The sequence below is a fragment of the Pyrus communis genome, chromosome 4 (genome assembly GCF_041283825.1).
Source record: "Pyrus communis isolate YQ-2024b chromosome 4, ASM4128382v1, whole genome shotgun sequence".
Lineage (NCBI taxonomy): Eukaryota > Viridiplantae > Streptophyta > Magnoliopsida > Rosales > Rosaceae > Pyrus > Pyrus communis.
The window spans coordinates 11,990,469-12,062,557 of NC_142568.1; the positions used below are offsets into that span (position 1 = coordinate 11,990,469).

A 72,089-nucleotide genomic window follows, 5' to 3' on the forward strand; every position below is an offset into this window, starting at 1 on the left:
TGGAGAGAACCTTGGAGTTGGGGTTTGATTGGATCCTTGTAGACGTTGGTGGGCCCCAACTGTATTGAGGATAATTGTTAGGTTAAAATAAAGTAATGTTATTCATATCATGTTTTTATACTATATTTTTATATTACCTTAGGTGGCATTTGATGTGGACAGCCACATCATTTGAAAAATTTGTAAAACCCAGGAAAATGAAGCAAAAAGACTCCTCGTATATCACAATCATCATTTAATGAATTAGTTTTTCTTAATTATTAGTTTATTAAATAATGAACTAAATTTAAAAATCTAATTAATTGAAATGATGTAGCTATCTACATCAAATGCCATCTAAGGTAGTATGAAAATACGGTACAAAAATATAATATGAATAGCATTACTTGTTAAAATATAGTTAAGTTTCTATTTTTAGGTTTGTTCTAATTTTACATAATTTCATGATTTTTTTTTTCTCAACAGAAGCCTAATTTGCTCAATGACATTGGTATTTTGTGCTTTACCCAAAAAAGAAAGAAAGGATCAAATTTATTATCCTGAAAAGAAATAAAATAAAGTAGTTTTTTAAATGTATTTTTTTATATAAGAATACATTATTTGTTTTTGTTAAGATTTTTTGAAAGAATAAGAGTACAATATGATTGAAAAAATAGCATTACAAATACATATCATAAAAAATCCGATTCTAAAAAATCCTTACAAACTAGATCTAAAAAATATTATAATAAAGCATCACCAATCAAAACATTTAAAAAATGAAGATTTTTAAATGAAAAGTAAATTATAAGGCCTTCAAGGAACTAGTACAAGCAAAACCAAACATTAGAGCCTCCCCAGCAAAAGTTGGGCAATATATAATTCAACCTGCATTAGAGGATAAGCTATGCCCATAATTGTATTGTTTTGCTTTGCATACATGAGAAATGTTGAGGAGACTCTCTTAAAAATGAAACTCTTTATGGATTCTTTGTCACTTTATATTTTTGGTACAATATGTTATATTGTTGGCACTAAAATTGATATTATTGTTGGCACTAAAATTGATATTAAACTGTGAGGTGGTAAAGAGTCCATAAAGACTCCCTCTTTGAGAGTCTCCTTAGCATATCTCTTTCGTATATATATACAAGTCATGGACTCGGTTGTACAAGGATATAATTACAAATAGGAGTTAAGTTCCTAACCTTAACACAAAAATTGTTAGAAATGAATATCTTGAAGTGGGCTGTGGAGCCTCCTAGAGATAGAACGTGATTTAAGAAACTACAAGCAACTTGATATTATGTCATTGACACTAAACTTGTTACCACTTTCACAAGATCATGCTTTGGTAATCCATAAGGTACCGTTTGGTACGTGGGACGGGACGGAATAGAGTGGAACAAGGCGTTCCGTCCCACGTTTGGTGCGCCTAAAACGGGTGGAACGAGCTGTTCCACGGGACGAGTTTTGGGTGAATTTTCGTTCCACCTCACCCTCCTGGAACGACTCGTTCCACATCCGTGGAACACAAAATTATAACCTCTCCGTCTCCTTCTTCTTCCTCCTTGTTTCCATCCGAGGGCATCTTTGCTCCCGCTCCGTTCCGTTCCGTCCTGTCCCGTCCCATTCCGTTCCGTCCCGTCCCGTCTGCATACCAAACGATACCTAATGGAACTTATACACATCAGAAATGGCTTCATGGCTCTGCAACTTCTCATGAAAACTAGCAATTGTAACATACTACAAGCACAAAGATTAGAATCTTGAAATAAGACTAAGTGCAGATTTGAAGAAACCAATTTCTCAATTCATCAAGACATTTCGTCCAACTATTAACTTGCAAGATTGCACTAGACAACTGCGTCCAGTTCAGACATGATCTTGAAACCCAGATGATACAGATTAGAACCAATAAACAATTCAACTCTGAAATCACATATTCACACCATAATTTCGAAGGCCCTGAAGTTATCAACAATTTATGAGCAAACCCAGATAATAATGAACCTAAAAATTACAAAATTATGACGAAAACAGTGAAGATCTTAATGGTAGTTCTTAAATTTCTTCAAAACAAGTTATATATAAGTGTTGATAGGGTTGGTACCAATTTGAGAATTGAATTGGGTAATGCATAAGACAAAATAAATTAAGAGGCAATAGAAACTAATGAAAAATACAACAAAAAAGGGGCTGAAGTGCCAATTTAGTTCCTGAACTATCATCTCAATGAAAATTAGGTCCCTGAATTATTTTTTTCAGTAAAATAAGTTCCTAAATTCATTAAAAATTGCTAATTTCATCCATACTATTATATTATTATTATTTTTGGTCGATTACCCTTCAAAGTTAACTCCATATACTTTTTCTTTATGTAAAATTACCAATCTACCCTCCAATGTGTATCACATGCAAGTAAAGTAGTTTAAATTGACGGAAAATTGAAATAGTAGCTTCAAATATAATACTAGGGATGTAATTGGCAGATTTTTATAATTCAATGACTGATTTTTCTAAAAAAAAATAGTTTAGAGATCTAATTTTCACTCATGTGATAATTTAAAGACTAAATTAATAGTTCACCCCCAAAAAAGGTAACGACCCTCAAGATATCCTGGTGGCTCTAGAATCATATTAACTACATTATATTGAATGAAGAAATACAAAATTGATTATAAATATCAGATGAGAAAAGAAATTTAATTAACTATCATACATTATGAACATAACAATTCAATATTCCAGCAGATAAAATCATACATTATCATTTAGCAATGTTTAAGAAAATAAATAAATCAAAGTATGTATTTTTTAAACCCAAAAGATAGCAATTCAGTAATTCAAACTTTTCAGCAAATTCAATATTCCACCTGAGATGCTCACGAATGAGGTGGTGGACATGCAGTCCGTGGTAGAATGATATTGGGCCCCAGCAAACGGGCTGGCTATCAGGGCAAATTCGGCTAGCCCAATGTTCTAGCTTTTTGAGCTCCATTAAATTTTAGCCCAGCTTCCACATGGAGATGATTTTTACTCAAATCAAGCCATATTTTGGCACTTTAGCCCTTTTAACACTTTCCTTTGGAGATTGCCTAAAAGGTTAAGCCATTTCTAACCGGGCCGGCCATAAAGCTATAGACCAAATGATAGACCTTTTTTGACACAAAATTCATTTCCAATAGAGGTTTGAGCCAAAAAACATTGAGACCCACGAAGCCAAAATCCAGCCATATGGCCAGCAGGTTGGCCATCCTTAACCAGCCAGCCCGTTTAGTTGGGCCCAATTGGATTTTTTTTTTGTTTTTAAGATGACATTTAAAAATTCTAATTTTTTTCCTATAAATACCTAAGATATTTTTAAACCATTTTTCACATCTTTTTCACTATTCCATACTATCTTACCTTATTTTACTTTAATTCTTCACAATCTTTTCACCTCAAACACTCTTTTCATACACACCCTTCTTTTATCTCTTCCAATAATCTTTCCTTTAATTTTTTCAATAATTTTTAAATGGCCACATCTTCAAGTGGAACTCAAAATATGTCCGAAAACCTTATTTTAATATTGTAGTTTAATTCAATTAACCAATAAAATTAAAGAACAAACTTAAAATAATAAATTATTGAGGGGACTAAAAAATAGTCCCATATAGTTGAAGATGGCATATAAATATAGCATGACACTGTTCATTAAAAAATAATTTATTGTAGGGCTATAATCTGGACGAAAGCTAAACATAATCCCTTTGGTTAGAGATGGGTATAGAATGATGATCCTCTCCAGATCCTCTTTGTGAGGATCCTGAAGATCCTTACATCGTGTTCATTCATCGTATATCATGCGATCAAAAATCATTTTAAATATTTTTATTTAAAATTAAATATAAACAGTATCTGACGAAAACTGACCGCACGATATACGATAAATAGACACAATGCGAGGATCTCCAGGATCCTCACAAAGAGGATCCTTTCGTATTTATAAATATGTAATCCCAACAAACTTGTCCTTGTCATTTGTATGGTAAGGAATGAATTTTAGTACTGAAAGTGGACCCAAATGTTGAAAACTAACTGGAAGGGACTCTCAACTAAATTTTATTTGATGAAAGCAGATAAATATTTTGAGGTTAGCAATCTAATTAATGTATTAAACTAAGCCCTAATAAGAAAGAGGTCTCTGTCGTTATTCATATACATGATAGGAATTATGTTGCCATCTTTAAAAATTTGGTTTAAAAGTTTAGTCTCTCTAACATTATTCTAATTAAAATAATTAATTCTAACTGGAGAATTTACAAGAGGGTCGACACGTGTACAAGCAAGAAAACGCACTGTCTCATGTGAAGACTTGGTCATTACTCATGAACTATATATTTGTGCAAGAATCATTTGGTAAATTTAGATTTGTCTAATAAATTTGGTTGGCTAAGGCCTAAACAAGCTAACAAGATTCTTCATTCAATAATTTAGGCATTTTAATTATGGTTCCTTGCTGTGGAGCTTAAACTTTTAATTAACTCTAGATTTATGATACACAAAATTTAAAAGGAAGTAGACATTAGACTTGAGATTTAAGAGATTGTTTGATAACTATTTGATTTTTAGCTTTTCAGTTTTTTATAAAACTTGTTTACTAATTACTTTCAGTTTTCAAAACAATAAAAACTACAAATTCAAAAGAGTATGAACGTTTGATAACCATTTCAGTTTTAACTTTAAAAAACGGTAAATAAGATGCACATACAAAAACATGCCATGCAAATAAAGAACGCATTTTAACCCTTTAATTTAAGCATTTGATTTGGGCTGGGCTGAAATGTTATAACTCATCGGGCAGAGCCTTCTCATTTAAGCTATATTTTTTTAGGCCACTTTTCCTAACATGGACCAGCAAGAGAATTTGAAAATAAATAAATAACTGATTTGGAAGTGCTTTTAAATAACCGCAAAAGTTTTTGGTGAAAATATTTTTTTTTAAACTAATCATTAGTAAAAATCCAAGCGAATTCCAGAAAAGCACTTTAAATGCTTCATGTAAGAAGCACACCAAAAAGCACTTAAAGTGTTTTTGAAATCCAAAATCAAATTCACCAAAAGCTTTCAATAAATTTAAAAGAACTTCCAAACGAGTCCAAAGATATTCAAATTTCACACTCTTTGTAGCTTCTCACACAATCATCTTTATTTCTAACCACTGGATTGAATAAATCAAACACAGTCAAGATTAAGCAGGAGTATGTAAAAAGAGCAAACACGATCAAGATTAAACAGGAGTATGTAAGAAGTTAAAAGAGTGTGTTTACCATTTCCCTAAATAAGTAAATCTCTAAACATTCCCTAATGAAACAAGGAGATGTAGCTTATATAGTTAATAATATCTAGAATTTTTCTTTCATACTCTGTTTATCATTAAATGATACGGGTAGTTGATGGTATGGATTGAAAAACCTTATTAGAAAACTTCAATCTAACGACATTGAAAGTCGTATCATATAATGATAAGGAGTATGAAAATCGGACCCTAATGTCTACTATTAAACTCGAGGTACTATTCCTCCTTTCCCTTAAAAAAAAGAAAAAAAGAACACCTATCCTCCACATTCTTTTGGCATCCATCAAAAGAAATGTTTCTCTCTATTTTCTTTTATCGACATAAGTGTTCCTCTCTTTTACCCAAAGAAACCAACAGTTTAGCTTGATTTAGCACAACCAAACTTATGGATGGTCAATCTGTTTGCAAGAAAGTTGGTGAGACATGCATGCATGGATATGGAGATAATAAGGCTTTCTTTCTTTCTTTCGTGTTGATTCACGTGTTTGCATAACACCACAACAACTACTCAGAGGCTCATAGCAGCCACTCCTTACCATATACATGAACTCAATGACTAGTATCTGATTTATGAAAGAGGATTCTCTTCCATTCTCTCCCCTCCGTTACGATTAAGCCACACACTTATATATATATATATATATATATATATATAAAAGATGAAGGATCATGCAACACAGAGTTATCTTGTGGATGTCGGCAACTGTAAACATTATTTCCCATGGACATGCATGCATCCCAGCGAGTAATAAAGGGAGGATGTTCAAAATTTAGTCATGAATCCTTACACATTTTTGTTCGTATGATTTAGAATAGAAGAAGTATAGAAACTCAAAATTATGTTAAAACTGGTCATTTAACGAGAAATATGGTCAAGCATATCAATTGCTCTCATGATTGTCATAATGTGGCATTCATTAAAGTTAAATTCCTAGGTTGATAAGTTGGTTAGTTAGGAGGTAATAATGAGTCACCATCTGATGAGGATGAAAGGGTGTTAAGTTAGCATCCAACAATAGTCGAAATTCTAAAACTAGCCGTTTTGTACTCACTTGGCTAAAATGGTCTTTAAGATTGGTATAACTGCTCATTTTAGTCGCTGAGATTTGAAATTGACAAAATGACAAAAATACCGTCAATTTAATAAACAATGGGCCAACATGATTTGACAAAATTTGAGTGTATTGTTGTCATTTTTCCTTTATTTAAAGGAGATTTTTCACAAAATGATTGACGGTGGACAAACTCAAAGACCAATTCTATCAATTTTAAATCTCAGGGACCAAATTAAGGAGTTATGTCAATCTCATAGACAATTTTAACTAAAAGCCTAATAAATATCACCTTCGATAATTACCAACTCCAACTTTCAGGTAGTACATAAATGCAAGGATAATGAAGGCGATACTTTACTAAATGAGTTGGATCGTTATGGGAGTAGTGACATAGAATCACTTTGTTGCTTCTCAAAAGTTGGTTATGTACTCGAAACCGAAGCAAAATAGACAGAAAATCAAACAAAAGTGAGACACTTCAAAAAGGTCTAGGACTACATAATCCATAAAGCAAACGAACGCAGAGACCCAAATGAGAATATGAAGTATAAATTCAAAATTATGCTATAATTTACTCTTTTTACATATAGTGTAGTGTGTTAGCTGACATATCAATGGTGTCACTCAAACAACAATTTTCTACGATGAACGGTTTCCCACCTTTCCTAGTAATTAATCGACTCGGATTCCGTCACTTCAGTATCTCAGCTAAACCAAATTTTTGACATCAATAAATAGTATATAAATAAGTTTACAGTACCATTTTCCAAATCGCAAGAAAGAAACTACTGACCAATATTGGAATACGTTAATATTTAGGAGAAAAGGAATGAAAATATTTTGTAATTATTGTTGGATTTATTCAACATAGATCAACCATAAATGGTCTATTATATGTAATAGGAATGTATAAGTTGGAGATCAGTTAAGTTGCGATTTGATTTCCTTATATCAACCCTACATTATAAGTAGGTTTTGATTGAATCCTTGATAATATATGATTATGATATTTTACTTGAGAGCCAAGAAAGGAGAGTGTTAGTTTTCCCTTATGGACGGAATCTAAGACATTTTGGCTAGTATATAAACACCGGTCCCTGCTAACCCTAGACACGACAACTAAGGCTTCCCATAGAGCATTGTCATCAAGCTAGGAGTTTGCAGAAGAGTTGGTGTTTTCTCTTCATCACGGCAAACGTATGGTGTTCTCTCAATCACGCATTGTTTGCATGGCTGGTGCACCTTCAACAAGTAAGTGCTTCATATAAATTTTATATAAATGTATATCTTGTGTCTTGATCATACAAACAATATGGATAACAATTATTAGAGTCATGTTTTAGGAAGGATATCATGTCCTTTATTGTTTCCTTGGAGAATAAGGATTGTATTATGTATATATATTTAGAATATGGAATACATGAAAATTAAGCCGTAATATTCAATTTGGCATCAGAGCCAAGCGTAACCCTAAAACTCCCACCGCGTCGTTGCTACCGTGAAACCAGAAAAAAAATTCCAGCAAATCTGTGATCTCTACCGCAACCCTGCAATAAGCCAAGACTACTACTTGTGAGTGTCCTAGTATTGCTATCGTAGGGGAACAAACTCATAGCAGGTTATGCCGCTACACTCCTACAGCAAAATTGACTACTTGATGCGTGCGTCTGTGTATTATGTGGTCGTGATCAATGGCAGGTAACCAAGGAAAGGTTGGTTTAAAGTTGGAGGGTATGGCGTCTGGCTCTACCCAAGGGTTAGTCGTCAATCTGGTGGTTATCCAAAGTGATGTTTCGGCTGTACCAAGTATTGTAAAACTTAATGGTCAAACTATCATCTGTGGTCCCAGGTATTCGAGATGCATATTGTTAGACGTGGTAAGAAAGGGTTCGTGATAGGGAGCGTCAAAGAGCCCAAGGACAGTGCCAAGTATGAAGCTTGGGAAACGGGGAATGCAATTGTGAAATGGTGGTTGATTAATTCCATGGATCCTACCATCATGTGATTTTTCATTCATCTTCGTACCGCTAAAGAAGTCTGGGAAGAAGTTGCTTAAACGTATTATGATGGGTTTGATATTTGTTAGATTTATGAGTTGAAGGTGAAGTCATTCAGACTTCGCCAGGAAGAGAGACCTATCGGTGTATACTATGCCGATCTCAAAGCTGTTTGGTAAGAATTGGATCAAAGAATACCAATCAAGATGGAGTGTGCTATTGACTTGAAGACACTCCGAGAAGAAATTCAACTGGACTATGCGTATGCTTTCCTAGCAGGGCTTGATGATATTTTTGACAAAGTGCATAGTTATATTTTGAGAACTCAACCTTTACCATCTATGGATGAGGTATTTTTCGTTGTTAGGCGAGAAGCACAACACCATGCAACTATAATGGGAAGTAGTGGCATGGGGAACCAAGGAGGAGCTCCTCCCGTAGCTATGGTATCACGGCCACCTTCGGGTAGCTGGCCCTTTAACCCATCTCCAACGGCCAATTCTTGGCTATTCACTCGAGAAACAAGGATGATTTGAGTGCACTTTTTATGGGCAAACTCGTCATACAAAGGATACATGTTTTTAGAAACATGGAGTACCTGAATGGTTCCCCAAATTGAAGAAAAAATTACGTGCCAATGAGTGAGCTGCTAATGGAGCAAGTGGAAGTCGTGCATCCGTTGCCATTACCACCAAGGATGATGTACCTACTGTACCCACCGTACCCTTCTCGAATGACCTGAGTCAAAGCTTGTTGACTAAGACCACTCCTAGTGAAAACACAGCTACTCCAGGTATTATGGGGCGTGTTCTTTTAGCCTCTGATATGGAACATCATATAGGTTGGATTCTAGACTCGGGTGCAATCGATCATATGACTTTTGATAAGAATTTATTTACTAGCATGACAACATGTCCACGGAAGTGTATAGCAACTACTAACGGAACAACAACACCAGTTTTGGGTGCTGGCACGGTGAACCTCACGCCGACCTTTCCCCTTCATCATTGCCTGCTTATTCCCTCGTTGTCTCATAATTTGTTATCTATTCCTCAAGTTACTAAGCAATTAGATTGTGTTGTACTTATGTATCCACTGTTTTGTTTACTTTAGGATATTCAGACCAAGGAGATAATTGGGTGTGGCACTAAGAGAGATGGGTTATATTATGTTGATGACGCTGTTCCTAGCAGAGCTAATGCAATTCAAGCATAATGTACTAATAAGTTTGGTTATTGCATTGTCGATTAGGACATGCTTTATTTGGTTATTTAAGGAGTATGTTGCCTAGTTTATTTCATGAAATAAAAGAATCAGCAAAGAGTCATTGCTCTTCGTTCCCTCCTAGTATGAATAAAAGATTGTTTCCTTTTGATCTTGTGCACTCGGATGTTTGGGGTCCCTCTCCTATTAATACTTTGTTCGGAGTTAAATGGTTTGTTACCTTTGTTGATGATTGCACTCGTATGACTTGGATTTTTGTGATGAAAAATAAAAGTGAATTGAGTATGGTGTTTCGGTCTTTTTCTCAAATGGTGGCAACACAATATTCCTCTGTTATTAAAGTTCTCTGCTCTGATAATGGTGGAGAGTATATTGGTTCCGAGTTGTCCGGCTTTCTTCGGAATCAAGGAATCCTACATGAGACTACTTGTCCTCATACCCCACAACAAAATGGGGTTGTTGAGAGAAAGAACCGTCACATCCTTGAAAGTGCCCGTGCCTTGCTCATTGGTGAGTTCGTACCTAAACGGTTTTGGCTTGAAGCTGTCACCTATGTAGTGTATATCATTAACCGTATGCCATCTTAGGTTGTGGACTTTCATACACCTCTCCAAGTGTTGACAAATTTTGTACCCATAATATTGACCAATAATCTTACTCCTCGTGTATTCGAGTATGTAGCCTATATTCATATTCACAAGATTCATTGGAGTAAGTTAAATCCGTGTGCTCACCAATGTGTTTTTCTGGGATTTGCTCCTTAACAAAAAGGGTATAAGTGCTACCATCCTGAAACTCGCCATATGTATGTGATCATGAATGTTTCTTTTTCTGAATCCGAGTTTTTTTATGCTTCGATTCCACCATTTTTCGATCACCAGGGGAAGATTGCTAGTGGTGATCTTGGATGGTTGGAAATATACAGCTCAGGAGGAGCATTTGGTGATAAAAAAATTAGTGAAAGCTTTCAGCAAGAGAATAGAGGTAGTGGATCTTGGCAAGACACTATAGAGAATATGAGCAGTATTCAGTGGACAAACACCGAATCAGCTGGGTCTTCTCGACAAGGAGCTGCCGAGTGTGATGTAGAGTTTTGGTAGGGAATTGTTGAACCAGTTATGCTGCTCCAACAACTATTAGCTATCGAACACACAACCCCCTCTCTCTCGAGCTCGATAGTGCCACCTAATGTGTCTTCTTTGAATATTCTTGAGGTAAGTACTACTGATGCTCATGTAACTAATCCATATAACATTATGAGTACATATAAGTTGCCACCAAGGCAAAATCGTGGTGTTATTCCCGATAGGTTTTCTCCTGAAGGGAAAGTGAAGTATCCAATAACTAACTATGTGTCATGATCAAGCCTTGCACTGGAACATCAAGCCTGGGTAAGTAATGTGGAACCAATCCAAGCACCAACCCGAGTTAAGGAGGCTTTGAAGGATTCTAAATGGGCTGCTGCAATGGATGAAGAAATGATGGCACTACATAAGAATGATACATGGGAGGTAATGGAGCTACCCAAAGGAAAGAAACCGGTTGGGTGTAAATAGGTCTTTACGATTAAATACAAGGCAGACAAATCGTAGACAGGTATAAAGCAAGGTTAGTAGCAAAGGGTTATACTCAAACTTATGGTGTTGACTATCAGGAAACTTTTTCTCCAGTAATGAAGATGAATACGGTACGAGTTCTGATTTCTGATTTCTTTAGCTTTAAACTTGAATTAGCCATTGAAACAGTTTGATGTGAAAAATGCTTTTCTTCATGGGCACTTGGAAGAAGAGGTATATATGGATTTTCCTCTTGGGTACAATGCTGAAGGGAAAACCGGAGTATGTAGATTGCGAAAGTCACTCTATGGACTTAAGCAATCATCTCGTGCATGGTTTGGTAGATTTACTTAGGTTATGAAGAGGATTGGGTATTATCAAAGTCATTCGGATCATACATTATTTGTGAAACGGGGAAGTGGTAAAGTGGCAGCCTTAATTATTTACGTGGATGACATGATAATAACATGCGATGATTCGGAAGAAAGCCTGAGAAAGTACTCCGAGTCGTTGACTTCTGATGCCGACTTGAGCAGTAGCTTGTATCTTATAACCTTACAAGTCATGACTACTAGTGCGACTTCAATAAAAAAATAGCTGGCACAAATGAGAGAAGCAATCGTAAGGCTGACAAGGACCGTGGAGGAAAATGACTTGCAGATTGCTACACTCGTCAACCGTTTGGAGGCGCAGCACGACGAGAAAGCTGACTCGAAGGTTGATCCACCAAATGAGGAAACTGATGAAAATGAGGAGCCTCTGATAGACAAAGCTAAGGAGAAGCTAGAGATGGACCGAGCTAAGACACTCATGAAATCTCTCTCTCTATCCAACAGCTGCAAGAGATGATCACAAGCATGATCAAGGCGCACTATGAAGGTAGCTTGCATGACTTTGTGTTGTATTCAAAGTCTTACTTTAGAAAGATTGACACCTTGAGGATGCCAAGGGGTTATTAGCCGCCAAAATTCAAGTAATTCGATTGAAAAGGCAATCCTAAACAACATATTGCCCATTTCATCGAAACCTGCAACAATACTAGGACGGAGGGAGACTACTTCGTCAAGCAGTTCGTGTGCTCGCTAAAAGGTAACATTTTTTTACTAGTATATCGACCTCGAGCCCGAGTCCATTAACAGTTGAGATTATCTTGAAAGGGAATTCCTCAACTGCTTCTATAGCACTCGCCACACTGTAAGCATGCTGGAGTTGGCGAGTACAAAGCAGTGGAAGGACGAACCTGTCATCTATTACATCAATAGGTGGCGTTTATTAAGTCTGGATTGTAAAGATCGGCTTTTTGAAACCTTCGTCATTGAGATGTACATTCAAGGCATGCACTGAAGATTACATTACATCCTCCAAGGCAAAAAGCTGAGAACGTTTGAGGAGTTGGTAACTCGGTCCCATGACATAGAGCTGAGTTTTGCTAATCATGGGAACAAGGAGCCAATCACTAACTTCAAGAAGGATAAGGTGTTTGCTCTAAAGATAGACAAGACTTGAAAGAAGCCCGCCAAGGAAGCTTTTACCATCAACACTACTCCCATCAAGACCTCATTTATGCCCGTTAAGATCTCCTCCAAAAACAAAACGAAGGAGATAAAGAGAGATGAGCCTTCTCGCACCCAAGATAAGTACAAAAACATCTTAAGGGAACTGTAGTAAAAGACGTACCCTTTTCCTGACTCTGACGTGGCTGCAATGCTAGACGACTTGCTAGAAAAGAAGGTAATTGAGTTACCTGAATGCAAGCGCCCCGAATAGATGAATCACGTTAACGAGCCTAAGTACGACAAGTATCATCATATCGTGAGTCCTATTAGCAAGTGCTTCATCCTCAAAGAGCTCATGATGAAGCTAGCACAACAAGGGCAGATCAAGCTTGACCTTAAAGACACGGCCGCAACATAAACTACCACGATTGTGTTTAGATTTTTCGATTTCGTGCCTCTCCAAGTGACGCATCACCACTCCCATCCATGCTCAAACCACACAGCACTTTCAGTACACCCATCACTGGAGGCAAGCGACCAAAATGCGCCTACCGATGAAGAAGAATGATGGACATGGGTGACCTAGAAAAGGATAAGGAAGCCAAAACCACAAGCCACAAAGCCAAAGGTTGAATAAGGGATAAAGTACTGCCGTCGCAACAATAGGAAGCCCAAAAGGAGCGTAAGAGCTATTAAGCCAACATACGTAGGGGAACCTATAGAGCAAAAGTCGCGCATTCCCGTTTCCTTGCATGAGTACTTCCCAAAGGACTTCTTCCAACAGTGTACTAACGCTGCCTGTCGGATGGTTGAAGTGGAGATAGAAGAGCCTTCAAAAGGCAAAGTTATCGTCATCGAGGAAGAGAAGACCTTTACACCCAAAGAAATCCTACCAACATACTTTAGCATCGAGGAAGCATTACTATCGCCCAAGGAGATGCGAAAAGCATTAGTAACGGTCTTGGCGAGTTCTGACGACCACGAAGTGCAAGAAAGCAAGGACGAAGGCATGAAGCTTCGGCCACATGTTGTGTTGCCTATGACATAATTAACTTCACTGATAAGGACTTACTGCTAGGGTCAAAGCCTCACAACCGTCATTTCTTCATCTTTAGCTATGTGAGAAAGAACAAAATCAACCGCGTGTTTGTGGATGATGGGTCAGCCCTAAACATTATGCCAAAGTCAACAATGACCACAATCGCCATCAAGGTGGATGAACTATCCCAAAGCCACCTCCTAAGGTTTTAACCAAGGAGGAAAAAGAGCGATGGGCATGATCCGAGTGGAGATAACCATTGGCGAACTCAAATTAAGCACGATATTCCATGTGATTGATGCAAGAACTTCTTACAGCTTGCTCTTAGGAAGGCCTTAAATCCACGAGAATGTAGTGGTGCTGTCCACCCTTCATCAATGCTTGAAGTTCTACCGAGAAGAAGTAAAGGTGATACAAGGTGACACCAAGCCATTCACCGAATCTGAATCACACTTCACGGATGCCAAGTTCTACATGGATGAAGACATGATGCTCGAAGCTCTTCCAAAAGAAATCAAATCCACAAGCAAAGTCGCACCTAAGAAATAAGAGTGGCAAGCCATGCCCAAGAAATAAGAAGGGGAAGTCGTGCCATCTTCAAGAAAAAACAACAATAAGCTTGCTAAGCCCACAACAATCAAAGGGAGTTTGACGCCCTCAAAATGAACAAACACACCCGTCTTTCGATACATCCTAATGTCCAAAAGAAAGAATGGGTAATCCCCATTCTAAATTGGAACATGCAAAGCCAACACATAGCTGCCCAAGGACGATGGAAAGCTACTCAAGACAAATGCAATTTTACCTTTGACATAGCTAGGCAACGCTAAAGTTTCAAAACCACCACAAGGTTTTATGAAACCCCTGCTAAAAGGGGCAAAACCAAGCTCTCTTCCAACCAAGAGGATCGAAAAAGGTTTAGATCCAAACACCTACAAACTCATGTAAAGGCTGGGTACGATTTCGCCTCATCTTCAAATCTTGGAAAGAATAATGCAAACACCATCAACGACAAAGAACATGACCTCACCAAGACTCAAAATAAGTTGAAGAAGTATGGTTACAGAGTTGACAATAACAAAGCTGGACTTGGCTTCACACTAAATACAACCGTGAAGAATTCAAGTAAAGAGAAAAACGTTAGCGCTCAACACATCAGCGTCAGCGTTGAACAAAATCAAGAGGAGCCTAAACCCGTCCCTTAAACATCAGTCTTTGGTAGGCTGAATTGTTCAAAACCCAGAATTTCTGCAATTGATCGCATTGGTGGTCAAGACCGAACTTTCATATTCAAGCGGTTAACACGCCAACACCCCAAAGCTCTGTTTTCAACAGGTTGTCAAAACCTAAGAAACAAAGCAACACGGCTAGCTTTCCTCCATGACAATCAGCCTTGGAAAGACTTGAAGAAACCAATGAGCTTTCTAAAAAGAGGAAGACAACGCCAAAGGAAGAAAACCTCGATAGTCTTGCAGAAAAAGACAACGTTTAAAGCTCAATTCCTTCAAGGATGAAACGCCAAGCAACCTTGGAGGTTGACACAAAAGGACAACTAAAGGTAAAAAGGTGCACCATCATCCGCACTGGCCAATCTTCACGTCAACAAACCCAAAAGGACGACATTGAAGAGGAAATCCAAGAAGTCTTCCACATCACAATCCAAGAAGACAAAGAAGACGAAACCCCTGAGGAAGACGTCACTACTGCGCCACCATAGCTCGAGGATGGGGGCAAGCCACGGTTGATGATCTCAAGGAGCTCAACTAGGCATATGCAAGGAACCGAAGCTTATCTTCGTAAGTGCACTGCTAAGTGCAGACGAGATCGAGGAGTACTACCAACTGCTAATGAAGTACAAAGGCGTCTTTTCTTGGACCTATAAAGAAATGCCTGGCCTTGACTCTACCATCGTCGTGCATCATCTTGCAGTTAAGCCTGAAACGCGATCGATAAAGCAAATTCAAAGACGCTATCGATCTGAGCTCATCCAACAAATTGAGGCCGAGATTGACAAGCTAATTGAAGCAGGCTTCATTCGAGAGGTACAATACCCTAAATGGATCTCCAACATCGTCATTGTCCTTAAGAAATCTGGACAAATACGTGTTTGTGTAGATTTCTATGACCTCAACGATGATTGCCCAAGGGATGACTTTCCCTTACCAATCATCGAAATCATGATGGATGCGTCTAATGGCCACGAGGCACTATCATTCATGAACAACTTCCATGGGTACAAACAAATTTGCATAGCTCCCGAAGACGAGGAACTAACAGCCTTTTGCACTCCAAAAGGTATCTACTGCTATAAGGTAATGCCCTTTGGCTTGAAGAACGATGGGGCTACATATCGACGTGCAATGCAGAAGATCTTCAATGACATCCTACACAAAAACATAGAATGTTACGTAGACGATGTAGTTGTGAAGACTTAGAAGATATCTAATCACGTGAAGGATTTACGAATGATGTACAACCCACAACACTATAACCTCAAGATGAATCCATTAAAGTGTGCATTTGGCGTCACCTCTGGTAAGTTCCGTGGCTTCATTGTCAAGCATCGTGGCATTGAAGTAAACCAATCAAAGATTAAGGCCATTCAAAGCATGCCTGAGCCAAGGAATCTACACGAGCTAAAAAGTCTACAAGGACGGCTAGCCTTCATTAGGTGCTTCATCTTTAACCTTACTGGACGCTATTAGCCCTTCAGTCGACTCATGAAGAATGACGCTTCATTCATATGGGATGTCATATGTCGTAATACCTTTGAGAGCATAAGAAGGTACCTGGCAAGCCCACCTATCTTAAGAGCTCCCGTGCCTAGAAAGCTGTTCATCCTATACATTGTCGCATAATAGGGTTCCATTGGAGCACTATTGGCACAAGAAAATAAAGACCAAAAGGAAAGAGCACTCTACTACCTAAGTAGAACTCTTACTGGTGCCGATCTCAACTACTCACCAATCAAGAAGATGTGTCTTGCCTTAGTCTTTGCAGTCCAAAAGCTTAGACATTACATGCATGCGTACACCATATACTTGGTTGCTAAAGCCGACCCAGTTAAGTACGTTATTTCCAAACCCGTTTTGACATGACGACTAGCTAAGTGGGAGTTGCTTCTCAATCAATAAGAGATCATCTACGTCCCAGCTAAAGTCGTCAAGGGACAAACACTTTCAGACTTCCTTGCAGATCATTCAATCCCAACCGATTGGAAAATCTTAGACGATTTGCCTGATGATGAGGTGTTCTACATTGATATCTTTCTGACATGGACAATGTTCTTCGACGGATCCGCAGGAACAGACGGAGCAAGGGCAAAAGTAGTATGCATGTAGCCACAAAGACAAGTACTACCCTATTCCTTCCGACTAAGCGATCTATGCTCTAACAACATCGTTGAGTACCAAACCCTGATCATTGGACTCCAAATAGCAATCGACATGGAAATCACAACACTAGAAGTGTTGGTGACTCCAAACTCATAATCAATCTACTCTTAACTGAATATGAAGTAAGGAGATATGATCTCGTCCCATACTTTCAGCTATTAACTTAACTATTACAAAAGTTCGAGGCTGTGACGTTAGAACATGTACCAAGAAAAGAAAATCAAATGACGGACGCTCTCGCCAACCTAGCCTCAAATATGGCACTAGAAGAAGACAAAGTTGTGAACGTGCCAATTTGCCAAAGATGGGCGATCCCATTCATTACTGAAATACTACTAGATGACACAAACATCGTCTTAGTACTTCCAGTCGATACTGAAGAATGGAGACAACCGTTGATCGACTACTTGGAGCATAGAAAGCTTCCAAATGATCATAGACACTGCTTTAAAATACGTCGACGAGCACTTCGCTTCCTTTACTACAAAGGAACACTCTACTAGTGTTTTTTTGAATGAGTACTTCTAAGATGCCTAGGTGAGGAAGAAGCCAATCAAGCCATGGAAGGCGTATGCATAGCGCATCAGTCTAAGCTAAAATTACACTTCCAGCTCAAGAGAATAGGTTAATACTGGCTGAGCATAGTGAAAGACTGCCTGGAACATGCCAAAAGGTGCCAAGCCTGCCAATTATATGCCAACTTCATACATCAACCACCTAAGCCACTACACCTTACAGTTGCTTCATAGACGTTTAATGCATGGGGATTGGACGTCGTATGACCAATCACACCAAAGTTATCTACAGAAGAGGCTTAAATCCTAGCTGCCACAAATTACTTCTCTAAGTAGGCCGAAGTTGTACCTCCAAGGGATATTAAGAAGGAAATTGTCGTCCATTTCATCAAGGAACATATCATCCACTGATATGGTTTACCTCGCTACATCATCACTGACAATGGAAAACAGTTATCCAACTGACTCGTGGACGGCTTTGGTAGAAATACAAGTTCAAGCAACACAATTCTTCCATGTATCATGCTCCAGCTAACGGTCTCGCGGACGTATTCAACAAAACGATGTGCAACCTTCTGAATAAAGTAATCGACCGAAGAAAGAGAGATTGGCACGAAAGAATAAGTGAAGCACTTTGGGCATATAGGACGACACATAGAACTTCTACCCAAGCTGCTCCTTACTAAAGATGACTATACAAGAAAGCTTGACTGAAGAGGAAAATGCAAAACTATGACTTCAAGAGTTGGAAACACTCAACGAAAGGAGGCTCAAAGCTCAACAACACTTGGAATGCTACTAAGCACAGTTATCCAAGGCATTCAACAAGAAGGTATGCCCAAGGTCTTTCCAAACTGGAGATCTTGTCTTAGCATTACGAAAGCCTATCATCACAACTCACAAGACAAAAAACAAGTTCACATCAAAGTGGGATGGACGTTACGTATTACAAGAGGTCTACACGAACGACACCTACTTAATCATGGCAGAAGATGACTTAAAGATCGGCCCCATCAATGGCAGATTCTTGAAGCGTTACTACCCCTAAACCAAACAGGCAATGCTTTTGGCCTGCATAAGCCTAAACTGCACACGGCACAAAGCTCCTTGCCTGCACGAGCCTAAATTGCACACGGCAACAATGCTCTTTGTTCGCACAAGCTTAAAAGGCGACACCCAATGCTCCTTGTTCGCACAAGCTTAAAAGAAGACACCCAACGCTTCTGGCCCACAAGAGCATAAACTGTGTACGGAAAAACAAAAAAAAAAAAAAAATCAAAATACTCACCCAACCAACCGTACATATAGTGGTAGGGGAGTACCGCAGCACAATCTTCAATGCTTGCTAAGTTCGAAACAAAACTCAAGTCGTCATAAATATTGGCTAAGACCGGAATGGCAAGGCTAAACTGTTCACCTACATCCATCTTGCTAGCCACTTTAAAAACTTTAGGACGGATAAAGTTGACATCATCTTTGGGGAAAACAAACTTACAAAGCCAACAAGCTAAGAAAGCGGCTAGGTAATATTCTTTTACATGCTCTGACACTAAGCTGAGTTCGTCAAACACTTTTAACTCGACAAGAGCACAGTGCTCAGCTGAACCAATCGCACCTGACGAATCTAAGTCTCCCTTTGGCTTAGTTGTCTTATTGCGGCCACTTTTCTTTGAAGGCTTCTTGTACTTCACGGCACCCCAAAACCAAAATCAGATCCATGAAGATATCTTCACGCTTGACTTACTTGAGGCTCCTAGGAAAGCTTGTGATACACCCAAAACAAATAGCAGCAACTCGCAGACAATCTTCAGCTATTGTGATGAGAAAATTCCTCCACGCTAGGAACAACCTCGTCATAAAACTTACCATGGATTGACAAGCCTCCTATCTTGTTGAGATCCCAAAGTGAAATTGACAACTCCCCTTAAGTCGTGTGAAATGTGTTGGTTGCTGAACACATGAATGACGGAAAGATGACTATTAGAACTAAACAAAGATGCGTATACTGCATGATAAAAGCCTATGTTTGTAAGCACATTTTTGGATCGGCTCAAGACATCATCAAGCCACTCCTAGTAAAACTCAACAAAAACTGCTTCTCCAGTAGTCGACAAGGTGCTATTCAAAGTCATAGCTCCGCTACTGATGCGATTGCTAAGAAGCTCAAATAAAGCTGGTGGATTGTCATGAACATGGCGCGAAGCATTTAAGATAAAAATCCTCGATGTACATGCCTTTTTCTTCATATTTGGTCGACCAAAATCGGTCACCTCCTAAGATACTTCAGAAGATCACGACTTGATATGCATCGAGTTGTCTTTCGCAGGAAGAACAAGCACCTTAGGGCCAGTCAACGGGGCATAAAGTTTCAACGTCGTTCCCCTATCTTGTGAGTCGCCTTCCTTCGCAAGAATAGTCATAGTATTACTCTTAAAGCACTTGAAAAATACCATGGCTACAACTGGAAAAAAGAAAAAAAAAAAAAAAAAAAACCCAACAACATAAGCACAAGGTGGGACGGCAAAAACAAAAGAAAGAGGAAAAAAAAGGTTGCTTCACTAAATCAAAAGACATGCAAGACAAACCTCGTGAGTGTTGAAGGATGACGATGAAAAAGTCACAACGATGAAAAGAAATCAGCCACAAAGCTGGAGCAACACGGCAAAAAGGGCAACTACAAGATGGTCCTTCAAAGCACACTATAGTAGCAAAGAAAATCAAACTACTACGCAATCGCACTACGCAACCCTGCAGCGATTGCACAAGCAATTTCTTACACTGCACGGCAACGTCACCACTGAGGGAAAACCATGACCAAAAGGCACTACACAGCATAACACCGCTGCAATCTTTTGCATAGCACCACACGATAAAAAATGACGCACTGCAACAAGCTTCAAGTAGTTACAACTCACGGCAGCAACAAGAACAGTGCACATGGCAAGGAATTGTTGTGACAAAAACACACACCCAATTGTCCTATAAATAAGGGTCAATTACTTCCCAATGCTATAGGGAGAATACATACCAAATAGCAAAAGGAAAATCAAAAGAAGGAAGCACATTCCAGCTGCATAAAGGAAGCAAATTCCAAGCAAAAAAAAGGCAAGCTGATTTCGGCATAAAGAAAAAAAAAACATGTTGTTTTTGCAACAAAATCAGCAAAGAGAAGAAAAGGAAACAAAGAAATAAGGAAAGGGCTTTAAAATTTCTAAAACATCAAAGGAAAGTACCTTTCCTTGCCAAAATACAAAAGGAAATCCCTCCAAGGCAAGGATAAGTCTTCAAGTTTCCCAAACCAAGAGGGAAAACACCCCCTTGGCCGAAAAAATGGAAAGGAAAAGGAAAAAAAACGCAAATCCTACATACCCAAGGACAAACATTAAATCTTTCCAAAACCTTGAAGGAAATCACTAAAGCTTTCCAACATCTTGAAGGAAATCACCCTCATTACCTAAATTGAAGGAGATTCCTACCTAACGGAGGAAAAGCATTTTTTCCCATACCCATGAGGAAAAAATTCATGTCCCAAAATACACCAAATGTATTTTGTCAAAAAAAAAAAAAAGGGAAAATCAATACACACAATAAGTATGTGCCGATTTATCCATTTTCAAAAAAAAAATTCATTCAAGATCAAGATCAAGCCCCTAAACCCTTAAATTAAATTTTCATTTCATTCAAGATCAAGCCTCTACGGCCCTTGAAGAAAATTTTCATTTCATTCAAGATTAAGCCTCTACGGCCCTTGAAGAAAATTTTTATTTCATTCCATTCAAGACCAAGCCTCAACGGCCCTTGAAGAAATGTTTCGTCCAAGAAATATGCCTCAACGGCCTTGAAGAAATGTTTCGTTCAAGTAATACACCTCTACGGCCCTTGTAGAAGCAAACTAATTCAAGATCAAGTCTCGATGACCCTTAAGTTAGAAAATTCACATTGCAAGACTTCAAAACACGTTTCCTATACAACGCACCTTGATGTGGGGGCATTTGTAGACATGTAAATTTCGTTACATGCAAATAATGCATCACAAAACTCCACGTGGCATATGACTCATCACAAATGGACAAGTCATCAATGACATGTGGCACGAATCAAGCAAATGAAGCTCAAAAGCATTCCTAAAATGCGGCAAAGGGGAAGAAATCTCCTTAAAATCAGCAAAGGGCCCAAATTGCTCCCAAAACTGGAATCAAAGCTAAAACATCTTCACAAAATAAGCAAGAATTGAAGATTGCTCGCAAAATAGGCAAAAAAACCCCATAGATTTCAACCAAGCAAGGGAAAATGGTTGAAATTAAGATACAAAGCATGCCTAAATTCTCCCATGGATGAATCAAGACAAAACCAAAGTCAAATCCATCCAAAGGCAAGCTTTGAGAAGTCTATAAATACAAGGTCCTCAGACAAGCATAAAGGTGGACAATTTCTACATTTAAGGGCCGAAATTCTCACAAAAGGAAAACCTCTGCCAAATCTTTGAAGACTTATATGCTACCAAAGCTCTCTTCGAAGAACGTACAACCAAAGCCGAAGTTTTCTTTTGACCAAAGCCGAAGCATTCCTTGAAAAATCAACAAGCACTTGTGCCGACTCCTTCAAGACTTTGTTGCATGCTTAAAACTTGTAACAACATTCGATTCAAGATCAAGTCGCCAAGACCCTTGAATCAACGAAATCCCGCGTCAACATCATCTTTGCCGTACCTTGAGGTGACGACCATCCACGCATTGTTTTCAAGCTCAAAACTTGAAGCAATTGTTCAATAGTTCGCCCGAGATCAAGTTATCGTGACCCTTGGATCAACAACCTACGCATTTACATCAAATTTGAAGAATGAATCAGAGAAAAGTTGTAAATAGAGATTGTAACCCTACAAATTTATTAGTACAAATCTACTTTGTACACGTGTTCTCGTTTCATTCGTTACAGAATTTTCGTGTTTACAAGAACACTTAACTTTGGTCCCGGAGATTGTCCACCATCCATCATTTTGGTCATTCCATTAAAAAGCTTAGGGCCACTTAACAGAGTTTTTTTAATGGAAGGACCAAAATAATGGATGGTGGACAATCTCAGGAACCACTTCTTTTGATTTTAAATCTCAAAGACCAAAGTTATGTATTATGAAAATCTCAAGGACCATTTTGGCTAAAAAGCCTTCTTTTTTTTTTTTTTTTTCAAAAAAATGCAAATTACTCGTGGAATCCACTCGAATTTCAACGATCCAAATCGTCTATTTTTTACTAACATATGCTATATATATACGCGCACACACATATGGATGATGAGTTCCCCAAAACAAAAAGAGTTGTTCACAAGACGAATGCTAGCTATGGATCTAACTAGTCTTTGTGGGGATAACCCTTATACGAAAGAAGAACTTGAGGGCAAAGAAAAGTTGAAGCCCCATTGAGATTATGACATGGTGATATATATATATATATAAACACAACCCTTGTAGACAAACAAAGTTCCTACAGAATTTCCACAACATTTTTCCCAAACGTAAAAAAAAAAAAGTAATTGCACGCTTACACATCATATTTTGTGCTCTTCTAGTTTTTTGGCATTTGACAACCAAATTATGAAATTTTTTATTTCTATCATCATTTTTTGTTTACAACCATGTATCGATCTCTTGTGTCATATCACACAAGCAAATTGATAGACAACAATATCCTATGGCCAGCTCTGCCGAAAGTGTGCTAGCGCTGCCACAAATTGAATGGTAGCTGGGATTTTGAGCTACGCTTGAACCAAGAAAGTAGGAAAGAAAAATTGTAGTCCTACTACACTATTGCCAACGTGAAAAGGAGAAGAAATTGGAGGTTTTTGCAGATACGCTAATTTATTCGGATTCAATCAAACTCATAACTTGCTGACCTTTAGTTGTAAAGGCAATAAGTTACATGGAAACTGGCCGGAACATGCCATTTTATGTGGTAGATGGTAATCAAATTGTAAAAATTATTCCGTTTTGCAAAAATTTAATTACTCTTATCACTTAGAAATATGTAAATGATCTCAATAGTAGATTTTTAAGCTACTCTTCTCCTATTTACAACTCCTAATTAAGCATGTTACCAACATATTGATCAAAGATTTTTCCTTTGCACATGACTTGGAGATTACAAGAATACCATCTGAACAATCATTCATACATGCATAGAGCAATTAGTAAACTACCTCATTGCTTCACCCTTACCATCTGAGGAGGTTGAAGAATTTGCAACATCCACAAGAGCTTTGGCCTCCATTTCTCTCAGACCATCTCCAACAATGGGCTAAATGCCAAATTTCCCCCCCAAACCATCTCCAACCCATGCTAAAACATTGGGCTAAATGCCAAATGTTAAAGTTGGGCCAAATACCCCCCAGATTCCCCCCCCCCCCCGCGCGCGACTGGACTCGCTGGCCCAAAGGCCAGTCTCGGCCCACTCACTCGCGAACGCGCCCCACGCGGAGCGCTTGCAATCCGTGTCCGACAGGGTGGGCCCCGTTGTCAGCGGGTTGTCGGCCACCCAGATGAACTCCAACGGCTATTTTTGCAATCCAACGGTTGCGTTTCAAGGATCGTTGGATCATCCAACGGTCCAGATTCAAATTTGATTTTTTAAAATATGTTATTTTAAAATACATTGAATCCAACGGCTGAGATCAAATATAATCAAATCTAACGGTAAAAAAAAAAAGATCTAACGGCCCAAATTTAAATCTAACGGTTAAAATAATTAAAAAAAATTATTTAACTCAAAATTCACCCAAAAACTATATAAATACCTATGTATTTGTTCAAACATCCACACAAAACTCAAATTTCTCTTATAATTCTTCCAATTTATCTTTCTACCATTTCTTTCCATTTCCAAATTGTTCAACATGGCAAGAGAGCATATTAGAGGTCGTAATTGGACTTGTGAGGAAGATGTTGCTCTATGCTTGGCATGGGTTTCTGTTAGTGAAGATGGTGCAGTTGGCACTAATCAAAATAAGAAGGTTTTGTGGGATGAAATCATTGCAAAGTTTCAAGAAAACTGCAATGGTAGCAGGCGGGATGGTGGTGGTGTTTATGATCGGTGGAAGACTATCAACAAAGCATGCACTTTATGGAAGGGAAGCTTGGAGAGAGCCGTGGTTGGCATGGCTAGTGGGAGGAGTGCCATAGAAATTGTGAGTTTTGTTCTTGATATTTTATTTGTCATGTACATAATATTATGTTGCAACTAATTATTTTTATGTATTTTTTGCATAGGGTGACAAAGCAATGGAAATTTACAAGACAAGAGTAACACCAAAAAATCAAGTTTTTAAGTTGCAACATGCTTGGAACATCCTCAAGGATTGTCCGAGGTGGGGAACCGATGCGGACCAACAATGGGGAAGATTATTTCAACGTGAAGCTGCACAGACAAATGCCGGAGATGAAGGTGTTGATGAAGGTGTCGATGAAATGACCCCATCTCCTTCTTTTGCAAGGCCCCCAGGAAAAGATAAGCAAAAGGAAGCAAAGAGAAAAGGGAAGTCCCAAGATCTGATGAGTGGACACTTTGATACCGGAATGGCAAAATTGAACGAAACTCATAGCGCTCGCCAAGAAGAAGTGGCCCGAATGCGTTTGCAAATGAAGGAAATCTCGGATAGGGAGGAAAATAGGTTTGAAATTGAATTCATGATGAAGGACCTCAGCAAATACACTCCAGAGAGGAAGAAGTTCTTACGTGGTAAGCAAAAGGAAATTATGCGAAAGTCTGCCTCAAGGAGTATGTTTCAAGATGATGAATCTTCTGAACCCTATATCCCAACATTTCAACGAAGTCCATCACCAAGTGAAGATGGTGGATATGATTGTTAAGTTTATGTAGTGTATGAATTATGTGCTTTATTAATTAAGTTTATTAATTATGTGCTTTATTAATTAAGTTTATTAATTATGTGCTTTATTAATTAAGTTTATTAATTATGTGCTTTATTAATTAAGTTTATTAATTGTGGTTTGTGAATTATAATTTTTGTCTTATTAATTATCCAATAATTTATGTCTTATTATTCCCCACTTTGATGTAAAATTTAGTGATTTTTCAATATTTATCGGAATTTAAATTTTTTTAGATTCAAATGTTTATAAAATTAATTTACGACAATCTACGTATTTATTTAAAAAAAAAATTAATTTAAGGAAAAAAATAGCCTAAGTTCATTCTTTAATAATCCCGGGCTAAAATTTTAGGCCAAAACGGTTGGAGTAGAAAAGTTGTTTCTGGGCTAAAAACTAAATTTTCCAGGCTAAAATATTTGGCTTTTAGCCCGACCATTGGAGATGGTCTCAGAGGCACCAAACCAGTTGACGGAGTAGCTACGTTATCCGATCCGGTTGCCTTCGCCGTCTCTCTGAACTTCTTGTAAATATCACTTTTGTAAAATTTTCTTGTCCTAATTAAAAAAGACAAGGCTCCTGAAAAATGCCATTGTAGTCATTATTATGAAAGCCAATTTTTCCCACACAACTTAAGCCCTCCATGGTTTTCTAGTCCTTCCCAAAGCCTTCATTTGCTTCAAGGCCTTCACGTCGTATAAATTTCTAGCCACTTTAACATTGAGAAGGTAAGCCCCAATAGGGCTAACAGCACCACCAACATTGATCCAAGTAGCATAGTACTTGAGGCCAAAGATTTTCAATATGATGGTAAAAATCAATGCCATTGTGCCCCAAAACAGAACCCAATGATCACCGAGGCAAAGTAAAGAGAATTGGGGACGCCAAAGGCTATGAGAAGATGGCCAACGCATGACAAGAGAAGCACAAGAGTGAGCATAAGGGGGCAAGGGAACTGCTCACCAGAGATATGAAAGTGTTTATGCTGTCAGTTGGGTAGCCTAATGAGCTCCCAATCTGACCCAAGTTGTCAATGGCGGTTAAAGTGCCGCCTACCCCACAGCTTGTGGCCAGGAATAAGATCAGCATGTCATTGCTGAAAACTGCTTGTAGTATGGTATAGTCATCACCTCTATCCGGTGGGCTGAAACCTGCTTGCAACTACTTGAACAGGAGAAGGAGGAGCTGGCATTGGATTCTCAGCTACTACTTTGAGCTCAGATTGATCGTCCAACGGTCTTATTTTACTCTTCCAGATCTTCAATTCTTCGAATATAACAATGCCAATGGGTAGAAAGAGTAACACAGGTACAACTGAAGCACTTCCGATGTACTCAATTCTTGAAAACTTCAGCTTGTGCTCTATAATAATTATAGCCATGAGAAACTTGGCTAAGCCGAGAGTAATGTAGAGAATATTATAAAAAACCTTGAGCTCATTCCATTGTCTAACATACTTTATCAACCAAATAATCAGAAGAAACACCAACGAAATAGCAGCCGGAAGCTAGCCAATTAACAAAATCAAAGACTTTATGTCGTTTCCATAGAAAGCATGGAATAGCTGTGTTAATTGCACCACTGAGGCCAACAAGTCCCTTCAAAATCCCCAAACACTACCTCTACTTTCCGGGAAATTCTTCACACAGTATTGAAAGTCAAAAGTGGGTATTTGGAGCTATTGGTTAGGTTGATTATTAGGGTGTAGTTATCACCTTACTTCTAGTTATATTTTGTAAAGATCTTGTATCTTCTTTCCCATACTTGTTAGCTTTTTCCCTTACCTTACTTTCTGCTCCTTGTTTTATAGAGTTGCCATGTAGGAGTGGTTCAAGGGTGATCAGTGTGTTGATCACTTCTTGCCCTATATATCTTGTATCCTTGTGTTGTTGGTTCCTCATGAATAATAATACAAACAAACACTTAAAACTCAACACACAACTCACCACCACGCCGGTGTTTGCAAACGTTTGTGAATTTGCGCCTATGCAGATGTACAAACATATCTACCACACTCGTGGCTTCGACGTCCGACCAGTCACCGCTAGCCATATCATGAAGTACCCGAAAAAGTTCATCAGCGCGCCGAGTAATAGGACCACCCACGGCCCTGTGACCTCATTGATGAGCCCGGCTATGATGCCGACATTGCCTCCCAAGTCTTTGAAGAAGCTTAGCAGATTGACGGTCGTTTGATCATAGCCTAAAGAGGTTTTGACGTCGTTTGAGTAGAGACCGAACATGTACGTTGCGCCAGACATGGATAAGATTAGCATTGACACAAAAACCATGAACCATCTGCCATGGAGAACTTGAAAGCCAAAGCTCTTCATCCCCTTGTTCCCAAAACCAGAATTGAACTCAGCCGCCACCATTTTTTTCTCTTCTTTCTGGATAAGAATTTCCAACACTCTGAGGTTTTGAGGTGTTACTTGTAGCAGTATAGTGTATGTATATATATAATATATTTAACAGAAATTTGGCTAGAACGGAGCGAGCAATGGAGGTTTCACATTGACTAGGAAGTTGACCTACCTCGAGGAGGAATGGTTGAAATGTTTTCTCTCTGCTAGTAAACGATAAGGTGTGTACTACATGTTATAACCAATCAAATGTCAAGTGTATAACCTTTTCGTTGTTATCAAGAATTGTTAGAGGAAGTAAGGATGAGCCATAACCTTTCAATAGTGAATTTCTTTCCCTTATTGGTTTCTTTAGTCTTCATACTCTACTTCATAGCCAAACCAAAATCCTCCTTGCAATCTTTGTATACAAGTTTAACTTGGTAGAGTGTCGAGATTCGTCAATGAGTTATTTTTCATTGGAGCCTTCTCACCATCCTCCGAAAGTGAGTTGGGCAAGTTAGAATAACAGGCATCTCTGTTGGAAATGAAAGAGCACATTTTTTAAGAAATACCGCCCTACTCCAATACCAAGTCTAAAATCCATGAAAAATCTTTTACTTCAAACTTGCTATAATACATTGATCGAATTAAGGATCAAAAAGTGATGAGTCGTGTCTAGAATGGCCTCCGGTTCTTGATGCCAGTCCAATCTTCTTCCTTCAAGTAAGACTGTATTTGTTTTTTGTTCGCCTTGCTCTATTCCGAGGTTGAGGATTTTAATAGCTGCAACATGCCACCAAGAAACGGCTTCCTTCTTAGTCCAAATTACGTGTCCATCCTTAGTGAATCTTAAATAAAAGTTTGTTAGGGACCTGGTCACTTGCATGTGGATAACACCTTTGGAATCTTTTTGTCAAACCTTATACGTTGGACGTAAGCATTTTCAATCGGACTACTTAGTTGACTTAGATAAAGCATTTTCGTGTATTATAGCTCCAGTGGAATAAAATTCCTCTTGAGGATTTCCTGGTCTGAATCTGCTTAGGCACAAGATGGTCACAGAACGTACTCAAGGTCGGAGTTTAGAACCACGACTTGAAGGATTTCCAGAGCGCCCTTTCAATTATTCCCTTGAATGGTGTAAAGCCCAGGTTTGAATGTTATAACCCACAACCATTAGGTTGTATAATCTTTCTGAAATTGGTACTAGACGGAATATCCTGTGATTAAAAGTTTAACTTTGCATAGTAGACTAGTTGAATGAGCTAGTCAAGAATTAAAAGTTTAACTTTGCATAGTAGACTAATTAAATGAGCTAGTCAACTAGTTACAAGTTTGTCAATGACAGAAAGTACAGTTGTTAGAACTAAACTTAATTGACTAGTAGGCCTAACCAGTCAGAGTCTATCAAGATCTATCTCACAACAATAAGTCCCAAACTTGAACACATTCATATATCTATTCATTATGCAAACAAAAATGACAAAGCAATTATGAATTAAAGCATGCAGAATTGACTAGTAAAACTTATCAGTCAACTAAGTACATATTCGTTAGTTAACCAAGCACGAGGCCTAGGTTCTGAGAAAAAAAGGTGTTATTTGGTGAGGCTTAAAGTCGAGGCGGATTTGTACGCACATTGAGTGAATTTTTTTAAGCCTGAATACTTGGGATGTTGGCTACATATTTTCTCATATGGTGCATTCGCTTTTAAGGGCATGACTTTAGTTTTGGAAGTGTGATTGGTATGCATTGCTTTTCATTAATTGATGGAAGTGATGTCCTTAACACCTTTTCTTTTCTATAAAGCAATTATGGGTAGCGTAAATAGTAAATCCACGAGAGACACTACTCCTAAAGGCTTGTTGCACATGCTCAATGCAATTGTTTACCAATGAAAGTGGGCTTAGTTAGATTTTGTTTTTTTGTTTTTTTTTTTTTTGTTTTATTTTAGGTTTTGCTCGATGCCTATTAAAAGATAGGTTTGGTGGTATTTGTTACGCTATTAGTTCACATATATTTTGTACATCTTTAACCTATTATTTAGTCCTAATTTTGTATTAATTATTGGATTTATTGTGTTTTGTTCACAAATTATATTTTCCAAACTCCATGCACCTTAACTAGCAATCCTAACTTAATTCGCACAATTAAGTTGTTGGGTTGCCTTCCAACAAGCGTTTGGTTTAAAGTCCTTAATCTGACCATGACGAGATTAAGTCTAGGATGGTGTATCATTTAAATGAGGAACCACTTTATGCATCTTCATGTTTATCTTCACCATGTAGATTTGAAGGTTGATGCAAGTGCAAGACAACAAGACACTGCATATTTTTGCATTTTCTTTAATTTCGAAGCTTGATACTTCTTTATTTTCTTTACTTTTTCCGTTGACTTTCTTTAATTTCGAAGCTTGATACTTCTTTATTTTCTTTACTTTTTCCGTTGACTCTTCCACCGTATCTTGGTCTGAATTCTAATAAGCAAAGAAACTATTGTTTTGCCTAATTATGACCACACTGTGCGTCACATACTGTTAGAACGCAACGACTTTTTTGGTGTAAATTTCAAAGGAAGAACCGTCTTTTGGGAAAATGACATGAAAACCATGCAAAAATGTTATATGATTTGGCTATGAGCTTTGGATAAGGAGAGAAATGAGATATTTGAGAGGGGCCTTGATTTTCTACACAAAATTATAATTTATATAATACAAATCAATTTTGAAAACAAAGTTTGATTGGATGCAAATATTAAATTTAAATACAAACGATTTGATTTTGACGTGGCAAACTCATTTAATTTATTTGGTATCACGTGACAAGAAACAAGAAACGATGGACATATTTTATTAATCAATGAGAACGATTACAAAAGATTACACGTGGGTATGATACAATTGTAGCATTCAACCAGTACTCTTGTACCAGATACATAACCAATCAATCTATTATTTAATAAGTGACTTTTTACATTCTGAGGCCAGCCTATATAGCTGATACAAAACCTTTAAACGCCGATACTAACAAGTCTGTTAGTAACAACCTTACAAAACTTAAAAAGACACATGTACAATCCAAATACTGCCACTTGCCATAGATATCCAATAGGGTATATATTGTATCTAATGATCAATAAATTGATATGGAGGCAATTTACACAAAGAAATATAATGAATAAATTGTCCTTCGGTTACCACAAGCACCGCAATTACAATTATGTCACAAACACGATAGACGCAACAAACTTGTACATTATACTGGGGTACAAGTCATCACCAACAAGCGAGACCACGTTTAATCCATCGTTGATAAACAATGATATCACATGCATATTTATAAAACTATAGAGGGGTTTAGTTTTTGTTATGATTTTGGATCAAGTGAGCTTTTCAAAACATGAAGGAGTTGTTGGAGAACAATTCAGAAATAAATAAAAATAACAGAAAATACAGAAATAAATACAAGAATTAAAATAGTACTAACTTGATTAACTACAGGTAGAAGCTAGCGCAAAAGTTATGTCCTTCGAACAGTATTTTCGTTCCACTCTTGTGTTTGTGGTTCTACAACGTCTGCTCAACCAAAATACAACTACTTAATTCTACAACCCGCACTAGATTATAGAATTCTAGCGAATCGCTTTGTGTGTTTACTCTGTATAAGGTTTAGTATAGGAGAGATGGGAAAAAGAAAAGATAATCTGGAACTGAAACTCCAATTATATACGCTCTTTCATACCTCTTCAAATACCTTTTGAATGTATTTAAATCTAGACAACTCTTGTGTCGTGTAATCAAAATATTTTTAATTAATTTTAATTGTTAGGGTCCTTATCTTGATTAATTATAGTAATATTATGGTATAATCATCAAGCCTAATCCACACAAATAATGGCACAAACCTCAATTCTCATTCCAAATAATCCAACACCTAATAATTAATATAACTAACTTAATATAAGGACCTCAAGTTCCCTTGAGTTCCCCGATGTGGGACTAAAGGAGCTGAAAACTCCTACAGGAGTGTGTCAACACGTTTTGGAATAATCTTGTGTTATTAAATTTCAAATTAGGGTTGATTAGTATTAGGCACAAACTCAAAGTACCACAAATTAAACGTATTTTGTCTGTCCATTCATCCATGCATTCAATTGGACAAGCAAAGATGCGTGGCTGTTTTATGATCAAATTCCAAATCCGAATTTGAATTGCATTGGTTTAAGTATTCAACAATTCGATCACTCTGGACCACACAATGAATGAATGGTTTTTTCTGGCTTCAAAGGTATGTGAATTATTGAGGAGAAGTCGATATATTTGTTTCTTAGGTCGACTTGGCGGGCCTATTAGTAGGAGTTTTATGTCTCATTGATTCAGGAGGCCCAAATGCAGTAGTTTCATATTTTGCTTGTCCAAGTAGTAAGGGTTTTAGCAAGTGTGGGCTTGGTTGGGGAAGTTTGCCCAAGTTCTGTATCCAGGCAGTCTCTACGTGATGGACTGGTTGGTCATTTTTGGCTTTGTCGTAGCAGTACTAGCCTGAGTGGCTATGGGTTGTTGATGTGTACGAGGGATTCACTTGCATCGACTGCCATAGTCACCCACACATTTGTGTCGTCAGTATCAAATTGCTATGAGCATCAGTGCTTCTATACACACCCATTGTAGCTAGGGTTTTGTAGAAATCAGTATTCTCTAGGCAGTGTACCTGCTTATTAGGAAGTTTTTGTTACGATACTACGATACCTCTTTGCCATAGATGAAATAGGTTCACCACTGCATGACATCTTGATCTAATAATGAAATGTTATGTTATGCACTAGCGGATCCATTAAGGGGCAAGGGTGAATCTCTATAGATGACTTGGGTTCTGCCCCTTGAAGGTTCAAGTTGTCGTTCATACATATGCCCTCCAACTACTTGATAAAATGTCTTAAAGAGGAGTTGCCGGTCTTATTATGTTTAAAAAGAAATATCAACCTAGGCATTATATTTTTGCTATGCGTTCAAGTAGTCAATTTTCTCAATTGAAATGAATTGATAGCCTTGGAAAAAAAAATTGGTGAAAACGGGAAGGAGCATAGCATATAATCTTGTGTATTCGCTAATTATATTTGCTTTGATTTTACCAGTTGCTACTACTTCTTTAGAGAGAGCATATTCCACTATGAATATTGTGAAAAGTTCATGCATAACCGAATAGGAGATCAATGGTTGAGTGATAACATAATGGTTTATACTGAGAGCAATGTTTTTTTTTTCTATTGATGATGAAGCTATAATGTAGCATTTTCAAAGTATGAAAACGCGTCGTTGACAATTGTAACATGTATTATTATTTATCCTGTATATTATGAATGATGGAATTATGGTTTAATTTTTAAGGCTATTATATGTCTAAGAAATTTTCGTGAACTTTTACATGTGACCCTGCAAATATTTTTCCTAGATCCACTACTGATGCCATGTGAAGTGAAGAGAAACTTACACATGATATTGTATTATTAGATCAGGATGTCACAGTGATGCTAAACCCGCTTAATGTAAATTCTTCTCCAAAGCTCATCCATGAAACGGTTTAACAATTGGACGGCCAAGATGAAGTATTACATTAGACATGTTACAAGAATGAGTTGGTTAGATTGGCATGTCTTTCTTTGTGAAGTATAAACTAGAACGAGGTAATTAAATCCAAATTAAAAGGTCGCTCATTGGCCTGCATTGAGATGTTGTCTTAAATACTTTTTTTCGTAATCTTTTTTTTTTTTTTTTTTTTTTTTTTTTATTTGAAGAAGAAGAAGAAGAAGAAGAAGAAGAGGAGGAAGAAGAGATTTCAAAGCCAAATGGAACTCCAACGATTAGGAAAAGGATAGGTCAACTTCTCCATATTTGTGCTCTGTTATTTTATTTTTCGAACATAAATACCATCATTTAATTTTATTTTTTTTCACATGTGATGTATCCAATAAGGCCGTCCCATTGTTAGTTAGAACATTGTTTTGATTGCCCTGGCACATATACAGGAGAACAAATGTCAGACAGTCCGTCCACGATCAGGTATACACTAGTTATATATGCACATACCTTTCATATATCATTATCTTGTCTGACTGTTTGAACATTTATATTGTTATAATAAGACAAAAAACTTACAATACCACTCAATATAATGTAAAATCAACGGTTAAATATTTATATTGTTATATATGTACATACCTTTCATTCGGTTGAACGTTAATATTGTTATAATAAAGGTCAAGTTAGTTCGGAAAAACTTACAATACCATCCAACACAAAAATCAAAGTGTTAATAAAGCCAACGATTTCAGTCCAAGAAGAACAAAACAGAGGATAAGATAACTACGTATACGTACGTACCATTGTCACTAACCATCCAATTTTATAGGACGAGTACTATGACAGTTACTGGCTACCCACCATGGAATCCAGACCATATTTCTGTCTTCTCCTTGCCCAAACTTCTTTGATTTGTCCCACTCATCATATTTAATTACATCACCTTAGTAAATTTCTAATCTTTAATTATATATTATAGGTATCATGGTTGTTTTCTGACCAAAAAAATAAAAAAATAGTGATCATCTTTTCCTATATTTGCATGGCCCATTTCTCCAGTCAAAGCCAACAACGGCCGGCCTTCTTGTAATAAATTGTCTTTGCTCAGATTCCTAGCTAGCTAGCTCTTCCTAATTCTTCTCACTTCTATTACTATCTAAGCCTAAACTTATCGAACAAACTTTATTGCTGAGAGGGAAAGACATTAGTTAGCTATGGAGGACGATGCTAAGAAGTTGGAAGAAGGTCTTCCTAAGAAGGATGATGAGTTGATCAAGGAGATAGTAACGACGAGTAGTGGTCGTAATGGTGGCAGCGATGTCGTTGCCCACGATCATGAGGATGAGGAGAGGAAGAAAGTGGAGGCGGTGGCTCCTCTTAAGCAGAAGACCAAGAGGGTTGCTACTTTGGATGCATTTAGAGGCCTTACCATAGTGGTACGTATATACTTCATGTTATAGTGTACTATATGCCTTGTCATTGGATAACATATAGTAAACCTTTATGATTTACAGTCTAACAGTAGAACATATTACATATATATGCTTCATTATGTGTTGAGTTTCACTTAACCAACTATTCTGGTTATTACAATCTAATTAACAAATAACAACATATCGTGATTTGGCAAGAGAACATTTCCCTCACATGTATATGTCTACATCCAGATGATGATATTGGTAGATGATGCCGGAGGAGCATATGCACGTATTGATCACTCACCGTGGAACGGATGCACACTGGCCGATTTCGTGATGCCCTTCTTCCTCTTCATTGTGGGGGTCGCCATAGCTCTTGCTCTCAAGGTATTTAATATAGGGTGGTGTTATCCACACACACCCTGTTAATTTATGTTCTTTCGTTCTTTTCAATACATTATATCCAACGGTCCGAAATTGAGAGGAGTGTGTACAAAGTAAAAAGATGGGTGCGGATAGCATTTATACCCTTAATATATATAGAATGCTCCTTTTAAGTGACATTTTAAGGGTTCAAACCCTAAATGTAATCTACTCCTCTCCATCACCCTACACAACCTCACCACTAGGCTAGGCCCAGTGGCTTCTTTCAAGTTCTTTTGTCTCTCTTGCACATTATGTAACGCACAACTACCCAATACATAAGGTAAAAAAATCTTATCGCCTTAGAACTTTTGGTTAATTAAGTCTAGCTAGAGGCAGAAGTAAACAAATTTCCTAATTTACTCCTAACGCAAATTAAATCATTGACATATATGTCAAAATTTTGATTCTGCAGAAAATACCTAAGATAAGTGATGCAATCAAGAAGATTATTTTAAGGACATTGAAGCTTATGTTTTGGGGAATTATTTTGCAAGGTAAAAGTCCTCTGTCAAGAAAAAAGCTGTCCTTTTCAAGTAACTTTCTGTAAATAATAACACATTGAATTTGTCGTTGTTCCAAATTTTAGTTCTCTCACTGTCATGTGTTGTGCAGGAGGATACTCCCATGCGCCCAATTATCTTTCTTATGGTGTTGACATGAAACAAATCCGATGGTTTGGCATCCTCCAGGTATTTCCCTAAACCCAAACTTATATATTCTTTTTTTTCTAACGAAAATTACTCAAGGACTAATTAATCTGACGTTTCCGAATCTAATCACCTCTTGTGTTGTTTATATTTTGGTAAAATGGTGAGCAGAGAATAGCATTGGTTTACTTTGTTGTTGCTCTGATAGAGACAGTCACCACCAAGCACAGACCAACTGTCCTTGCCCCTGGACGCATCTCTATCTTCACTGCATATAAATGGCAGTGGTAAGTAATGCAATAGATTATAATCCCTTCCAATTTTTTAACTTTGTTCAGTGTGAATATATATAGTTTTATCATTATGCAGGATTGGAGGATTGGTCGCGTTCCTTGTCTACATGATCACAACATTTTCATTATACGTTCCAGATTGGAGTTTTGTTGTAGACGAAGAACATGTATCAAAAGAATTCTTGGTATGTATTTTTGCTAGGGACTAGTGCATCGGAAGTCTTCAGCATACGTTACAATTTCTGGCACTGCTTAATTTTTAACTATTTCGCTTCAGGTTAAGTGTGGGATGAGAGGACATCTAGGACCTGCGTGCAATGCCGTTGGATATGTGGATCGACAGGTCTGGGGCATAAACCATCTCTACACACAACCCGTCTGGAGACGCTTGAAGGTTAGCTCTTAGCTCTACTTGATCCAGTTGTATACTGAGTGTCTACATTATCTTTAAAATGGAGCTGTGACTTACAGCAAGGGCCTTGTTACTTGTAGCTCAAGTCATTAAGAGAATTTATACCTGCACCCGAGGCCCTGTTATGAGATTGTTGTTGATGGATATGATCTCTTCTTGTGATTTTGTAGGCCTGCACACTTAGCTCTCCAAGTGATGGCCCTCTTCGAAAGGATGCTCCAGATTGGTGCAGAGGGCCATTTGAACCCGAAGGCTTGTTGAGGTATGCCAATTTGAGCAACACTAACACCAGTGAAAGTACATACTTGTAAGGAACAATGATGAAACTTTAATTACTTTTGATTGCTCTTCTTTCACAGTTCGATTTCAGCTATCCTTAGTGGCGTCATTGGCATCCATTATGGCCACGTTTTGATCCATTTCAAGGTTACCCGTCTCTCTCAACTCGCAGATTACTGCACTTCTTAGTTAAATTTGAAAATTAAGGATGACGAAGTTGGATTTTCATGCAGGGTCATGCGGAGAGGCTCAAACAATGGGTCTCAATGGCTGTTGTCTTGGTCATCATAGCCATTATTCTACATTTTACCGACGGTGGGCGTCTTTCACCTTTCCGTGCCTAGTTCTTGGCTACGGGCACATCTCAAGCAATCTATACCTAAAACTTTCTTAATTAATTTGTCCACTTGCTTGCAGCTATTCCTATCAACAAGCAACTCTACAGCTTCAGCTATGTTTGTTTCACCGGCGGTGCAGCTGGACTAATTTTTTCTGCATTTTACTTAGTGGTAAACCGCTTAACTCTGTTCAAGCCAGTTCTCCACATCTTCATTTCGGGTGCCATTTATAAATTAATGCAGGGAAAATTAGTAACTATCTTGTCATAAAACAGATCGATGTTTGGCACTGCCGGAAGCCATTTTTGTTCCTAGAGTGGATAGGAATGAATGCAATGCTGGTGTTTGTGATGGCAGCTCAGGGCATCTTTGCAGCATTTGTAAACGGATGGTATTACGAGTCCAAAGACAACAACTTAGTAAGTAGTCCCAACACTCCTTGTCAATTGTCATCCTTAGTTTTCCATTGTTTCGTCACAATTTCCGGAAAATGTAATCTAACGAATGGAGAAATTCTCCATAACTTTTGACAGGTGAATTGGATCCAGAACCATGTTTTCATCGATGTATGGCATTCGGAGAGGCTGGGAACCCTCTTATATGTGATATTTGCAGAGATCTTGTTCTGGGGAGTAGTTGCTGGCATCCTGCACAAACTGAAGATATACTGGAAGCTCTAGAAGCAAAATTTGTTGTCACATTCGGGAACTGATTTCCACTCACCTCTTTTATTTTGTTCGTTGATTCTCCAGAGAGGTGTGCGGAAACTTTACCCTTCCCGGGTTCTTTTCGGCATGGTGTATTTTTTTTTTTTTTTTTTTTCCTTCTAGTGAATAGATTCTTCATGTTTTCTTATTTTGTTTGCTTATTAAACAAACAGAAGTAGTACGTGCACAAAATTCCCCCCAAAAAGTGTGAATTATCAGTTAGTATTGCAAATCTTTATAGAAAATTAAAGTGTCCAGCAGTGCTCAATTTGGAGGGAATGTTAAACCTATCTGCATTAGTGAAAGACTTCCAACTTCGTGACATGCAAAACCTTTTTACTTGCATATAGGTTTTATGGCGTGAGTTCGAACTCCGTTGGTGACTAGTAAAAAAAAATTGAAGGAAACAACCGCAATAAGACAGCATGCATAATTTGCAAGGACCAATGGTACCAGATTTGATGCTGCAACTTAAGAGTAAAAAGGGTTAGAAATTGCAATCAGCATAGAAAGGGACATGGAGAGAAAGACATCAACGGTGTTGCACGAGAGTATCTACCTTTCATCACGCAACGAAAAGACCAATAGTATTGTAAGAGAGAACTTGACTTGTAACTAGTTATACAAAAACAAAAGAGTATACAACCGAAAATAGCCAAGAATATCTTTGTGTTGAAGGGTTTTTGAAACCTAAAATCTCCTATAGTTATCACTCCCTAAGGGGGCGTTTGTTTACCCTCACTAACATTCACTGGCTTGGACTAGTTTAAATATTAGTGAAACGTGTGTTTGTTACCCTTGCGAGATTAAGTTTAATGAGACTAGGGAGGACTAGCCTCGCCTACAGACCTCACTAACTGGTGAGAGCCCCCAATAAGCATGGGACTAGCTAAGACCGCTTCGTCCTGCTCCTCTCCACCTCGCTTCCTCTCCCTACTTTCTGCTGTTGTCCTCTCTCTCTCATCGCCCCTTACTCAGAATCGTGTTCGAACCTCAATCGGAGAACCACGAGCTCTGTCGTCCGATTCACCAATCAGACCAAGCTTATTGATCTTGCCCTTCATTTGGACTCCGTCCTCCTCGACCTCGATTTTCAACAGCACGAGCTTCATCTTCGACGACCACGTCATCTCTGAAGTCGCTTGTTCGTTTAGATTTTTCAATTCGAATTCTGGGTTCCCTACACATGAAGTGCTTCCCCCCCCCCCCCCCCCACCTTCTTTTTTCTTCAAAAAAAATATCACTATTTGTAATGTTGGAATTGCATTTCTTGAATGCCCAATTGTGAATCTTGAAGTTTAAATCGGGTTTAGAACAGTATGGGAAGTGAGAAAATAGCCAAAAGATTGTCTTTGGGTGGCATAATGAGGAAGAAGCTATCCGACATCATCAATTTGCAGGCTGCTAAAACGATGAGCGAGGAGGACGAATTTGCTTAGTGGGTATAATCTCACTTGGGTCCTCTTCCAATTCTTTTTCCAATTTTCGATTTTTTTTGTCACAATTTCTTAGTGGGTTTTGTTTGTGTTTATGAATTTTTGAACCAGTAAAGATTGTTGAACTGGGAATTTTGAAATTTAGCATTTCAATGCATATGTTAGTTAATTTTAGGAAATTTTGGTTGGTTTATGCCACTTTGATTTTGGATTTCTGAATGGGATGTTGAAAATTTTGATGTTGGTTGAAATTGAAGTTGAAGCAAATAATATGAATTTTTTACTATATATTATGGGTTTGTTTTGATTATCTTGCTTTTAGTCTGACATTTCACGAAACGTTTTACTAAGTTAGTCTAACTCATTTTAGTCTAAAACAATCCAGTTTGATCTCTGAAGTTAGTTCAGTTTGAGTTAATCTGATGCAACAAACGCATCCTAAAAGTAATAGTGCATGGCCACCATTGGAGGTAAAAAGGCAGTCGCAATGTTCATGACAGAGACCCAATGTGTTTTGTTCCTTTATTAACACATCAAGAAAGGACAATGATTATCTGTACGGCTAATATTTGTAGCAAAGAAAATTACATATTTGATGATTGAAATTTGAAAGTCACTCTCAATCAGTACACATGATTTGAAGAACATGTACAAAATATGTTCCGGTAACCGAACACAATATGCCAACAATGAAAGAGAAATTCTTGAGTATCCTATGCATCGAAATTTTAACTGTTAAATTTTGGTTATTGTATTTTAAGTAAAAATTGAACATTTAAAACTCTCGAATGTAAGATATCCTAATATCAGACCCTTTATCCAAAGGGATCTTCTTTTTGAGTAAAAATATGGACTAGCTATAAGGTTCACTCCACGTCGAATTTCAACGATTCAAATAGTCTATTTTGCAAGTTTCGATTCATAGATCATCCTTACAAAAGTTCAATTCAATCGAAACTATTTGCCTATTTAATTATCACGATTAAATTTCATTATTTCTTATAAAATAAAATGTTCGTCAATTTTTTAAACTCAATTAGATGTCTCAAATATTTCCAATTTGGTCAATATTTTGCAAAAAGAATCTATAGTGTGCAACTTGAATACTAGATTGTTCGGATCGTTGAATTTCAATGTAGTTGGATCCTACAACTAATCTCTATTTAAAAATAAATAAAGATCCCTTAAGGTCTTCGTCCTAATACTGTAATACATACTAGAAAATCCCAAGCTGATTTTTTTATACAGCAGGGTTAAAAACACTGTCAGATCTGCATTAGTAGGATAGGTACAACCAAGAACACTGATTCCACACCTTTTGAATAAAGATAGAATCTTTTTTTCTTTTTAAAAAAAAAATTAATAAAGAATCTGGATCCAACTATGGGAGCATCAAAAGAATCTCTACTGAATTTCTTCTTGTCTATCATTTTTTTTCCTGCTAATTTTAATTAAGTGGTAGAAATAAAATACTGTCAATTGCTTTGCAGGGGGGGCCAAGGATTCTCTGCCCTCTCATTTTTTATGCCCTCCCGTGCCCTTCCGTGCCCTCCTATTTTATGTGATCACGGTTAAATCACGTCAATATTGTATATTGTTTTTTTTCATAGAAATAATAAGATAAAAATGAATAGTAATATAAAATGTTAACGTGGCTTAACCGTGATCACACAAACAGAAGGGCACGGGAGGGCACCGGAATTAGAAGGGCAGACAATCCTTGTCCTTGTAGGAGCTGGTAAACAGCTCTTAATGTAAGAAATTGTAATTAAAGAAATAAGTGCGGAGGCTGACGCTGTTGCAACCAATTGACCTAACCACCACAGGAGACAGGGTTTTGGCAATGGAAAATAGCTATTCTTTAATTTCTAATTATAATTCAACTTCAATCTACAGAAGGCAAATACAAAATATATATAAAGATAAGACTGCCTGGAAGTGTTGATCCAACTGACCAAACCACATCCATCCATCACAAGAACCTTATTTCTTCAACCATAATACAACATGGAAGAGATAGCACCACATCTGTTATCTACCTATTTACAACAATATACAAGTGCCATGATGAGAGCTCTACTCTCCTTCTCCGTCTTCCAAGTTCCGACTACTGAATTCTTCGAGTTCTTACTGTACAGAGTTTGTGCGCAGAGGCTGTAATATACGATATGCCACCTGCTTGGGCATTAAACTGCATATTTCCCATCTATTATACTTAGGGATGTGATGACTGACTGAATTGTGCTGTACAGAAATGCGCAGGCATTCAAGAAATATAGCATTTGCATTTGTTATCACTCCCAACCCATCAGCATCTTCCAAACTTGTCCCTCAATCGTGCTCCTTGGAACTGACAAGCCGTCTCCTTCGTCAATCAAGACTCTATAAACTTCCCATTCCCTACCTCCAATCAGATGCCGTCCAATCTTAGCCTGGAAAAGCAATAAAAAAATTGTACTTAGCCCGATAGAGAAAGGTAAACAAAGAAATGAGTGATCATAACAGAGAATGTCTTCAAATTCTTGGCCGAAAACAATGACCTAAAGATAAAACTATGAAGCCTGTCTAGTAAGAGAGCAATAACCCTTAGCACCGTTAGCATATGCATGACGAAAACCAAATCGTAAATTGTACAGAAGCTATATTTTTCTGTCACAATCAATTGTTTCAGGAGCTGGGACATCATCCTCTTTAGTCCAGCTTGTGCCAAGTTTGGAGTATACAAGGGAAAGTCGAAATATTTTGTAAACATTGAACAAAGTGAAGATGAGTAAGTACCGAAAAGACACCAATGTCCAGCATCTTGAAAGCAAGGGTGATATCATAAAAAACAAGAGGCCGGCCCTTGCCAGATAATTCCACAGGGTTTGCAACCAGGAGCTCTGTGTCCGGACCTCGGTTAACAATAGCTACTCTGAGAGGACGAATTAGTTCCAGCTGCAAACGGGATATCAATGCATTCTGCTTGCTAGGGTCAACTATCTTCTTTCCATCAGCTTGCATGATGAACAAGTCTATCTCACAGTGTTTTTTTTGTTTTATATAAAAGCGCCCATAAGAGATCTGGTTTATCGCAGCATTTAAGTATCAATATCACAGAATTAGATAGTGTAATCCCTTCTCAGTATTTATTTGATGCAACTATTACGTTAGTTATGTACCTGAATATTGTAATCCTTTAGTGTTCTCATTATATCATAAAGAAGACCTTTGTGGTCTATGCAAATGATTTGGACCAGCGTGTGACTAGGACTGAGCGTGTTGTCCATGGTCACAGAAACACTTTTGGAAGTGAGTGATCCACTTCGGAGTTCTTTGGGCATTTCCAAATCAAACATGTCTTCTGTAATTGCAGTGGGAAGAAATGAAGATGCCTGCGAACATGCAGTAATCTCAGGGCCAACCATTTCAATTTCACAACTTATCATGGCGTTTCCCGTGACTTCTTTTAAGTAGTCATATACCTCCTCCTTTCTCTTATTTGTATGCATAAGTTCCCTGGTAAGGTCACAGTTTCAGAGATTAAATCACTTATGAACACGAATAAGTTGAATGAGCAGACTGCACTATTTAAAGATTCCTACCAGATCAACATAAGATGATTCGGATCCAATATGAGTGCTCAAAGTTCAAACCAATGGAATCTTTGAGTCATTCAACATTTTCTATTCCGCGTGTAGGATATGCCTATTAAACTTGTTAAATTCCGTATAATTCCATAGAACAAATGAAGAAATAAGAACCTGGTGTCTGTGATGAAAAACAGGTCCATCACTTTCTCATCTGGAGTTGTGGATACCTTAACTTTCTTTATTGTCAGCTCAAGTTCACAGAGGACACCCGTCACATCTGCGCAAAAAATTAAAAGTATGTAAACCACCGATTTATAACAAATATAGTTCTGTGCCTCATGGAATGGTTAACCCACAAATTTCAACTTGGCTCCTAAATGTGGCTACTTTGAGATTGTTAGTTCACATTTTGTCCCTATGAATTCTCAACAATCAAACAAAACTCAAATGGAAGTTCTCGGAAATTTTAACGGCATACCCTAAAGCCTTCCAACATGATGATGTTTTAAAAGATTAGCAATAAATGAAGAACAAAATTCTTCATTCAACCCCAATTTCTAAGACAGTTTAAGACACATGCAAATATAGAAACAGGAATCGAATGCCGAACAGAAAATTACCATGTAAAAGTCCTCGTCGATCGTAGCAACAGAACTTGAGAAGGAACACATCAGGAGGCTTTGGGGGCTGCAATTCGGAGCGGTAGAACGAAATCCCAGAAGCTGAAGAACAAGAAGGGCAGGTCCCCACTAGCCTCTTCTTCAACAAAGCCCACCTTGTTTCTGGACTCCCAATCACCCAAAACACTAAGTAGCACCATTTCCCATCCGTTGATACATCTTCATAGCACAAAACAGAAAGGGGAATTAGACAAACACTTTCAAGTTCAAGCCACCCGTTTCTTTTCTTTTTTGCTTTCACAGAATTTGATCAACACACCCGTAACTATATTCACAAATTCAGAGGTAAATCTCATTAACCCATGTCTGGTTTAGCAAAATAGAACATAGCCATCAAATTGTTTTGAGAAAATAGTAATACAAAAATGAAAGAGAGCCTCATCAATCCCTTGTTTGGTTGCTGAGAAAACATATTGAACCTTTACAATATTTCTTTTTTTCAATTGTAACAAGCACGCAAGAACAAGAAAAACCACAAGTGATGAAATCCCATCAGAGTTAATTACCTCCTCGGACAATGCTAAGACCAAAGAAGAGAATGATGCGACACAAGTCACAACCCAAGCCAGTCTTGTCCGGACAATTGATTGTAATTACACTTGGGTCCCCTTCTTTCTCCGCCCGCGTGATGATCACCACATCATCCTGCAGAATTCCCATCTCTTCTTCTTCCTCCTTCAGTTCTTGAATTTGAAATTTTGAATAAGGAAAACAGCTGTTGGTTTTTGGAGTGATGTTCTTTGCTTCCGCGAGACTTGTTGAGAAGAAGGATAAAAGCAGATGAACAGAGAGAGAGAGGAGAGAGAGAGAGACAGAGGAGAGAGAGCGTTGAGGGGTGGGGGTTCCTTCTCCTTCCTCTCACTTCTCACCTTCGGCTTCACTTGTTCTCCTTGTTGTCGTTGCTTTCTTGTCACTGTATTTTAATCTTTACATCTCATGTTTTTCTAGGTCTTGTGTATATCGGGCACGAGATTATGCTGGTTCAATCATGGACGGGTTGACGGTTTGGCGGGTTTGAAGCTCCAACCGTTTATATGGGTCTATGCATTTTGGTTCCAAAATTTAGTTAAGAGAGCTATTATTTTGCAAAATTAAAACAAAAATGTTACTTCTACTACATATTTATATAATTTCTCTAATAGAAATAAGACCCAACTGTTTTGGCGGATCCTACTTCTCTATTAAAAAGATGATACAAATGATAGTACAAATGAGTGGTAAGTGAACCTTTTTTAGACAAAAAGGATGTAGATGACTTGTAGGTGGCTTTTTCTGGAGTGTCAATAACGGCACTTATTCAATTTTGTAGTTCTGTGGTTTGTTGTTTCTGTCGTGCTTTTTGTTAAAAGGATAAAATGAAAAAAAAAATTGAGAAAAGTGATAACATGGACTAAAATGCTGCACTTAATAGAGTTTGTAGAATTTAATAACTAAAATCATGGATCAAAATGCAAATCGGAGTATAATTCAAGAACTGGTGCTATAGTTCGGCATTTACCCTATATGCACTTCTAAAATTAACAACAAATTTCATCTTTGACCTTAATAATTTTAGTGAAGCAAAAGCTCATATTTGTCCACATTAATTTCTTCAACTCTACATCTACTTCAATGTTCTAAACTATGATATTTTTTTTTTTCTTCAAACGATAAAATCTATATTTAGAATGATCAAGAAGGGGCGGTAGCATAAGGGTTGGTTTGGATTGCTTAAATTTTTCAAAAGAAGATTTTTAATATTTTTGGGGCTTTGATTGTGTTTGGTAAAAGAAAAAGGTGATTTTTTTTTCTTTCAAAATCATGGGTTCAAAACAGTATAAAATAGAAGCAGCTCTATTCATGTTTATAAAAAAAATTAAAAATTAAAAAAAAGAAAAAACGCATTTTTCATTAATGACAGGTAAATAGTACCAATTAATGAAACTTGCATATTGACAATTCTACCTGTGACATCCCACATCGCGTAGGGGAGTGATTCTTAAATGTATATTCTCATCCCTACCTAGCACGAGGCCTTTTGGGAGCTCACTGGTTTCAGGTTCCGTAGGAACTCCGAAGTTAAGCGAGAAGGGGGCTAGAGCAATCCCATGATGGGTGACCCACTGGGAAGTTGCTCGTGAGTTCCCAAAAATAAAACTGTGAGGGAATGGTAAGCCCAAAATGGACAATATCGTGCTACAGTGGTGGAGCGGGCCCGGGAAGTGATCCGCCTCGGGGCGGGATGTGACAATTTGGTATCATAGCCTAACCCTGGCTGTGGTGTGCCGACGAGGACGTCGTACCCCTAAGGGGGGTGGATTGTGACATCCCACATCGCCCAGGAGAGTGATCCTTAAATGTATATTCTCATCCCTATCTAGCACGAGGCCTTTTGGGAGCTCACTGGCTTCGGGTTCCGTAGGAACTCCGAAGTTAAGCGAGAAGGGGGCTAGAGCAATCCCATGATGGGTGACCCACTGGAAAGTTGCTCGTGAGTTCCCAAAAATAAAACTGTGAGGGAATGGTAAGCCCAAAGCGGACAATATCGTACTACGGTTGTAGAGCGGGCCCGGGAAGTGATCCGCCCCGGGCCAGGATGTGACACAACCCCCCCCCCCCCCCAACTTTTTTTTTTCCCCCTTCGAAAAGCACTTTTAGCTCTATAGTTTACCAAACATTACTTACTTTTTTCTTAGCTGTTTATTCTCATAGCACAGTAGAAGCAGTTTAAAAAAAAAACACAACAATCCCAAGTTAGCCCCTAAGTATTTTTGGTAAAAGAAATAAGGAGAAAAGGTTAACAATCATATTCTTTCTTGATAAATATGACGTTTTGATTATGTTGTACAGCTTAATTCATCACTTAGTTGTTAGATATTTCTCTTGACAATATCAGAAGATGCATCTTAATTAAGTTGATGGCATCGTGCCACATGATTTACCAACTAACTTTAATTTAAGGATCTAGTAGTATTTTGTTTTGCAAAGATATTTCAAACTTGAACCACTCTTTTATTATTAATGAATAGAGAAAATTAGAGCAATGATTTCTGAATTTTAGTCTAATTAGAGCTTTAGTTCCTAAACTAAAAATTAGTGATTATTTGTGAGATCTCACATCGCTCAAGGGACTGATCCTTAAATGTATATTCTCATCTCTACCTAGCACGAGGCCTTTTGGGAGCTCATTGGCTTCGGGTTCCGTAGGAACTCCGAAGTTAAGCGAGAAGGGGGCTAGAGCAATCCCATGATGGGTGACCCACTGGGAAGTTGCTCGTGAGTTCCCAAAAAACAAAACCGTGAGGGAATGGTAAGCCCAAAGCGGACAATATCGTGCTACGGTAGTGGAGCGGGCCCGGGAAGTGATCCGCCCCGGGCCGGGATGTGACATTATTAGTCCATGAACTTATAATGTGGAACAATAGTCCTTTTGGCCAACTCCGTAAAAACTTCCATTCATTTTTTGTTCCTTAAGAAACCTTTATTGTTTTTTAAGGGATAAAAAAATAAATTGAGGGGTGTGATATCCACACACCATTTTTTACTTCTCACACATCCTTCTAATTTTCAGTTGTTGGATCGAGTGAATTGAAGAAGATTAGAGGGCAGAAATTAACAAAGGGTGTGTGAGAAGTAAAAAGGGGTGCGTGGATAGCACACCCCTAAATGAAGTTCTATTGGAGTTAACCAAAATGATCATTGCTCTACATTATGACAAGTTTAAGGACCAAAACTCACGAATATTTTAGTTCAAAAATCATTACTCTAGTTATCTCTAACATATGGTTAGTTTAACTTTGACAATGTTTCAACTAGTAAATAATTTAGTTCAAAAATCATCATCCATAAAATTTGAACTTTTCTAACTTCAACCTAAAGAGTTCAATTCGCATGTAAAAATATGTATTATTTTAAATAAAAATAAACTGGTGAGTTCAATTGTTAATAAAAGATACTAGGCTCAAACATCAAGAATAACAACTTCGCAACTCATTTATGTCTCTACCCTTTAGTGTGAATGGTATATTATACAAATATCATCGTTTCATAGTGCCAATTACAATATATCTCTTCCTAAAATTAATACAGCTTGTGTTTTGTTTAACCTTTAAGTAAGCATTAGTATGCTTAGTCGTTTAACTTATAAAATACTTTTGGTCCCCATCGTCCAACATTTTTCCAACTGATTCCACTTCCACCCCCAAAGGATGAGGAATTCGTCTATTTCTTCTTCTTCTTTTTTTCCAAGTTGGCGTTCTTTACACCCTAAATTAAGAAAATATTTATACAATTAAATTTTTTTATTGACAAATTTATAAAATTAAAATTGGAAATGCATAATTTGGTCCCGATTCTTGTTATCCGAAACGTAAGCAACCAACAGCCGTGTGACGTGGCATCGACACGGTTCAATATCATTGGACCTTGTTAAAATGGTCGGCAGTTGGCAGCCACCTCAAAACTCCCCATTGTCTCATTTGTGGGTCTAATTATTTAGATTAGTAATCAAATATTTGGAACACACAACAATATATTATATATTGCATCACATCTAGTAATAACCATTAAATAAATTTATCAGCAGCAAAATATTTTGCCTTCAATTGACTCATCATCAGCACCACGTAAAAAATTGAAGACTCGATTGGAGATAGTTTGCTATCATTTTTTATTGTTGTATGTCTATATGACAGTTTTGACATATTCTTTAAAAATACTATTAGCCAAAATAGTTTATGAGATTGACAGAATTTATCACTTTGGAGGAAATTTTTAATATTCTAGGAACATGGCCAAGTACACTAATTGTCATAATACAAGTAGTTGGATGCTTGAAAATAAAATATTTCCACCACTTATATTATGAAACTTGGTGGTTCAGGTCATGTTTTCGGTACCCCTCACTTTGATCCTGATAATAAAAATCGATAGAAATAGTCATTTAGTTTGTTCATTATAAATTATTTTGATCATTCCATAAAAAATATGTCAACATCTAATTAATAAAGTTGGTAACTCCAAAAATAGAAAAAAAATCATTAAGTTAAAAATGTAAGGCGAATTGAAGTATTACTATAAATTAACATTAGTTATGAAGGGTCAGAAACTCTATGACATAGATCCTCTCCGGATCTATTGGTCTTAATCTATCAAGTCATGTCATCTGAATCATTAAAATTTGATTCAACAGTTAAAGTTATTATAACTTTTAGAGTGGATCCCTATTTGTAACAGTTGAATTAATTTTTAATGGTCTGGATAATGTGACTTAGTGTGTTAGGACCAATGGATCTGTAGAGGATCCATGTCCCTAATATGATAGAATATTTGAATTCAACAATCAATCACTCAATATTATGGTCCCATCACATGCCTTGACAATTGTGGTTAGAATTAGAAAGAGGATTTGGATGCAATCCGAATTCACATGGTAGAGATCATAAAGATTCTCATATCTTATTCATTCATTATATATTATGCGGTAAAAAATAATTTTAAATTTTTTATATAAAATTAAACACAAATAATATCTAATAAAAAATGATCGTACGATATACAATGAATGATTGGATTGTAAGAATCTCGAAGATTCTCACAAAGAGAATCTAAAAAGAATCCGAAAGACCTCTTAAGGGATATGCTAATTATTTAATTAGAGAAAACATTATTACATTGCATATGTGCCACGTTCTAGTAATTTAAACAGGTTCTTTAAGTACAAATAATATATATTTTTTCTAATAAAGTGAAGGCTTTTAATACCTTCAAACAAAAAGTGAACTTCACATAGAAATTGGCGCTGTAGATCCACTCATTGTTCTATTTTTAGCCGCATTTTAATTTCAATTAGTCATAGAGGGTTAAAAATTGAAATAATCAACCCATTATTGTTCTAAAATAACCTCGTGTCAGTCTCGTTCTCATGTACCATTGAGTGCACGATAAATTTTTTTTTTTTTTTAATCAAAAGTCGTTTGATCTAATATTATTGTATTTGACCTCTTTGGGCCTTCGCATTCTCAAAGAGGGATGAAGATTCTCTTCGGATTCTTTTCGTGAGAATTCTAAGGATCAATTCATCTTAGTCATTTATTGTACATCGTATGACCAACTTTCGTTAGATACTGTTTGTGTTCAATTTTAAATAAAAAATTCAAAATGATTCATGATCGCAGAATGATTGATGGACGAATATGATGAACTGATCTCTAAAATTATCACAAAGAGGATCCATATAGGATCCTATTCCCTTAGAGAGTTCCTATCATACTTTTCTTGAACAATACTTAGCTCTACAAAAATGGATTTTGATCTTCTAGGGAGACGGATCCTCCTAACCCAAACACACGAGCCGTTGGATCAAAATCTAACGGCTACAAACAGGGGGTCCCTTTAAAAGTTATAATAATTGTAGTTGTTAGATCAAAATCCTACAGTCTGTGTATTTGGGTCAGGATACTCCGTCTCCTTTGTTCATGAGAGGATCCAAATCCTACAAAAATTGTGAAGTAGCCCTTCAAAATATTTTGTGGCTGTTGTATGAAATTTTGTGTTTATTATTGAAAATGTTCATATAATGAGTAGTATGTAAAGATTGTATTTGTGAAAAATTAATAAAATATGTTATCATTTGATCACTGATTGTATAAAAAAATATGATTAAAACTAATGAAGTATTACAAATTATTTATCTATATGCTACTATTAATTAACTAAACAACTTTAATTTTTTACAGACATCTTTAAAAAAAATTAAAAGTTACAATATAAACAATTTCAATCCTAATACAAAGTTCTGATATCGGCCATGAAATTTATTGAGAAAAAAAATTCTTTAGAAGTAGTGGAGCCAAGTATGTGTTATTTTCCTCTAATATAAGAACATGTAAAATAGTATTGTTACATATGAAAGGAAAAGCGTGATGTCAGGTGCACCATGTCATCAATCTTGGTTGATAATAATAATTTGGGTGTTAATATAAACGGACGGCCAAGATGGACTTGAATCTTTGCTAAAGTTAGTGCGTATTGAAAATACTAGAAGAGCATTGCCAGGAAGATTCCATTGAAGAAGTTGCAAATTAACAGGAAAACAACTTGATCCGTTTAATTCATTAAGGAAAAAAAAATTAAATTTGTGTATAACACATTATTACATAAATATTTCTTTAAAACGTAAAATTACATTTGTCTTTAAGTACTACACAACGGCAGAGCTACTAACAATGCTAAGATGGCTCTAGCATATGAAGAGTTTTAGTGCCTTATCCCACCCAATCTGTACACACACAAGTCTGTTAAAGAATAAAATATAATTATTAGCATTATTTTAATCAATTCAAAATCTACATGATTCCTAGATTCTAGAAATAATAATCAACTTTTAATATTTTAAAATTTTATTCTATTCAAAACCATACGATTTTAGATTTTCTAGGAGTAAGTAATTATTAGTTTTCATTATTTTATTGTTTTATTCATATGAACAACTTGCACGTTTCCTAGCACTTGTTTTTACCACTTTATTCTTAATTCTTGATCTTGTTTATTTGTTTATTGTTTAAATTTTAAAAATTAGTACTCAAAATTTATCAAATATAGTTTATCATATACAATTGTGTTATTATTGTTCAATTTGTTAGGTCCAAAAGTTTGGCTAATGAAGAGATTTAGAACTATCAATTCATTTTTTAAAAAGAGATAACGATGATAAATTAGAGAGTGATACATCTTCTGTATCTATTGAAGAGGTCTTAAGGCCTCATTTCGCAGCTCATATAAGGGACCACATAGGATTAACAATCCGGATCTAGGTGTTTGGTGCTCTCCCGTATTAAATAGCCACCATATTATTTAACCTGTTTCACTTATTTTGTACAGTGTATACCCGCTTAATAACACTGTCCAAACTGGTTGTATTATTAGTCGGGTCGCTTTCACTTTCCTTCTCTTGCAAACTCTTCTGCATTACAGAATTCATTTGCTGTTCTTCTTGTTTGTTCTCCGACCCAACAACAATTCTCTAGCTTTTCGACTGGCAAATTAAATCCATCCCATGACGTCCTGTCGACCAACACACCAGAAAAGATCTTGAAATCCCTTGAACGCGTGTGGCCACAATTGCACCGCTCAGCAGCCACGCCATCTTCGTTTTCACACCCATAACGATGGATCGATAATTGAGAGATTTCATCTGGATTTTGGGATTAGTTGATGATTAAATTTTTGGGGCTTTTAGATCCAGGTCCAAAAATATAGATGATTTTTAAGAGTGAGTCCAATTACCTAATTATATTATTTATTTTTTTAATGCTCATTTTATTTCTAAAAATATTAAAAATTAATTAAAATATTCTAATATTATGCATTTTCAATCCCAAAAAATATAATTAATATCATATAACAAAAAAAAATATATATTGACATAAATCTATCTGCAAATCATTTTACCCTAACTCAAGTAACAAATATATGAATTTATATCATACCTATAAGTAAGATATGAAACCTAACTAAAAGGTAGGAAAAAACATAATATATCTACAAGCAAGACACATAAATCTTACTTGATTATAAAAAAAAAATATCATATAGGTAGATAAATATAATTAATCTGTGATATAGGTTGATTATGAAAAAAAAAAATCTATAAATGGCGTTTAAAACGGGATAAAGAACAAGAAAGAACAAAAAAAATAAAATAATAATAATAATAATCAAAGAGATAATTAGGAAGAAATTTGATTTTTATAATAAATCTTATCATTGAAGAGATAATTATTGATAATAAAATAATAAGATTTAAGGAATTGGACTTATTTTAATAAATTGGACTATTCCTACTATTGGCTCAAAAAATTGGACCTATATCAAGTTTCCCCTATGAATGGTGGCGATGATGGTGGTTATAGTACACATCATGCTTAATCTTGGTAGACATGTGAATGAATGAAGAAACTGCTATGCATACATCCTGCCATGTGATTTCTTTGGTTCTTTGAAGTTTTCTTATGCTTAATGGATTCTTATTCCGTAATCTAAGTTGAACGTCACAACTAGGTTGTAGATTAGGAGTACTTGATCACAACCACACATCAAATGGATGATCATAAATGAGTAAAACGAACCCTAATTGTAGATTGGAGAGTTGAATGTGTTTTGACTTAATTTTCATGGAATTGACTTGTAATGGTGAAATCGGTATCCCTAGTTCCATTTCTGATGTGGTAGAAACTAACACATAAATTAAACCCTATAAATTATGCAATTGTAGTATGAGTAAATAGGGATCGTTCTATTCCGAGGATTAGAAGGGATGCTAATCAACATACATTAAACTTGTAAGACTAAAAACTAAGTTAAACTAACATCTAAACAACGACTTGGGGGTTTTGGACGAATTTAATGAGAGCAAAAGTAAATGGCAGCAAGTAAATTAAGTTGTGAATGAAATATGGATGAGAGGATAGCTAAATGATTCTTCTCCACACATGAAACATATGCATACAAATCGATTTCCTGTTATTCTTCCTATAAACCATGAATGACAACGACCCAAATTAATTGTGAACAACACTAATCAACTCTCATATTTTCCTAAGTTCATTGAATTGGACTCAGCGACGTAACCAAATTATTCTTCTCAAGTTCCCTAACTATGGAAAGCATGATAGAGATACATCTCAAAGATCATTAAGTTCTGTGAAAATCATAAGCATTGACAAAACATTCGTAACTATAAAAAGCATAATACTCCTGCCAAGAATTTACTTAACTCAATCATGACTGGTGACTTTTACTACTTACAAATATAAATTCATAACGATTATGTGAAATTCCCTTCTATTCTAGCATCAAATCCCTGCATGCAAACTAAGTGTGCGCCCTTAATAAACATACAAGAATAAATTCTTTATAAAGCAGATAAGTAAATCACATTTATGTCTTATAAAACAATAACTGGGGTTGTACCACACATTGAAGCTCTAAATGATCAACCTCTGGTGCCTCCTTTTTCTGGGGTTCTGGCCAGTACTGAGGCTCTAAATAATCACCCTCCGGTGCTTCCTATTTCTGGGGCTTTGCCGAGTGTTGAGACTTCTCCTGACCAGCCTTTGTGAAGGTGCCCTCCTGTTTGTTTGTTTTGATTCATGTGTATGCACGTATTTGTAATTTATCGAAGATATCAATAAATAAGCTTTACTTCATTCAACGTGTTGTGTTAAATACACTAAGGTATCCTTCACTAAGTTCTTTGAATTTTTTATTTTGTTGAAGTTTGCATGTTGAAACTTCGTGGGTGGACGGACCCTGTGGGTTGAAGTAGTGCTCCCTTAATTTCTTGAGTGAGGAAAACTTCTCGGTTGGGGACTTGAAAAATCCAAGGCACTGAGTAGTCGTGAAATTTCTCAGTACCAAGGTCTAGTGGTATATGGTAGGAGTCCCCCAAGTCTCTGGTCGAGGGAGTTGACAAGGGAGGTGTCTTGCTAGTAGGCAATTTTCCAAACAAAACTTCACCATTTTCCTTTCTAAGTGGTTGCCTAAAACTCCTCATTCATATATATTTGGTATGAAAGTTGTTAGGCCCAAAGAAGGGGAGGCCTAGGCTTTTTTTTTTTCTTTTTTTCAATTTTTTTTTTTTTGAATTTTCGAAATTTTATTTTTTATTTTTTTATTTTTTATTTCTTATTTTTTTGAATTTTCGAAAATTTTGAATTTATTTATATTTTTTTTATTATTTATTTATTATTTATTTTTTTTAATGGGTGAAGTTTTGATGTTGAAGTTTTGTAGGTGGAGTTTTGGTGTTGAAGCTTTTGTGTTGAAGCTTTGTAGGTGAAGCTTTTGTGATGAAGTTTTGTAGGTGAAGTTTTGGTGTTGAAGCTTTTGTGTTGAAGCTTTGTGTTATAGCTTTGTGTTGAAGCTTTTGTGTTGAAGCTTTGTAGTTGAGAGTTGAACCTTTGTAGGTGAAACTTTGGTGTTGAAGCTTTTGTGTTGAAGCTTTGTAGTTGAGGCTTTTGTGTTGAAGCTTTGTAGTTGAGAGTTGAACCCTTGTAGGTGAAACTTTGGTGTTGAAGCTTTTGTGTTGAAGCTTTGTAGTTGAGAGTTGAACCTTTGTAGGTGAAGTTTTTGGTGTTGAAGCTTTGTAGTTGAGAGTTGAACCTTTCTAGGTGAAACTTTGGTGTTGAAGCTTTTGTGTTGAAGCTTTGTAGTTGAAGCTTTGTAGTTGAAGCTTGTGTATTGAAGCTTTGTAGGTGAAGCTCTTGTCTTGAAACTTTGTAGGTGAAGCTTTTGTGTTGAAGCTTTGTTGGGCACCATAAATTGATTTTACTTCACACTATCTGATTAAGAGTGCGTGAAGCTTTTGAGAATTGTAGTTGCTTTCCATTGATGAAACTTTATTTGGTGTTGAAACTTTGTAGGTGAAGCTTTTGTGTTGAAGCTTTGTTGGGCACCATAAATTGATTTTGCTTCACACTATCTTGATCAAGAGTGTGTGAAGCTTTTGAGAATTGTTGTTGCCCTTCACTTGTTGAAGCTTTTGTTGGCACCATAAATTGATTTTGCTTCACACTATCTTGATCAAGAGTGTGTGAGGCTTTTGACATTTGTTGAAGTTGTTGAATTTCCCATTTTTTTTTTTTTTTTTTTTTTTTTTGGGAAAAATTAGAAATTTGAAAATGTGGGAGAGAAAACATATACCAATTTTGCTTCCACACTGTTGAGCAAGAGATTGTGATGCAAGCCACACCTTGTAGTAGTCGAATGTTTGGATGAACCATATAAATTGAATTTGCTTCAAACAGTCTTGATCAAAAGTGTGTGAAGCTTTTTACGAGTTATAGTGTTTGCATTGTTACAGAGAAGAAATGTCTGAAGCAGATGTAAGAGGGCTGAAGAGCTTGATCTTCGTATACCATGTATTGAAGCCGTTGTTGGCTTGCAATAAGACTTTGTTGGTGACTATAACTCTTGTTAGGCATAAGTGCACCTCTAGTTGAGTTGTAAAGCTTGAGGGTTTTTGATTATTTGTGAATACTAGGAGTTCACATGTACAAGTTGTACCACTCGTCTTCTGGTTGGTGTAATGAATAGTGAGTTGCTTTCATCACTTGGTTAGTGGTACGAATGTGAGTTCTTTTATCACCTTTCATCACATTTCATCACCTGGTTGGTGGCACGAAGACGAGTTCCTTCTTCACTTGGTTGGTGGCATGTGTGGCAAGTTGCCAAATGATATTAGAGTACATGTTGTACATTTTATCACCTGGTTGGTGACATGAAGGAGAGTACAGGTTGTACATTTCATCACCTCGTTGGTGGCATGAAGATGAGTTATTTCTTCACATTTCATCACTTGGTTGGTGAGAATAAGGGCAAGGTGTTGAGGCACATTATAGAAAGTGTCGAATGACACAAAGTGTGTTGAACCCTTTCGAAGCACAATTGGCTTATGCATGGATGTGTTGAAATGTATGATGTTTATGTATGAATGTGTTGGAATGTATGATGTTTATGTTGATTGACATGAGTGATGCTTATGAATGTTTTGCTATGCATGAAGGGATCCCTTGTTTAGATATAAGTCATGTTGACATATACTTAGACTTTATTTCATGTTGTAAGCATTCGTGTTGAAGCTTTGAACCTGAGCGTTTCAGTGATAGGGATGTAAGGGAGTTAAGACCAAGTTGTCTAAATCACCTCTTTATTGAATTGATGCCAAATGGCCTTCATTACATAAGATGCCAAATGGCCGTAGCTCAACACTTGTACAGTGTAAGTCTACTTGTAATAGTACTTCAAGTGATCAGCGTTCTATGGATGGCCAAGAGTCTTGCCATCGGAGCTCCTGAGCTTGTAAGAACCAGGGCGACTGATGCCAATAACTTCAAACGGTCCATCCCAATTTGGGCTAAGCGTGCCTTCACTCGAGACTCTGTCGCAGAGTAGTCTTTTCTTCAATACCCAGTCCCCCACTTTAAAAGAACAAGGTTTGACTCTTGAGTCATAGTAGTTGGAGATGTGCTGTTTGTAGGCGACATTCCTCAAGTGAGCCTAGTTTCTGTGTTCCTTGACTAGATCTAAGTTGAGGGTGAGTTGTTTGTCATTTTCACTTTGCATGTAGTTCTGGACTCGGAACGTTGCTTGCTCAAGCTCAACTGGGACAACAGCCTCTGTACCAAAGGTAAGTGAGAGTGGAGTTTCTCCTGTTGAAGTTCGATATGAAGTGTGGTATGACCAAAGAACTTTGGGTACAAATTCTGGCCAACAACCTTTAGCCTTGTCCAAACTGGTTTTCAAAGTGCGCTTGATTATTTTGTTGATGGCTTCAACTTGTCCGTTAGACTGGGGATGAGCCGGGGAGGCAAAACATAAGTTGATGTTGAACTTAGAACAGAACATCCTGAACTTCTTGTTGTCGAACTATCGCCCATTGTCTGTGACTATCGCATAAGGAATGCCAAATCTGCAAAGGATATTCTTCCATACGAAGTCTTCTATTTTTGCCTCAGTAATGGTTGCCAAGGGTTCTACTTTGGCCCACTTTGTGAAGTAGTCAACTGCAACGATTGCATAGCGGACCTTGCCCTTTCCTGTAGGCATTGGGCCAATCAAATCAAGTCTCCATTGAGCGAAGGGCCAAGGGATGATCATAGGAGTAAGAGGCTCGGGAGGGGAGTGATGAATAGTTGCGTAGCGTTGACACTTATCACATGAGCGGGATATTTTGATGGCATCTTGGTGGAGTGTTAGCCAGTAATATCCTTGGCGAAAAGCCTTGTGTGCTAGGGATCGAGATCCAGCATGATCTCCGCAGACTCCTTCATGTATTTCTCGAAGGACAATTTCTGCTTCCGTAGGTGTAAGGCACCATAAGTATGGTAGGTTAAAGCCTTGCTTGTAGAGTTGGTCATTAATGATCAAGTAGCCAGTTGACTTGTATCGAATCTGTTTAGCTTGGACTTTATCATTTGGGAGAGTGCCATGAATAAGGAATTTATAAATTGGGGTGATCCAGCTATCCCCCTGTTGCAAGTTGCACACTTCTGTGACCATGGTGCTTGGTGTTGCCAACAATTCGACATGAATTTTTCTCCCAATCTTGTCTTCCACTGCTGAGGCGAGGCGCGTCTGCATGACTGTTTGCCGCTCGAGGGACTTGGGTGATCTGGTAGTGGAAGTGCTTGAGCAAAAGCTGCGTTTGCGCAAGATACGCTGCCATGGAGTTATCCTTAGCGTCAAAGTTGTTCGTGACCTGGTTAACCACCAATTGGGAGTCACTGAAGATATTAATTTGTTTAACTCCAAGGTGTTTGGCCAAACGTAAGCTTGCTAAAAGGGCCTCATACTCGGCTTGATTGTTTGACGCCTTGAATTTGAAGCGAAGAGCATACTCCATTGCCATTTTGTCGGGGGTAGTCAGGACTAGTCCTGCTCCACAACCCTGTTGGTTGGATGAGCCATCAACATATAGAGTCCATACTGGGAGTGTTGGTTCTACCTTCCGAGTTTCCAAGGGTGATGAAGCCGCTGCCTCAGGTGTAGGAGAAATGTCAACGGGATAAGTGAATTCGGCAATGAAATCTGCAACTGCTTGGCCATTTTCAACTAGCTTTAGGTGGTAAGAGATGTTAAACTCTCCCAGTGCTATGGCCCATTTGATCATTCGCCCTGAAGTGTCAGGACTCTGAAGTATTTGTCGAAGGGGGTGATTGGTAAGCACGATGATGGAATGTGCTTGGAAGTAGGGGCGAAGTTTCCAAGCACACATGATTAATGCTAGAGCTAATTTCTCAATGTTGGAGTATTGTGTCTCCGCATCTTGTAGAGCTTTGCTAGCGTAGTAGACAGGTCGTTCGATACTACCATCCCTACAAATGAGGACTGAACTAACTGCTGAAGCTGAGACAGATAGATAGACAATTAGGGTGTTGCTAACTTCAGGTTTGGAAAGCAGAGGGGCTTTACTCATGTACTCCTTGAGGTTCTTAAATGCTTCGGCACATTCATCGGTCCACGTAATGTACTTCTTACTTCCCTTAAGTGCTTTGAAAAAAGGAGCGCATTTGTCTGTGGCCTTAGAGATGAACCTGGTCAAGGCTGCCACCTTGCCAGTAAGGCTCTGGATGTCTTTTGAGGTTACTGGTTCTTTCATGTCCATGATTGCTTTGATCTTCTCGGGGTTAGCTTCAATGCCTCGTTGGCTAATCATGAAGCCCAAGAATTTTCCAGAGCCCACACCGAAAACGCATTTGTTGGGGTTCAACCTCATTCGATACTTCTTCAGGATGGAGAAGGTTTTAGATAAGTTGGCAATGTGTTGGTCAACATGTTTGCTTTTGACTAACATATCATCAACATAAACTTCCATGCTTTTCCCAATCTGTTCAGCGAACATTGAATTGACTAATCTTTGATAAGTCGCCCCTGCATTCTTTAGGCCGAATGACATGACTTTATAGCAATATAGTCCTTTATCAGTGGTGAAGACCGTGTGTTCTTGGTCCGAAGGGTTCATGAGGATTTGATTGTACCCTGAGTAAGCATCCATGAAGCTCAAGAGTTCACACCCTGCTGTAGAGTCTACAAGTCTATCAATGAGAGGAAGGGGAAAGCTATCATTCGAGCATCCTTTGTTTAAGTCGGTGTAGTCGACACACATTCTCCACAAGATCTTTTGAAGCAAGAGACTTTCCTTGGTCGGATTTTTCTTAACAAATACCACATTTGCTACCCACGTTGGATAATTGACTTCACAGATGAAGCCTATGCTTTTAAGTTTTTCAACTTCTGCCTTCATTGCTTCATATCGTTCAGCATCATAAGATCTTCGCTTCTGTTTCACCGGCTTAGTCTTGGGATCAATACTCAAGCGATGACAGATGATATCAGGAGAAATGCCTGGCATGTCCTCATATGACCAGGCGAAGACTTCAGTGTTCTCTTGCAAAAAAAAGATCAATGCCAACCGAATGGGTGGTGACAAAGTGGTGCCAATCTTCACTATGCGATCTGGATAATCTCTTGAGATAGATACCTTCTCCAACTCTTCAGCAGGTTGTGCTTGCTGGGTGAAAGAGTTATCTCGAGGATCGTCGGGTTGATTGTTACCACTGTGAATATTCAAGTTGGCTTTGTCCAAGCTGGTCTTGATAACTTGGTCATGTATAGAAAGTGTTTCTTTGGGTACATGCAAGTGTTGCTGCTTGACTGAAGTGTTGTAACATGATCGTGCACTAAGTTGATCTCCTCTGATGTAACCATTGCCATAGGGGGTTGGAAATTTCATCAACAACATATGCATGGATACCATGACCTTGAGATCATTAATGCCTGTGCACCCAAAGATGACATTGTATGCCGTTGGGCAGTCGACCACTGATAGGAGCATATTTAGGCAACTTACTTAGCTTGTTTTTGTGCATTTATGTTGTTAATTCATAGTTGTTTTAGTAGTTTAAGCTATTTTCGTGTGTTTTTAGGTTCTAATGGCAAAGGGAGCAATAAAGTGCATTTTGAGGCTATTTGGAGCATTTTTGGGCATGGATTGGATAGCTTAACAATGGAGCAAAGAGGATGGACGAAATTGAAGACAAGAAGAGCTAGGAAAGGCTACAAATCTGGTGGAAGAAGTTCTACTCCAATGAAGATAAGGAAGAAGCAAGAAACAAGGAACCTTATCCAACCTTATCCAAACCTTATCTTATCCTATCCTAGAAACCTTATCCTATCTTAACTCTAACATTATCCTATCCTATCCTATCCAAATCAGATTGGGACCTAAACCTAGCTACTTAAGGAGAATCAATTACACATTTAAACACCTATTTCAGTTTCTAGAAGACTCATCCATACCATTGCCGCAAATCACCATTCCTTGTAGGTTTAGGAATCATAATCCTTTTCCTACTCCTATATCACATGTCCTAGGCCCTTTAGGATTAGGAAATCTGCCTTAAACACAGTTTCTAGAATACCTAATCCTATCCCTACATGTGTGCCGCACCTAGCCTTCTAGAACTCCCTAATTCCTAGCCGAAATTCCTATTCCCAATCCCACTTGATTTCTGCCTTGAGTTAACCTTTTTACAATGGGATTAGGCAATCCTTTTCCTTCACTAAGTGTGCCAAACTAGCCTATATAAACAGCCTTGTCGTGCCATTTAATCACCACCACCGTTCACACAACAATCATTCATTCATAAACACAACCATCCTTTGCCGTGACCTTGCAACCACCCATCCATCATTCCCCTACTTCCATACCTCCATACCTCCATCCCAACCTTCATACACCACCATCTACCCTTGCCGCACCACCATACATACCTAAATCCATCCAAAAACCCAGAAAATCATCCACAAACCCACCATAGACCTTTTGCCATGACTTAGCAAGGAGGAGGAGAAGGAAGACCAAGCCTTGGGCGTTTGTGCATTCGAGTTGGAGTGTTGGACGTTTCTAGGTGTAATCTATCCTTTATTGTTAATGTTTAAATCTATGTTGCTTTGTTTTGTCATGAACATGAGAGGCTAAACTCGTTTTAGCCTAGGGATGCTTTGAAACCATGATTACATTTATAATATGAGTTGATTAAGTCCAGTTGTGATTTCATAAATTGTGAACGCAATTTACTTAACCGTTTGACGGATAACTTATTCTTGTATGTTTATTAGGGAGGCCTACTTAATTTGCATGCTTGAATTTGGGGCTAGAATATTAGGGTGTTTCACATAATCGTCACAAACTAATATTCACAAGTAGTTAAGGTTGTTTTCACAATCATGTTAAGTAAATTCTTGGCATAAGTTTCATGCAATTCATAGTAACGAGTGCTTCGTCAATGCTTATAGTTTTCAAAGAACTTAATGATTCTTGCTTGTATCTCTATTATGCAATTCATGTAGGGAACTTGTGGGGAATGTTTTGGGTTGTCGTATGCAATCATCCAATTCAATAACGTGAGGAAAATCTGAGGGTTAATTAGTGCAATTCACGGTTAATCTGGGGTGTTGAGGTTCATGGTTTATCGGAAAAGCAACTAGAAATCAATTTATGTTAGAAAGTATCATGTGTGGAGAAGTATCCCTTGGCTATCCCATCATCCATTAGTTTTTCTTATTTTCGTCCAAAATCTATTTTAAAGTTTTAAGTCACTTGTTTTCTTTTAAATTCGTCCAAAATCAAAACCCCCTTTCTTATTTGTTCCAAATCTGTCCAAAAGAGTCTTTTTGAGTCTTTAGAGTCAAAACCAAGTGTATTTTCGTCCAAATTAAGTCCTAGAGTCTAAATTGAGTCTTTTTGGTTGTTTTGAGTTGTTTTGAGTCTTTTAAGTTTGTTTTTGGTCATATAAGTTAGTAAGAGTCTTGTGAGGTCATTTAAAGTGTTTTAAAGCATATTTTCACATCCTTGAGTCAATTTTCATTAGATTAGCAATCCCTCCTAATCCCCGGCCTAGAACGATCCCTACTTATATCTATACTACAATTGTCAAAAAGAGGGTTTAATTTGAGTGCTATCTTTTATCACATCAAATTTTTGCATGTAGGGATGAGATAAGGTTTTGTTACCACTGTGAATATTCAAGTTGGCTTTGTCCAAGCTGGTCTTGATAACTTGGTCATGTATAGAAAGTGTTTCTTTGGGTACATGCAAGTGTTGCTGCTTGACTGAAGTGTTGTAACATGATCGTGCACTAAGTTGATCTCCTCTGATGTAACCATTGCCATAGGGGGTTGGAAATTTCATCAACAACATATGCATGGATACCATGACCTTGAGATCATTAATGCCTGTGCACCCAAAGATGACATTGTATGCCGTTGGGCAGTCGACCACTAAGAAGTTAGTGGTGATGGTGGCTGTGTACGGGCCTGTACCGATGGTGAAGGGTAAATGTACGCTCCCTAAAGGTTGCACAACATCACCAGAGAAGTTTATCAGAGGAGAAACCGAGTGATCGAGCAAGTGTTCAGCTACATTAAGTGTTTTGAAAGCTTCAGCAAACATGATATTGACCGAAGCCCCCGTGTCTACCAGGATTCGTTGTACATCAAAGTTGGCTATGTGAGCCTTCACAATCAGTGGGTCGTTGTGAGGATAGATGATACCTCTTTCTTCCTGAGGGTAGAAACATATTGGATCCCAGTTAGGCTTTTGATACTTGCCTCCCCTGATGTCTTCCACGTGAAACACTTGGTGGTCACGTTCGTTCATTGTTTTTCATGGCCCTGTTGGAAAATTCAGATATGGGTGTGCCATCGCTTATGGATATATTACATTCACTTGGCGTTTGTTGCGGTTATCCCTTGGAGGGTGAAGGAGGAACTGATCAATTTTTCCTTCACGTGCCAATGCTTCAATATGATCACAGAGGGTGATACATTTCTCGCCGTCATGGCCATTATACTCGTGGTAACCACAAAACATGCATGTGTTCTTCGTGGACTTGAAATCTAGCTCCCTCGGCCTTGGCTTTGGTATTAAGTGAGCTATACTGGGGTAAATGGCCGTGCATGTGGCGTTCAAAGGTGTGTATGTCTCATACCTCAGGGTAGGACCATTCTTGACACGTGTTTGGCCCACTGCATTGACCGCCTAGGGGCGGGTATTATCGTGGTGATACCTTTGGTTACCGCGATAGTGCCCCTTACTCTTTTTATTAAAGTGAGACTGGTGAGGATGGAAGTCTTTCCTCTTGCCTTGAGAATGATACGCCTGTTGACTTGGCGAGGTATTAGGTAGGGCAGGGGGAAGCGTCGCTGCTGTTTGGAAGGTTGAGGTCTTCTCATTGGGTTGGATTTGGCTTCCACTCCCCATTTGCTGATAAGGGATGGCTGTAGGGGGTTTCCCTTGATATGTCCTTACCTCGGCGGAAGCATGGTTATAAGCCTGTGCCATTACCTCAAAGTAAGTCTTCCAAGTGTTAGTATTGATCATGTACTTGAAGAAACAGTCGCGTAGGCCTGCCGTGAAGGCTTTAAGGGCGGTCTTGTCATCTGCTTCAGCGCAGCAAGAATACTCATGGCTGAAGCGGTCGGCATACTTTCGTAGTGACTCATCTGGCTTCTGGCGAATAGTGTACAAGTCATCTGCGGAATGCAAGCAATTTATCTGGAAAATATGTTGAGAGACAAATAGTTTCCTTAGTTCCTCAAATGAGTGTACTGTTTCAGGTGGAAGACGACAATACCAATTCAGAGCTCCGCCAGAGAGGGTAGAGGGGAAGAGAAGACATCGTTCTTCGTCAGTGTGCATCCGATATGCCATGGTGGACTCAAAGAGATTATGGTGTTCAATCGGGTCCTCCGTTCCAGTGTAGAGTTGTAAGCCAAGCTTCTGCTTTGTCTTTGCTTAGAGGGGGTGTCGAGGATCCTCCTTGTAAGAGGGCCAGGCCTAGGTTCGTTCCAGTCAGGTATTTCGGCCTGACGTTCGGCCTTCAACTTGTTTACTTCCTCAAGGAGTTGTAGGACAAGGGGGGTCCTGAGTGGAGTCACGTACTGCTGGATCCTTCTTCCGTAAGTCTCCATCTCCTCTTGGAAGTAGGAAAGCTTGGTCAAGGGCATGGGATTTTTCTTTGGATTCACCATATTGACTTCCAGGGCGAGCCTGTCGAAACGCCCCCGAGTCCCCGTACCTTCATATTCCTCTAGGACATGTCGCTCATTCCCTAAATTGGCAATTGGCTTGGGGCATGGAAGAGGGCCGAACCTTTCAGAAACCCTTGGATCATTGACCTTCGAGCTTATGTGGATGGGGTTCTCTCGACGTTGCCTCAGGAAGTCCCGGCAGTCGCGATAAACGGCTTTTGATCCTTCTACTCCTTCTGCAAGAAGATGCCTTCCTCCATTTCTCCTCCTTTAGGTTGAAGCAGCTGGGTCGAGAGAGGTCTTATGTTGATCAACACCTTGATGAGTAACTCGCTCCTCATTAAGGATATCCATGTTGAAGGCAGGTTATCCCCCGTGTTGGGGGGCACCCAGGTGGTGGTTGACTTCCCCGGGGGCGATGAGTTCGTGTGTTTGAGTATGCCTAGCTTCATGGAGCATTCCGAAGAGCTTCTCATACTGCTCCTGGAGGATCTCATTCTTTATCGCTATCTTGTTGTTCTGAGCCTCTAGTTCATCAACTTTAGCCTGAAGAGCAAACCTCTTTCGTTCATTCTTTCGTTGCTTTGCACTAAGTGCGAGGGGGTTGTCATTCTGCGTGCTGTGGCTCCCTTCACTCCCTATGTTGGTGAGGGGTGCCTGGTTGAAGGAAAGTGTATGAATGGTGGAAACCAGCTTGACAAAGCTGAAGAGTGTAGGAATAAGTGCGATTCCCACATACGGCGCCAAATGTTGATGCACAAAATCGGCGAGGACTTTGGTACAACAGAAAGTGTCAAGTTTGTGACCTTCGCTAGGTTGCTTTGGTCATTAGTGTGGATACATATGTAAATGAATAGAGATAGGCAAGCAAATAACACAAGATGTACGTGGTTCACCCAGATTGGCTACGTCCACAGAGTAGAGGAGTTCTCATTAGTTGTGAAGGGTTTACACAAATACATAGGTTCAAGCTCTCTTTTTGTGAGTTCTAGTGAATAGTTTAGTACAAATGACATTAGGGATTATTGTGGGAGAATGATCCCCTTTTATAGAAGAGAGTTTCTAGCTTTGGACTGACATTGACATGTGTCGTGTTGTGATTGGCCTCTTGGTTGGAGGAAAAGTCTTGTGGGTCCTTGATGGTATGCTGTTGACCGGTGCTTAGTAGTTTCAGGATTGGTCAAGTATGGTACAAACAAGTTTCAAGGACATTAGAGATAACAATTACCACGCTGAAACGCACGTAGAAAACAAAGTTGAATTTATGTGCATCATTTCCTACGAATATGGCCAGAAGCGTATTCTAGAAAAGATGGAGCGTATCCTGAGTGGTCTGTATACTACAACCATACACCCCATAGAATGACACTATGTGGCCGGCCTTACTATCGGGACTGCGCATGAAATTACACTTTGGCATGATCATTTGGGACATCTTGGATGAATAGCGATGCGCCGTATCTTCAAATCATCACACGGGCATCCACTAACTCGAAGTTTAGGTTCGATCCAAGGAATCGCATGTCAAACATGTGCAATGGGAAAGATTATTACTAAGCCTTCTTATGACAAGATTCGTTTGAATCCTTCCACTTTTCTACAACGGATTCAAGGGGACATTTTGATGAGGCAGAAACAAACACACAAATTAAACCCTTTTTATGTAGTTGTAGTATGTGAAAGTAGGGATCGTTCTAGGCGGGGGATTAGAAGGGATGCTAATCTACTCAAATTAGACTAAAAAACACTAAACTAGACTCTAATGACTTAAAATAAACTAGAATGACTCAACAAAGCACAAAACAAGCAATTTGACTCAAAACAGAAACTAAGGATTACTTTGGACGAATTCTAACTTAACTTTGACTCAAAACACTAAAAGAAACAAATTAAAACAGGTTCTAACTAAGTAAACATGAAATATTAAAGGGGGGATTGGTTTTGACGAAATTAAAGTAAAAACAAACAGATTTAAAGACTCTAAACAATTTGGACGAAATTGGGTGTTTAAATGGGTGAATGGCCAGCTAAAGGGTTCATCTCCACACATGACATATATGCATACAAATCGATTTCCAGTTATTATTCCTATAAACCATGAATGACAATGCCCCAAGTTAACCGTGAACTGCACAAATTAACTCTCAGATTTTCCTAATTTTATTGAATTGGATGGATAATGCATCGCAACCAAATTATTCTTCAATAGTTCCCTACATGAACAACATAATAGAGATACAATCAAAGATCATTAAGCTTTGTGAAAATCATAAGCATTGACAAGGCATTCGTAACTATGAACTGCATGATACTCCTGCTATGGATTTACTTAACATGATTGTGACTAGCAACCTTCACTACTTATAAATATAAGTTCATAACTATTAGGTGAAATTCCCTTATATTTTAGCATCAAATTCATGCAAGCAAACTAAGTAGGCCTTCTTAATCAACATATAAGAATAAGTTATCAATCAAACAGATAAGTAAATCGCATTCATGTTTTACAAAACAATAACTGGAGGAAATCAATTCATATCACATATATATTTATGGCTTTGAATCCACCTCTAGCTAAAACGAGTTTAGCTCTTCATGTTTGCACTTAAACAAAGATAAATAAAATTAAACATTGAAAACAAAGGATAAAATACACCGAAGAACGTTCCAGCAATCCAAGCTTGAATGGCAGGGCATGGCTTCAAGAGTCTTCTCTCCTTTCTCTTTGCAAAGCTGCGGCACTAAAGGGATTTGTGTGTATGATGGATGGGTCGTGAATGAAGGCTGCGGCGCTATGTATTTATAAGGAAAAGGGAAGGCACGGCAAGGCTGAGAAAGAAAGGAATTAGGACTCCAAATCAACAAAGAACAAAGATACTTTCAATCAGATTCTAGGGTAGACAAGGAATGATCCTTGTGGTAGGTTTTAGAACTTCTAGAAAGGGTGGTGCGACATAGATTTAGGGATAGGGTTTTGGCTTCTAGAAACCTAATTTGTAGGTATCCTAATATCATTTGGATGTCCTCCTTGCAGCTGGAATTAAGGTAGATTAGAATAAGGTTAGTATAAGATAAGATAAGATTTTGGATAAAGTTTGGATAAGATAAGGTAGTTTGGATAATGTTTCCTTCTTCTTAGCTGATTCCTTATCTTCCAAGTCTTGAATTAATTTCTTCAACTCTTGAGCACATTCCTAGCCTCTTTTAATCTTCAAAAATGTCCATCCACCTTGCTCAATGCATGTGCAATCCATTCCAAGCCCAAAACTGCTCTAAATGCTCCAAATTGCACTTTCTTGCCAACTTTGTCATTTGAACCTGAAAACACATGAAAATAGCTTAAAACGCTCTAATAAGTAGAAATTAGCTATGTAAATGCAAGAAAACAAGCTAACTAAGTAGCATAAATATGCTCCTATCAAATTCCCCACACTTAGCTTTTGCTAGTCCCCGAGCAAAACAAAGAAAACAAAACACAACCTAAACCTTCCAACAATTGCCTCAGGGATTTCCAATGAAACATGACATGTTAAAAATCACTACTCACATAGATTTTAGCCATTCCTACTCTCGAGCTTATACTCAATCCCAGTGACCACTCACTAGCTCGCATTTAATCAATTAAAACAACATTTTGAATGTAGTTACATGCCTTAGAGAATTCCCTTAATTACTCACTGGATATACTCTCTATTTTCACACAGATTTTCTGACTACACTCCCTACACTAGGTATATGTGAGAAGATTGATGTAAACATGTAGCCTAGCACTCACATATGTATAATCAAAGAAGGCACTTTTTGGAATTATTAACATGTACATGTATATGATCTCATGAATGGAATGCCACTACTTAGACGGGAGAACCAGGGATACCATATGCTCGTACCAATTTCAAACTCCACATAGTGAAACACATAACAATCAAGATAGGTGTAAGGGTTGTAACGGGGCTAAGGTATCGGCTAACAAAGAAAGGTTAAGGATAAACAAAAGTTCTTAAAGCAATAATAAGCAAAGTAACAAAATAAACACTTAGAATTCACTTTTGAATGCAGCAACTAACTTTAAACACAAGGGAAAGATTCTCACACACTTAGGGCCGGATTTAAACTTTTGGACCCTTTCTTCAACAACAAATACTTGTGAGTTCATTCTCACTTATTTCTCAACTCTTTTTCTTCTTTTTCTTTCTTTTTCCACCTTTTTTTTTCGTGCGTGCCCTTTCTTTCTTTGGCACACAAAACATACATCCTTATAGATTTTTCACGAAAAACTTTCCTCCACACTTGTTTTTTTTGCAAATTGTAGATCAAAAGGAATTCCCTCTAAATCATGCTCCACTATTCTTTATGAACAAGGGTATGGATAGTCCTATTCTAGGCTAGGTAAGGATAATGTGGCTAACAAAGAAAATTAGGCTAACTAAGGCTCAAAGGGGTTAAACCTACAATACATATGCAAAAGGTAAGGCTTTTTGGCTCTGGTTTTAACTAAACAACTTCATCTTATTGTATGTTATGCAATCAATTTTATGCTTTGAATGAAACGTGCATGAGTTCTAGTAATTGGAACTATAATGATGAAAACTCATTCTAAGTAGCAACCAAGCAAAGAAATAATGAGATCATGCAACGACTTTAGAAAACAAAAACGTCATAGATTAATAACTCTCCAAACAAAGTTTATGCTCAAGTCTCTCAGGGTTGCAGTGTTTGTTTGAGTTTCTTCCTTCAAGCATGTTACAAAACACTGATTTTTTCCTTTTGTGATTACATGTGAATTCGTAAACAACAACTACAACTATGCATAAACCAAAGAGCATATCAAATTTCCATCCATGTTTGTAACTTTCTTTAACAGTCATGCAATTAAAAAACAAATCCTCATCATTGTGTTGGAAGATACCCTAAGACACAAACAAACATAAAAAATAAAAAAATAAAAAAAAAAAAAAAAAAAAAAGACTCTAAAAATGACTCTTTTTGGGTATTTCAAAACTTTTTCGAATTTGTTTTTTCAAAATTTTTTGATTTTCTGTTATAGGACACATTAACACACTTCAAAACACAATAAAAACATTTAAAAACAGTGAGTAACAACTTTAGAAGTGATAGGTGATAAAATCTGACGAAATTCATGAAAAACACTTGTTTACCCCCTATACTTAATTCAAACATTGTCCTTAAAGTTTCAAACATAGACTCACATGCAAGCAATCAAACACACACCTAACAAACATGACAATTTTGGCAAAGTAAAAGCAATAAAGAGTAGGGTAAAAGAAAGCAAATCTGGTTGCAGGAGCCGGAGATTCCTAGGTCTTCTTTATTTAAACGTATGGGTTGCCTCCCAAGAAGCGCTTGCTTTAACGTCTTCCAATCGGACGATACCTCCTTTTAAGCTTCATTGTAGCCCACGACATGGAAGGGTATTCCTCCACGACATGCTCCTTAAAATACTCATGCATTGGATCTATGAATGGAATGAGATAGTTATCCTTCCTAATTATGGTGTTTTGCTTCCTTAAGTCAACGTGAACTTTCCCACCACCTTGAATTCGATTAGGTACCTGTACCAAAGAAGATAACAACCTATTAATTGAAATGGGAATAGGAATTGGAATAGGTGGCTTACCAATATACTGCGATGTCGGTTTAAATGTAGCAGCATTATGAACAAATTCACTATGAGTGCTTTCGGTCAGATTGGGTTTCTTGATGGCAGGGGCATGTCACTTGTGCTTTATTCCAATTCCCTCTTCGTTGGTGGTCCGAAATGCATCCTTCTTAATTGGTGCTGAACGGTCATGCCCTATATTTTTACTTACATCAATGGCAAAGCAAGAATGAACATCATTAGGATTCTCAATAGATTCAGAAACTTTAAAGTGAATCGTATCGCCACCAAACTTCATAGTTAAGGCTCCCTTAGCCACGTCAATCTTGGTGTGGGCTATTTTTATGAAAGGTCATCCAAGTAAGATTGGCGATGGTGGAGAGTGGGCTGAGTCCTCCATGTCAAGCATATACAAATCTGTAGGAAAAATCAAGTGGTCTACCTGTACCAAAACATTTTCCAAAGCTCCTTTTGGTTATGCATTAGATCGATCGGCTAATTGAATAATAACACCATCATTTTTAAGCTCTCTTATATTCATAGATGCATAAACAGAATATGGCATGACATTAATTGATGCACCTAAATCTAGCATAGCATGTTCAAACCTTGTATTACTAATTACACAAGGGATAATGAAACTACCTGGATCTTTGCATTTAGGTGGCAGCTTTCTTTGCAACGTTGCAGAGACATTCTCACTTACATGTACCACCTCTTTCTCCCGAATCCGTTTCCTTGTTGTACAAAGCCTCTTCAAAAACTTAGCGTGCTTCGGGATTTGCTTCATAGCAAGGAGCGGGATATTGATGTGCACCTTCCTAAACGTCTCCAGAATGTCTTTTTCATCCTCTTCGTTCCTAGATTGCATAAATCTACGAGGGAAAGACACATCGGGAGGAATAACATTAGAAATAATTGAATTTGGACCTACCTTACTTGAATTGGACGGCATAGGGTGCTTAGAGGGTTGTGGCAAGGGTTGCTCCACCCTTGCCGTGGCCTTGTGTTGTTCCTCTTCTTTGTGCAGCAACTTTTCATCCTGATTTTGGCTTGATTTGGATGGTTGTCGGTCGGTTCCAACTTCCTTGCCACTTCTCAAAGTGATAGCATTGGCGGTTTCAAATCCTCCCCTTGGATTCACAATGGTTGAACTAGGCAGCTTGCCTTGCTCTCTGAATTAGCCCATGAATTCCGCCATTTGCTTCTCCAATTCATCCACCTTTTGGCTTGATTTTGCATTCCCTGCGTCAAAGTGGTGAGTAATTGAATAACTTTATCATTATCCAAAGACATACCTGAACTTGGTTGGCCTAAATGTGATTGGGGTTGTGTTGGTGCATATGGCCTTGGAAACATCCCAGGGGGTGGTGGTCGAAATCCTCCTTGTTGTTAAGTTTGTTGAGGCTCTCTCCACTTCATGTTTGGGTGATCTTTCCACCCTAGATTGTAAGTGTTGGCTTATGGATCATATTTGAGTTGATTTTAGCCTTGGTACCCAATGGTGTTGGCACTTTCTTATCCCCCATTCTCTATCAATTGAGGGCACTGTTCAGAGAGGTGTATTTGTATAGAACACACGCCATAAATATTTGGTCCTTGCACTTTTGATCCTTCAACAAACTGTGACAAAAGAATAGTGAGATTAGCCATTTGGGATTGAAGTTCGGAAATTGTACTTACCACATTCACTTGGGTTCGCCGTGGGGGGTCTTTTTGTCCAACTCCCTCGTATTGTTATGCATTTAAGGCTCAATTGGCTATTAGGATCTTGGCAGCAACTGGGGTTTTGCCAACCAAAGCACCTCCTGCCGAGGCATGTAGCATTTGTCTTTCAAGTGGAAGGTCCTTCATAGAAATATTGAATTAGAAGCTCTTCCTTCATTTGATGTTGTAGACAATATGCAATTAAAGTCTTGAAATGCTCATAATAAGCTGGAAAGGATTCTCCTTGACTTTGTTGAATTCCACTAATCCTTTTTCTCAAAAGAATAACTCTTGAAGTTGAGAAAAATTTCTCTAAGAATGCTCTCTTTATGCTTTCCCAAGAAGTGACGGTTCTAGGTGCTAGTTCATAGAGCCAATCTTTAGCCTTTTCCACAAGAGAGAATGGAAAGGCTTTCATCTTCAAAATATTGCCATCCACATTAATGGGTGTCATACTCGAGCATACTACTTCAAATTCCTTCAAATGCTTGTTCGGGTCTTCCACAGATAGCCCATGGTATTTAGGAATGTGATGCAACAAGCTAGACTTCAAATCACACTTATCGGTGTTGTCCGGAGCT

At 37.8% G+C, this 72,089-nt stretch overlaps 3 protein-coding genes and 1 pseudogene across 3 annotated transcripts; 2 read left to right on the forward strand and 2 right to left on the reverse strand.

Annotated features, from left to right (window-relative positions):
• The first annotated feature begins 24,574 nt into the window (after nt 1–24,574).
• Nucleotides 24,575–25,488, forward strand: LOC148697445 (uncharacterized). The gene is made up of 2 exons (XM_088691991.1): nt 24,575–24,776; nt 24,859–25,488. The coding sequence occupies exons 1-2, from the start codon at nt 24,747–24,749 to the stop codon at nt 25,456–25,458; spliced, it is 630 nt and encodes a 209-aa protein (XP_088548117.1). The 5' UTR covers nt 24,575–24,746; the 3' UTR covers nt 25,459–25,488.
• A 245-nt stretch (nt 25,489–25,733) lies between these two features.
• LOC148697446 (protein NUCLEAR FUSION DEFECTIVE 4-like) lies at nt 25,734–27,854 on the reverse strand (annotated as a pseudogene).
• An 8,005-nt stretch (nt 27,855–35,859) lies between these two features.
• Nucleotides 35,860–38,124, forward strand: LOC148697447 (uncharacterized). The gene is made up of 10 exons (XM_088691992.1): nt 35,860–35,932; nt 36,062–36,177; nt 36,260–36,368; nt 36,461–36,577; nt 36,766–36,857; nt 36,955–37,021; nt 37,108–37,189; nt 37,292–37,383; nt 37,488–37,631; nt 37,746–38,124. Exons 1-10 carry the CDS (start codon nt 35,900–35,902, stop codon nt 37,890–37,892), a joined length of 999 nt encoding a protein of 332 aa, XP_088548118.1. The 5' UTR covers nt 35,860–35,899; the 3' UTR covers nt 37,893–38,124.
• Nucleotides 38,125–41,190: 3,066 nt separating this feature from the next.
• LOC148697448 (ACT domain-containing protein ACR10-like) lies at nt 41,191–44,553 on the reverse strand. Its single transcript, XM_088692476.1, has 6 exons — nt 44,114–44,553; nt 43,548–43,766; nt 43,099–43,204; nt 42,517–42,853; nt 42,134–42,418; nt 41,191–41,787 (listed from the first exon to the last, which is right to left on the reverse strand). The coding sequence occupies exons 1-6, from the start codon at nt 44,265–44,267 to the stop codon at nt 41,650–41,652; spliced, it is 1,239 nt and encodes a 412-aa protein (XP_088548602.1). The 5' UTR covers nt 44,268–44,553; the 3' UTR covers nt 41,191–41,649.
• Nucleotides 44,554–72,089: the final 27,536 nt, after the last annotated feature.

Excerpts from the sequence above, each read along its gene's own strand:
- LOC148697445 (XM_088691991.1), top strand. The coding sequence starts at position 24,747 with ATGGCTAGTGGGAGGAGTGCCATAGAAATT. Across the intron at positions 24,777-24,858 it reads GGAGGAGTGCCATAGAAATT|GGTGACAAAGCAATGGAAAT; the intron begins GTGAGTTTTGTT and ends TTTTTTGCATAG.
- LOC148697447 (XM_088691992.1), top strand. The coding sequence starts at position 35,900 with ATGAAACAAATCCGATGGTTTGGCATCCTCCAG. Across the intron at positions 36,178-36,259 it reads ACTGCATATAAATGGCAGTG|GATTGGAGGATTGGTCGCGT; the intron begins GTAAGTAATGCA and ends ATCATTATGCAG. Across the intron at positions 36,578-36,765 it reads CCGTCTGGAGACGCTTGAAG|GCCTGCACACTTAGCTCTCC; the intron begins GTTAGCTCTTAG and ends GTGATTTTGTAG.
- LOC148697448 (XM_088692476.1), bottom strand. The coding sequence starts at position 44,267 with ATGGGAATTCTGCAGGATGATGTGGTGATCATCACGCGGGCGGAGAAA. Across the intron at positions 42,854-43,098 it reads TTTTTCATCACAGACACCAG|GGAACTTATGCATACAAATA; the intron begins GTTCTTATTTCT and ends TGACCTTACCAG. Across the intron at positions 41,788-42,133 it reads TGGACATTGGTGTCTTTTCG|GCTAAGATTGGACGGCATCT; the intron begins GTACTTACTCAT and ends TTGCTTTTCCAG.